The sequence below is a fragment of the Elaeis guineensis genome, chromosome 6 (genome assembly GCF_000442705.2).
Source record: "Elaeis guineensis isolate ETL-2024a chromosome 6, EG11, whole genome shotgun sequence".
In the NCBI taxonomy this organism is placed as follows: domain Eukaryota; kingdom Viridiplantae; phylum Streptophyta; class Magnoliopsida; order Arecales; family Arecaceae; genus Elaeis; species Elaeis guineensis.
Window position 1 is genome coordinate 17758066 of NC_025998.2, and position 72089 is coordinate 17830154.

The 72089-nt window shown below is 38.3% G+C and overlaps 4 protein-coding genes across 6 annotated transcripts; all 4 read left to right on the top strand.

Moving 5' to 3' along the window:
• The first annotated feature begins 7337 nt into the window (after nt 1–7337).
• LOC109506013 (small polypeptide DEVIL 4-like) lies at nt 7338–7834 on the top strand. Its single transcript, XM_073259997.1, has one exon. The coding sequence runs from the start codon at nt 7353–7355 to the stop codon at nt 7566–7568; it is 216 nt and encodes a 71-aa protein (XP_073116098.1). The 5' UTR covers nt 7338–7352; the 3' UTR covers nt 7569–7834.
• Nucleotides 7835–12321: 4487 nt separating this feature from the next.
• On the top strand, nt 12322–29890 carry LOC105047047 (uncharacterized). Of its 3 annotated transcripts, none has more exons than XR_012142066.1 (9): nt 12322–12771; nt 18330–18376; nt 18460–18562; nt 21130–21216; nt 26413–26496; nt 27597–27650; nt 29195–29398; nt 29488–29533; nt 29651–29869. XR_012142066.1 is itself a non-coding variant. In XM_010925832.4 (9 exons), the coding sequence occupies exons 1-9, from the start codon at nt 12451–12453 to the stop codon at nt 29722–29724; spliced, it is 897 nt and encodes a 298-aa protein (XP_010924134.1). In that variant the 5' UTR covers nt 12325–12450; the 3' UTR covers nt 29725–29890. The 3 variants fall into 3 exon arrangements, 2 of the variants coding, with proteins under 2 accessions (XP_073115386.1, XP_010924134.1); XM_010925832.4 differs by having other exon boundaries at nt 12325–12771; nt 29195–29275; nt 29651–29890; XM_073259285.1 differs by lacking the exon at nt 29651–29869 and having other exon boundaries at nt 29488–29534.
• A 6765-nt stretch (nt 29891–36655) lies between these two features.
• Nucleotides 36656–39842, top strand: LOC105047046 (microtubule-destabilizing protein 60). The gene is made up of 7 exons (XM_010925831.2): nt 36656–36695; nt 36823–36903; nt 37367–37486; nt 37587–37685; nt 37804–37863; nt 37952–38046; nt 39445–39842. Exons 1-7 carry the CDS (start codon nt 36663–36665, stop codon nt 39569–39571), a joined length of 615 nt encoding a protein of 204 aa, XP_010924133.2. The 5' UTR covers nt 36656–36662; the 3' UTR covers nt 39572–39842.
• Nucleotides 39843–42816: 2974 nt separating this feature from the next.
• Nucleotides 42817–44040, top strand: LOC105047045 (zinc finger protein WIP6). The gene is given in 3 exon segments (XM_010925829.4): nt 42817–43391; nt 43516–43552; nt 43555–44040. Coding segments are annotated over 3 exon segments (927 nt in total). The 5' UTR covers nt 42817–42941; the 3' UTR covers nt 43995–44040.
• The last annotated feature ends 28049 nt before the right edge of the window (nt 44041–72089 follow it).

The window sequence follows — 72089 nt, forward strand, 5'->3', positions numbered from 1 at the left end:
GAAAATAGCATGATTATGAAGCATGAATTTTATTATTTTTTCATCTATGTATATGAATACTTTAAGAAAAAAGATATAAGGATTTCAAAGGCTCTCAGATAGCTATGAATAAATCTTTTCAGGAAGATCGACATTTGGAGCTAGCATCCACATGAAACATGGCTCTGCCAGTGGGTATAAAGTAGGCACATGAATCAAGAACTCTGTCGATTAAGAAATATGATCCTGTCATGGGTATAATAGTGATCTTAGTATTAATATCTGAGAGCAATATTTTGAAACTTGACATGAATACATGACAAGAATGATTTATGATTCATGATTGTGAAATATACATGATTTTATGCATGCATGATTGATTTATGACTTATTTTATTATATGCTCTATGAAATATTTTATTTTATATTATCTGTTATTTTTTAAATATTGTATTATCATGAAAAACTTATGCTTAACCCGATAAGGAAGCACAAGTTCTACTTACTAGGCTAGTGTAGCTCATATTCTTTTTATTTTTCTTTTCTTATACAGAGATATAGGGCTAGGACCGATGAAAAAAATTCAGGCTTTGAAGATCTGCATAGCAAGCTTGAAAATTTGGTAGCGAAAGTTAGTTTATTTTATGATTATAAATTTGTAGTTAATTATAAATTTTAAAATATGAAATTATATTTGCTTTTGGATTTAGATGCTCTGAACCAATTTTGGATTCGTTATTTGATGAATAATGAAATTGAATCTTTTATTTGATGGATTTTAGCTGATTATGATTGATTGGCTTCGTGTTATCATGGGCTCCATCTCTTGATAGTATGACCATGTTATGTCCCAAATTTAGAGTGTGACAAAAGTTCTCTCAAATTCTCTAAGAAGACCCTCTCATAGGCCTGCAAGTACCAGGATCTTCGACGCCCCTGGATGCTTCCTGTAGAGTGAATCGCTACATCATACCTTTCTGCAGTTGCTCTGTCTGACACTCTGCTGGGCTCTACCTGCGTCTGCTCTGCCTGCTGCTCATGCTTAGTGATCTATTGGACTCTCTTCCGATGGCTGCCTGAGCTCCCATGACTGATGCCTCCTCTCTGCTTATCGGACTCCTCCCGACTGCACCCATGCTGCTCTCGGTGTGTTCATGGTTCTGTTCACCCATAGGGCCTTTTAAAATCTTAAAACCCAGGCTGTGTTGAAGAAAGGCTCCTGATCGAACTCTAACAAGCCTCTGGCCATCCGATCCATGCCGCAAGCATTGCTGCCTGTCCGATCATTCTTGATCACATCCGATCAAGCATCCCAACCATTAGATCACACCTGCATGTGATGACAACCATCCGATCGTGCCAGCCGATCCATGAGATCTTCTATAAGCCACGAGAAACCACAACAAAAATGCGTCAGTCCATTATGGATCGTGCGAAACCTGTTGGGAAATGCCGCCCGATCCACGTGCTAGGAGTGGACCGCGTGAAGGCTGACGGGCCGCGCGCCCCATGCGCGCCCGTTGGGCCTAGCCCATAGTCAGCCCGCACATGCTCACTTGGGCCGCGCGCCTGTGCCTAGCTTGCATGCTAGCTTGGGCCGGGCTGCGCCTGGCTGCGCCTGGCTGCTAGGCCTTGGCCCCTACTGCTGTCTTCTGGCCTAGCACTGTGGGCCCCGTTGCTTCGCGCACTGCAGGTCCTACTATTCTACGTTCCTAGGCTCCTCGTGATGTGCTCTTCAAGCTGGACTTCTCTGCATCTGGATTTCCACTTCTGTGGGTTGAATTCGAGGTATTTTTTCCAACAAGACTGTCTGATAATTAACAGTCAAGATCCTTCACTAGGGATCTATCAAGATTATTAGATCTTTCTAAGATCCAAAAAAATCCTAGAAGAGAGACATAATCTAGAGAGAAAAAATAAAAATTTTTAGAAAGAGAAAATAGAGAGAGATACCTGAGAGAAAGTGGGAAGAGAGAGAAAGGTGAGAGGAAGGGGGAACTTTCTCTCCCTTGTTTTTCTTTTTCCCTTTTTTTTTTTTCTTTTCCCTTCATTCTTTTCTTTTCTTTTCTCTTTTTCTTTTTCTTTTTCCTTTCTTCTTCCTCTTTCTCTCTTAGCCGAATTGAAGATTCGGTTGATCTCCTCTTTCTGGACCAATGGACATTCCACTATTGGTGGCCATGGTCACCGGTAGTTGGAGCCTCGACGATGTAGTCGATGCCTTCCTTTCTAATGATTGGCGATGATGAATGATGCTGAAAAAAGAAAAAAAATTTGGGAGAAATTTAAAAAAAATAGGACACTCACTTTCCAACTAAATCCGGCAATTTGTTGATCGGAATCTATGCTCCAAAGAGCAAAGAGAGATGGGAAAAAAGTTTACCAAAAGTTCTCAGCATCATACCTAGCTTTTCAACGGCACTTGGTTGTGATTTCCCTCAAGAAGTGGAAGATAATCCTTCTTAATGACGATTGGAGGCCAGCGATGGTGAATTTCATTAGGGACTTGGTCTCTTTAAATAAAGATAGAAGAGGGAGGAGTTGGACTTTTCCTCAACTTCAATTTTCATCAAAAAATTGGGAGGAAGAAGACTCTTGATGGGAGTCTTCTTCGTCGGGTTATTTTTTTTTCTAATACTTTAAAATTCATGCAAGATCTTTTTTAGCCTAGCTTTAAAATTGGTGCGGCTAGGTTGAGATATCGTAATTCTCCTATTGGGGAGTGAGTTTGTTGGCACCGCCAGTGAGGGGGACAGAGGGGGTTTCTCTGGGTTGCAGACACTCGTAGATGAGAGAGCCCCAAATGGAGCAAAAGGCAAGGACTAGCATTGGAAGATAATAATGTCGTAACCACATCTTCCTTCTTCTTCTCCCCTTTGAAATGAATAGAAGGTGCCCTTTAAATAGAATAAATTTGAGCATTGAAGAGTGGGAAGGATGTGGGTAATTTGTGGGCATTGGAGAATGACGAAAAGTCAGCCATCACATAGGCATGGACATTGGAGAATGGGAAGGGTCAGCCATCATACCGTATCATATGCCCCCCACTTCTAAGCTCGAGCTATTTTTTCAGCTCGGACGAAGAAAGTAGTCGGATTGCAGTTGACTTGTTCATGAATAAAAAATTAAGTGTTATTAGAAATAATTTTGGTGGTGCTTGTATCTTATGTCTTTTGCTATGCTTGTATTTGAGGTTGGCTCGGATTTTTGCCCCTCAATTTATCAGTTGAATAGATCTATACTTGATCTTCTGCTTGAGTGATTATGTGTTCCCATTTGGGCCCAACTATTCGCTAAGTCTTTTCATCAATTCGAGGGTCAGTACTTTAGAGGTCTCAGTCGGAGTTGAGGTGTCTCTAGTCGATCATCCTCATTGGTTTGAAGGTCCCAACTAATTAGGTCGAGATGTCTTCTTCTAGTTGGTTCAGAGCTTGTACTTTTCATTAGATCCATTCTTATCTAACCAACTCAAATCATTCGAGCCTGAGCTCATACTTTTTGTTAGGTAAGTTTTCATCTGATCAAGTCAAATCATCCCGAGTCAGTACTTTTCATTAGATCGGTTCTCATTTGACCAAATCGAAACATCACAAGCCGAGCTCATACTTTGGAGGTCCCAATTGAAGTAGGCGTGTCTCCAGTCGATTATCCTCATAGTTGAGATTTGGAGGTCCTAGCTAGAGTCGGGGTCTCTCTAAGAGGTCGATCTGATCCTGACCTCTATCGATTTTTCTTAGTTGCTTGGATGGGTCTAGATCCTTAGTCGATTTTTTGCTCTCCTTGCTTCCAATGATTGGTTTCCTTCTTCTGAAAAGGTCAGTCGGTTGGCTCACTGGATCTTTAGTTCAACTCATTTTTGATACGAGGAGCGATTCATAGGGATCTTCTTCAGTTGGCCGAGGTTAGTATTTGCACAGCTCTTATCTGGTATAAGAAGCCCGTCGTCATCTGCTCGATTCACATCCGGTATGAGGAGAGTTGGGGGTCGTTATTTAGGTGATTCTCCGCTCTCGATTGGTTGAGGTCCACTTCGGCTAGGTTGCTCCGAGTTCATTGTAGCTCGGTGTGGTCCGAAAAGGATCTTTTGTTGCTTTATATTGAATGCCGGCCTTGTAACGGGAAGACACAAGGAAAGTAAAAATATATGGAAAGTTGGAGGGCCGTTAGTTCAAGCTCTTTTTTTAGTGCTAATCTATCATTGTCAAATTTTGATCTGACTAGAACCATTTGGAGGGCATTGTTCGATCTACAGTGGTGGAATACGATTTGCCATGGTCACAGATCTACACACAAAAAAAAATGAAAAAGCTTGTCAAATTGGCTCCAGCTGGGCTCTCCAATGCCTAAGTCAGATCGGACTTTGAAATAACAATAAAAAAAATACTAGATGATCAGAGTGGTGTTATCCTCTTCTGATCGGTGTTTGACCAAGCTGGAGATGCTTAGTCTAGATTGGATTTGGTCGATCTGGAGAGGTCAACTTGGATTGGATTTGGTTGGGATCTGGTCGAGCTAGCGATGATCAGATTTGGTCGGTGTCTGGCCAATTTGGAAATGGTTTGATCTAGTCGGTGTCTGACCGATCTGGAGATGGTTTGATTTGGTCGGCATCTAGCTGATCTTGGGATGGTTTGATTTGGTGATAGTGATGTCACAGTGGGTGTTAGTGGTAAGATCAATGTAGTCGATGTCGGTACTGGTAGCGATGAAGCAACCTAGGTAAAAGGTGACACCGAAGATGGTGGCATCATGGATGATGAGGCCGTTGATGAGGAGGGTGCCGGTAGGGTGCGGTCATAGGCAGCCGTGATCCGAGTGTTGGTAGAATTAGATTTGAGGGCTTTAGTCATGTCTTTGTTTTTCCTTTTCTGGACTACCGTTAGTGTTCTCCTATTGGGGAGTGAGTCTGTTGGCAACGTCGGTGAGGGGGATGGAGGGGGCTGCAGACACTCAGACAAAAGAGCTCCAAATGGAGCAGAAGGCAAGGATTAATATCAAAAGATGGTAACACCATAGCCACTTCTTCCTTCTTCTCCTTTGCCCTTTGAAAGAGCGTTTAAATAGAATAGATTTGAGCATTGAAGAATGAGGTCAGCCATCATACCTTATCAATAGTAGGCATGCCACCATTTACACCTTATTAGCCAAACCATAGCCTTTTTCTAAGGCTCAGGTTGAGCCACTGTCCTCTTAGAATGAATCTCCGGCTGTCTCTGGCCTTGGACCTCTCAATTTGTAGAATTGGTGTCTCGTGATATTATAGCGTGATCTCACCCTACTGGATCAACCTTCATATCAGAAGGCACTTAGACAGCAAGCAAGAAATAATTGTATCTTGGAAGTGTTTCTGATCGACCATGAGTATGAGAAAGGTATAATATCACTCTTAAAAAATAGTACCTAGCTAATATATCTCACATTAAAACTATTTTTGAAAAGTTGATGTTATTCAACATGATTCTCGAATAAATTTATTTGATATAATTTTGAATGTTAAAAACATCTAACACATCTTAAATTTCTTATTAGCATGGTGCTCTCCAGGTTGCAACCCTTCTGGGTCCGCCCATCACATATTCCAGATCTCGGCAGCATGAAATCATCCTCCTCTAATTAAAATTTTCTAATATGTCTTGGTTGCATCTGATACCCCATAGACCAGTGCACTCCTTGTCAATGTGTAATGCAACAAAGCTACAGGGTTGCAAACAAAAGTAAATGCAGATCGACCATCCTAATGTCGCAAAAGCTTTGTACATTGGTACTCCCCTAGCTCCAAGAGAGCATCTCATTCTAAACCTACTTATTTCTAGACAATGAATTTGGACCTATAGTGAAATCTAATGATCAGACAAATCTGATAACAAACAAGAGGATAAGTGCTACTTAATAGGCTGCCAACTTTTCTACAGGCAAGAACAATGGGTCAAAACATCATCTGTTTCCAACATCTCATCATATTCTCTTTCTTAGCTGCTGAAATATTTTTAGGGCATGTATTTTTGGGGAGTTAGACTTTGGAATGGAAATGGAAATAAGTGACTCCTATTCCAACCATTTGTTTAGAGGAAGATCCATCTTTATTCCGTTCCAAGAAAAAATAGGAATATACTCCAATCTTTCCAAACCAATCTCTACTCTTTCTTAGGATTCAAATTTCGAATAAAAACCAAATAGGTATGGATATGGCCATTTAGATTTTCACTCCAACCAATCCTGGTTCCAATTCCAATTCCAAATGTGCCCTTAATTTACGGCATAGGCGGGCAGATGCTTTTTATCCATCCACTAATGATGTTCATGAACGAAAGCACTAACACCATAAAAAAGGTATGCGATAAGACGCACACCCACGCACACCATAAACAAAACAGTAGCACAGTTTTGTCAGCGAATTTTCGTGCAAGAACATTGAATAATAGAAATAGCCCGACAAGTTTTCCAAAGAGATCCTACAAACGCTCGTGGACAGCATCTAATTCAAGGTGGTTATTATAGTAAGTTATTCGTTCAAATAATCGGAGTTAGAAGTTGTTGTCTTTACTTAGAGGGGGAGTTACGAGTAAGACAGCTGGGTTATGATTTGATATTTGATCAAGTCATTGGTTTAAGAGCTCAAAAATCTGCCAGCTAGCATTGCTTGGAGCTATAAGCTCTCTTTGTTTGGGAGTTGATAAACAAAGGCTTATGAATGGAATCTAAACGGCTGTACTTGAGCAGGAATCACGAGGACTGGAGTATAAACAATCTAAACAGCTAACCACTATTGGTTGCGAGTGAAAGGCTTATTGTTGGCACGTTCTTAGCTGTTCATCTCCCATCTCCATGCATGCATGTGGTTGCTTAGTGGTCAGTACTTGCTGGCTCCTGATTGGCCAACCTAATTGAGGAGGCGCAAGCAGTGTAGATCACTACTAGTGGGATCTGAATGCAACCTATAACACGTAAAATGCTTGTTAGTAATGATGGCCCAATGGAAGTGACGAGCATTGCTCAAAAAAAAATAATTAATTGGTTTGTCTAAGTTTATGTTATGGTATGTGTTCTGAAGATATGGAAGAAAATAATATCAGGGGGATGGTGTCTGGTTTAAAAGCTAATCAAAGTGAGTGAAAGGATCATAAAGTATAGGACTTGTATTACGAGGTTTTAGAGTTTTGTCTCCCGGGCAGTCATCAAATTTCGTGAAGGTTGGTGGTGGGGGGGACATGTGGGGATGGGAGTCCGAACTCCCGAGTGGGAGGGTACGGTGAGAGCAGCAGCGCACGCTCGTTGGTGCTTGCCGGGTTGTCTCTTTGCTCGACAAGGCCATGGGGTGTTGGACGAATCTTGCTCCATCTCCCACGCCTCTCCCCTCCCACTTGCTATAAAACGCCATGCTTATCCTTCGTCCAACAAAGGCAGTTAGAAATAGAAGTAAGAGAGGTTATTCCATCACCTCATCAAGTGCAGAAAGAATGAAGCTGGGCAGCCAAAGGAAGGTGTCGCAAAGAGGAGGTGGTGGTGGGCTTGGAAGAGCTCTTAGAGAGCAGAAGGCCAGGCTTTATATCATCCGCCGATGTGTGGTGATGCTCCTCTGCTGGCATGACTGATTCTAGGGAAGAGCAGAGGAATTTTGGTTAATTAGTCTTTTTGTTGTACATATATCGATTAGAAGACTAGGTTTTTTTTTTTTTTCTTTAGTTTTTTTTTTTTTTTTTTGCTTTTTGGGGAACTCGACTCCAGATCGGTCCTTTAGACGGCCTTTTTTTTTTTTTCCTTTGCCTTCAGGCAGGCGAAGATGGATCAATTTGATATTTTTGGCATCAAATACCTTGTACATTAAAATGGATTCTGAAATGGATTTATTCTGCTCTTATATTCAAGTATGTAGCATTGGACTCTCTATCTCTCTCTGCGCCCGCGCCTGTCTTGCTATATTTTCCTTTCATTCTACACTTATACCCATCCAGCATGGAAGTTGGCAGTCGGATGTATGTTCTGGGGAACCCCATCATCTGTATTGCATCAGTCTTGGAGGGCTACCGCATTAAGCTAGTAATGGAGTGGTGTGGGATAAAATAGTCAGTGACATCGGGAGAGACTAGTCACTAGCCTTCTCTTTCTTTTTCTTTTTTTCTTTTCTTTTTTTTTTTTTCAAATATTGGATACTAAGAGACTATCATTTGGCAAGTAGAATCCACATTACCAATTATGAATGCCAATGATTCCCTATATGAGATGTATCTGACTGAAAGGAATGTTTTACAAACAACTATGGTTGCACAAAATATTGATATTTTTCATTTATATGAATAATGCAGATTTGTAGTTCATTATTAGATCAAGGTGATATATCTTATACTTTGATTAAGGATGAACAATCAAGATTTTTTTCACGGTACATAGAGGTCTAATCTTATGATTTGTTTAGACACTTGACACTCTATCCTTGAAGTGATAGGTTGCACATTGCAATGAAACAAGGTATAGGGGCTGCCAAAATTACTACCACAAATCTTATAAGTCATCACGAAAAGTTTAAGTGGTGGATTACTGGCAAAAAGTTTATCACTTAAACACCATCATTAAAAGTTTCAGCTATGTTTTAATTAGTCATTGCTAGGATAAGCTACAGCTACAATCATAACAAACGTTATTCTTATTGTGAAGATATGTCGTGTTGTGGTGAGTACATTTTTTGTTTGATTAAGTGATATTGTGCATGCATACACGATCCACTAAACTCACAACCATAAAAAGCATTATTCTATTTGATCTTTAGGAAAAAATAAGGGTTCCCATACTATATGTTAATAACTTACTCATGGTGCTTTTCATTGTCCCTTATGTTAATAATGAACTGAAACATGTAGATAAAAGGGTGAATATTGAAGCATGTGAAGCGAGGTGCTCTGCATACTGATATCATATTGCTTAGACTACCATAGGTCATTGCTTCCGAGTAAGGTGTGAACTCTAGGCATTTCTTCATTATATTTGACAATAAGACATTGCTTGGTTGTTGAATTGTTTCTTATTTTGTCCTATTCGATTACTCTCGCTTTTGCTTGTGCAAGCTTAAACCATGATTTTGTGATGTTTGCCTCCTTGCCAAGATGTTTAACTTCTTATCAGCTTACATCAATTTTATTAGTTTGAGGAATATGGTGCTTTGATACATGTAAATATGATACTTGTCCAAATGGGTTGTGTTTGGAGTCCTTTAATGGAGTTGAAGCTTTTTCTGAGTTCTTTTCGGGGTATAAAAGACAAGGATATTAAAACCAGGTTCCATTGTGTTGTTGCTTGCAGCAATAAACTATGAAACCTGTAATTGCTTACTCAGGATATAACTAAGGTGTAAGCTAGCTAGTAAGCCATGCTTCACTGCAGCTCGAAAATGTTTTAGTATTTTAAGTAACATGATTTATTAGAAGCCAGTCAAGAAAGTATAAATTATGAAATCATGCTTCCCTGCAATTAATTTCACTACTTCTTACACCTGATTCCAACTTGAAGTCTCTTTGCTTCGGCTTTCACTTTCTCCTCATGCTGGGATCATGCTCAGACCTCGTCGGCGTGACTTTAGAGTTTGTTTTTATGAGACATTTTATTTGAGAACTTGCTCAAGAAATCATTATTTCTATCAACAGTAAGCATTGTATTGATGTTAGATAAGATTGTTCTTTGCAGCCATTTGGATGGACACATGAATCTGATGGTCCTGCAATCCTTTGCTCTTGTCTACTGTTTTAGTCATAAGCCATATTATGACTAACAATTTTAATGTGTAGGAAAAGTCCAGTCAACAATCCAACAAAAATTTATGATGTCATCCTTTCAATCATTCAATTGGAGCAGTTTTTATAGAGTAGAAAAAAATCCACGCTTTAGACTTTGGATGGACATGTAAACGGAGACAAAGAACTCTGCTATCAAATTCAGTTTATTGAAATCTATAAGTCTAAGCAGGAGTAAGAAAAGATAATACTTCAAAATTATTCAAGCAAATCATTTCGGTTTTACATGGTCTTGTTGCATGATCTGGTGTAATAGAATCGTAGTCTAATTAAATAGATCTCCGATCAACATAAGTTTGTTGATCATAAAGCCATTTACGTCTCATGCAGGATTTTTATTATTTTAAAATTTAAAACCAATAAAATCAACTATAAATCTATATGTAGAAAGAGATTGATATATTATATATATGAATCACCTATTAGAATTTACACATGGTAGTTCCTGGAGCGCAGTTGCTCAGCAACATTGGAAAACTTCTCATTGAGCCCATTTCTCACTCTCTAACTGAATTCTCACCAAGCTTAAGAAAAGGCTTCAACTATTCTATTGAATCCCAAATGCTTCACAGGTGTTCCTTTCTTTCCTTCTTTGGTTTTTGGTGAATTCACATATATGAGATGTTTATTCTTATTAAAGGTAAGGCCTAGTTTGTCATGGTGTTGGAAGGAAGTAGGTAAGGAGAAAGTACTAGACCTCTATATATACCCCAGGGCCAAGATAGCGAAAATTTTTCTCACCTGAGAAGTTAGTACCATTATAATCACATCATGCAGATATTATTTTCTATGGACCCTGACTTCTTATATGATCTTGTTGTAGGGGGACATTTGCATGCCCTTTTGGCTTCTTGTTGCTCTACGATTGGGACCATGGTTGGGTTTTCTAGGAGGAAAATACTAAGATTTGTGAATGAGAGTTGAAGGCAGGATGAGAGCATTACCATGCATCTTTCTCATAGTTACTTATCAGAGAAACAATTATTATTACAGTTTGGCATTTCTATCAATTAGACTTTATCTTGTTCGGTCTTACTTACAATATTAAACCGTCACATTGAACTGTCTATTAACATTTTAATATGCTGGTCATCTCATTCTGAAAAGTTAGTTACATCTAAACTAGCTATGCTGAATAATTGAAGCTTGTTTCTTTGTGATTTTCTTCTTCTTTTCTTCAAATATGCTTGGGCAATACTGATTTATTCATCTAATATTCATATGCAGCTGTGCCACACATGATGCTGTCAACCCACTGCTCAAAATATTGGCAGACAAGAAGGCTTAGATTTGAAATATGGACTGTATATCTAATTCAAGGTTAAATCACACAGATTGGATTGAATTCTTTGTTATGCTAGAATTGTTCCTAATTGTTTGCAGATCCATATAATAATTTAATTACAAGTGTAATAGAGTATACTTTTATGTATTTATGTATTATTATGCATTTGAACAAAAGTATTGTATGGATATCCAACATATTAAGTGCTACCATGATGATATCCATTATACTAAAACTGCTCCTAATTGCTTACAGATCTATATAACGATTCAATTACAAAGGTAATAGAGTATATTATTATGTATTTATGTATTGTTATTCATTTGAGTCAAGGTTTTACGTTCTAGCGAGTAGGGGGTATTCCGGCCGTCTCATCTTGTTTCTATGAGAAAATGAGATCAGAATAGGGTCGGAACTTCGAAACTCATCTACATAGAGAGAGAAGAAAAGAGAGAAAAGGAAGAAAAGAAAGATAAAGAAAAGAAAAAAGTAAAAGGAAAAAAGAAGAAAAAAATGAAACAAAGGAAAAAAAAAGAAACAGGAAAGAAGGAAGAAGAAAAAAGAAAGAAAGAAAGAGATAAATAAAGAAAAAAAAAGAAAAGAAGGAAGGAAGATAGAAGAAAAAAAAGAAAGAAAAAAATTAGGAGAGAAAAATGAAAGATATCTACTGGATTGCATGATCGAAACTGCTATCGAGCTGGGATGGGACAGCGGTTCCATTCCATGAAAAAATCGGAACATCTCTGTCCTACGAGATTTAAAATTTTAATTTGAGTAAAAATATTATTTGAATATCCTACATATTATGTGCTACTACGATCATATCCTTTTAAGAATAATAACAATTTGAACCCAAAGATTTAATCTAAAAAAAATATTAATTTAGGATCCTCCTTACATTCTCCTCCTTTCAAAAATTTCAATTTTACAACTTCTGCCTCACTCTTTTCTCGTTTCTTTTCTTTTCTAGCAATCAAGCACAAAATGAGCGCATCCAAACAGACCTTTAATAGTTCAAAAGATTAAATATTACAAATTTAAAAAAAATAAAATGAATCATAATTTTGAAATTTACATTGTTCATTTTTCTGTATTTCTTGCTGTTCAAATATAAGAATGTAACATTTGCGGCGACAAACGGTCGAGTTGGCGAGGCGTGGCTGCTTGGCCTCCTTGGAAACGTCCAACGCGATCTCATTTGTGGCAACTGGCAATTGGTGTGGCAGCGGTTCCCACTTCCGCATCAGTTATTCAGTTCCACCCATCCACCGCTACTCTGATCTTCCAACGACGTCCGCTAATTTTTCTCCAGAAGCGATATTGTGGTAATCCCGAAACAGAGGAAGAAAAGAGAAGGAAGCGCGAAGAGGGACAGAGCGAGGGACGATAAGAAGAGACACGGCGAGCATGACGATCGTTGAAGCCGCCGCCGCCGCGTCGTGGCCTCCTGGGCTGGGCTTCGGCCGCACCGGCGAAGTAAGCCTCTGCTCGTGGCACGGGTTCCGGTCGGGGCTCCGGAGGCGACTCGTCTCCTTTAACGGGCAGCGGACTGCCGAGCGTCTCCTCCTCTCGCCGCCGTTCCCATCTCCATCAATCTCCCCACGGCCGCATCGGCTCCTATTTTTGGCCCACGCTGCGGAATCCACGCAAGCTTCCTCCGCCACCACCGTCTCCTCCTCCTCCTCCGGCAAGACCATCGTTCCTGACAATGAGTTCTCCCTAGCCAAGGTCTCTTTCCCTTCCTCTCCCTAAACCACTATACTGTAATATTTTGCTTTTACTGCTTTCGATCTTTCAGAATCCAATATAACTTTGCAATCCATCCATAATAATTTGTGGATTTAGTTCCATACCCTGTACCCTTAGAAGAAGAGTGGCTTTTCTATCATTTTGACGGCATTGGATCTTTGAAGTTCGAATCTTTAAATATGCTTCAACTGATAGCTTGCTTGGATTGCTGATAAGGTAGTACAACTTACCTATGCTTGTCCTGTAAGAATAAGGGTGTTGCGGCCAATCACCTCGTCGTCCGATCGCCGGGGAGCGTGCACCTGCAAAAGGAAGTCCGCACTGATCGGAGGCGGCTCCGGCGGGGATCCTCCGACGGTCAAGTCAGAGAGGTGATTGGGCAACAGTGAAATGCAGACAAAGAGCTCTGAGAAAGAGAGAGAGAGAGAGAGGGGGAGGAGCGAGCCTGCGTAAGTGGGAGAGACGGGCGGATCCCCCCTTTGCACTGTTGCCTTCCCCGGTATATATAGTGGAGCTAGGTATGGCGCCGTCATTAATGGCGCGGACAAGTGAGGAACTGTCAACTCACTGTGGACTGTCAGAGCCGCCGTAAAAACGTCATGTCGCCGTGTGGCCGTCCAATCACCAGGGTTGACCCGGCTCTCGGCGGGACCATGTCCCTAGGTAACTGCGCCGCATGTCCGTGTCAGAGCTGACAACGTCTGGCGGCTGTACGGTGGTTGGAGGAGCCGACCGACCCAAAGTCGGTAGCCAGCTGAGTGGTGTCGGGCCCCTCCATTGGTCGGCGAGCATCATGTTGCGAGAGTCGGCCATCAGACTTCCTGGCCGGAGTCGGCCAGTCGGTCGGTCGGAGTCGGCCAGTCGGTCGGTCGGCCAGTCGGAGTCGGCCAGTCGTCCGTCGGGGTCGGCCAGTCGGTCGGTCGGCCAGTTAGGGTCGGCCGTCGGGGTCGGCCAGTTGGGGTCGGCCGTCGGGGTCGGCCATCAGACTTCCTGGCCGGAGTCGGCCAGTCGGTCGGTCGGAGTCGTCCGTCGGGGTCGGCCAGTCGGTCGGTCGGCCAGTCAGGGTCGGCCGTCGGGGTCGGCCAGTCGTCCGTCGGGGTCGTCCGTCGGGGTCGGCCAGTCGGGGTCGGCCAGTCGGTCGGTCGGCCAGTCAGGGTCGGCCGTCGGGGTCGGCTAGTCGGTCGGTCGGCCAGTCAGCCCCTTCGACCGTAAGTCGGTCGGTGGGGATTCCCCAACAGTTGCCCCCCTCCACTCCTGAGCCCGATGTCGTGTTGGCTCGCGTGAACACGTGGGCGACGGCTTCGGACGAAAGGAGTGGTGTTCCGTCTTTTCCTGCCCCGACTCTGGCGATCACATCAACGAACGATCCAATATCGGTCGTCCCGACTGTAGGTCGAGCATGCACGTCGGATCGGAGGTCGGCCAACCTCCGAACGTTGCTCGTCGACACGATCATTCCGCAGAATCTGATAGTCGAGTAGCATCCGACGTATTCGGATAGGATAACGATGGCAAATCGAATATCCATTGTCCAGCCCTTGGTCGGACGTATGCGTCGGGATGTATGATAAACGGTGGCAAGCCGAATATCCTTCGATCGGTCGTGACCAGATCGGTATGTCGCGAATACGACTGCGGTCGTCTTGGCGTTTTGCCTTTCTTAGTCGAAGCTAAGTCGGCAAGTTAGCCAGCCGCATTAGTCGAAGCCCTTTGCCTTCAGAGGCCGAGGCCGTCGGTTCGACGATCGATGATCGAGTCATGTTGGTCGGGACCTTTTGCCTTCAGAGGCTGAGGCCGTCGGTTTCGGCGATCGATGATCGAGCCGTTGATTCGGCGATCGACGATCGGCCATGTTGGTCGGAGCCTTTTGCCTTCAGAGGCCGAGGCCGTCGGTTTCGGCGATCGATGATCGAGCCGTTGATTCAGCGATCGACGATCGGCCATGTTGGTCGGAGCCTTTTGCCTTCAGAGGCCGAGGCCGTCGATTTCGGCGATCGATGATCGAGCCGTTGATTCGGCGATCGACGATCGGCCATGTTGGTCGGAGCCTTTTGCCTTCAGAGGCCGAGACCGTCGATTTCGGCGATCGATGATCGAGCCGTTGATTCGGCGATCGACGATCGACCATGTTGGTCGGAGCCTTTTGCCTTCAGAGGCCGAGGCCATCGGTTCGGCGATCGGTGATCGAGCCGTTGATTCGGCGATCGACGATCGGCCATGTTGGTCGGAGCCTTTTGCCTTCAGAGGCCGAGACCGTCGATTTCGACGATCGATGATCGAGCCGTTGATTCGGCGATCGACGATCGGCCATGTTGGTCGGAGCCTTTTGCCTTCAGAGGCCGAGGCCGTCGATTTCGGCGATCGATGATCGAGCCGTTGATTCGGCGATCGACGATCGGCCATGTTGGTCGGAGCCTTTTGCCTTCAGAGGCCGAGGCCGTCGGTTCGGCGATCGGTGATCGAGCCGTTGATTCGGCGATCGACGATCGGCCATGTTGGTCGGAGCCTTTTGCCTTCAGAGGCCGAGGCCGTCGATTTCGGCGATCGATGATCGAGCCGTTGATTCGGCGATCGACGATCGGCCATGTTGGTCGGAGCCTTTTGCCTTCAGAGGTCGAGGCCGTCGTAGATTCTCCGCTCCTTCGATCTCTATCAGGATCTGCGCACGAGGAGCGGGGAGAGGGGTGTAGGAGTCATACCTGCGATGCGTCAGTCTCGGACTCCATCGTCAGGGTGACTTTTGGATTCGTCGGGGTGGCGAGACCCGACTATCTGTCGGGAGCCTGCTTGGTTCGGCGGGTTCCCGACCTTTCCTCCGCTTCTCCTTCGGGCCTCTGGGTTCGGCCAAACGTCGGTCGGATGCCCCTTCATCCGCGCGCATATACTTATATGCGCGCTCCAGCAGTTCGGCGTATGTTCGGGGGAGGGTTTTGTCCAGGGAGTAGGTGAATCGGGATGCCCTCAGCCCCCGCTTCATGGCTGAGATTGCCATGTCTTCGTTGAGGTCCCGGACCTCGAGCGTGGCCGCGTTGAATCGCGCCACGAAGTGTCGGAGCGTCTCGTTTTCCCCCTGCTTGAGGGAGAAAAGGCTGTCCGACGTTCGCGGCGGCTTTCGGCTGGTGCTGAAATGGGCCACGAACGAGTGCTCGAGCTGTCCGAAGGAGTGGATACTTCCCGATCGGAGGCCGGAGTACCAGGCCCTGGCAGCCTTGCGGAGTGTGGCGGGGAAGCCGATGCAAAGGAGAGCGTCGGTTGCCCCTTGAATCGTCATGAGAGCTTTGTAGCTTTCCAGATGGTCGATTGGGTCGGTGGAGCCGTCGTAAGACTCCGCGTGCGGTCATCTTGAACCGACTGGGGATCGGTTCGTCGAGGATGAGTCGGGAGAGAGGTTAGGCGGTTTGGAAGTCGACGTCGTTTGAAGACTTCTGGCCGTCCATCTGCAACTGAGCGAGTCGGCGGTCGATTTCCTCGAACCGGCGCTCGTAGTCGTCCGCTCGTCGATGCTGGGAGACCCCAGGGGTGGAGCCTCCGGAAGATTCTGAGAGAGAGGCCGACGGCGTGCGCGGCCGTTTCTCCTTCCTTGCCCGTTTCAACGGGGAAGGGGAGGGCCGCTGGGACCGTCGGTCGTCGCGCCATGGTCGTCCCTCCTCTTCTCCGTGGGAGCGCTTTTGGGGGCGCTCGCATGGAGGCGACAGAGATCGGCGCGGTCGTCGGCGGCTGCTCCTGGAAGGCATAGGTCGGGCCGCCGGTTGCTGCTGGAGGCTTTTGACTGCGTCGGTCAGTACGGTCATCTGCCGTACGATGGCCGCAATCTGCGCCTCCGTGGTCACTGCAGGGCGCGGAGAGCTAGGCTCCGCCGTCGGTGGTGGCGGAGAGGCCTCTTCCCGGCGGGAAGAGCGCCTTGCCGACCCAGTGATTCTCGATCGTTGAGCTCTTGTCTTTGTCATGCTGTCCCCTACCTGGCGCGCCAATCTGTTGCGGCCAATCACCTCGTCGTCCGATCGCTGGGGAGCGTGCACCTGCAAAAGGAAGTCCGCACTGATCGGAGGCGGCTCCGGCGGGGATCCTCCGACGGTCAAGTCAGAGAGGTGACTGGGCAACAGTGAAATGCAGACAAAGAGCTCTGAGAAAGAGAGAGAGAGAGAGAGAGGGGGAGGAGCGAGCCTGCGTAAGTGGGAGAGACGGGCGGATCCCCCCTTTGCACTGTTGCCTTCCCCGGTATATATAGTGGAGCTAGGTATGGCGCCGTCATTAATGGCGCGGACAAGTGAGGAACTGTCAACTCACTGTGGACTGTCAGAGCCGCCGTAAAAACGTCATGTCGCCGTGTGGCCGTCCAATCACCAGGGTTGACCCGGCTCTCGGCGGGACCATGTCCCTAGGTAACTGCGCCGCATGTCCGTGTCAGAGCTGACAACGTCTGGCGGCTGTACGGTGGTTGGAGGAGCCGACCGACCCAAAGTCGGTAGCCAGCTGAGTGGTGTCGGGCCCCTCCATTGGTCGGCGAGCATCATGTTGCGAGAGTCGGCCATCAGACTTCCTGGCCGGAGTCGGCCAGTCGGTCGGTCGGAGTCGGCCAGTCGGTCGGTCGGCCAGTCGGAGTCGGCCAGTCGTCCGTCGGGGTCGGCCAGTCGGTCGGTCGGCCAGTCAGGGTCGGCCGTCGGGGTCGGCCAGTTGGGGTCGGCCGTCGGGGTCGGCCATCAGACTTCCTGGCCGGAGTCGGCCAGTCGGTCGGTCGGAGTCGTCCGTCGGGGTCGGCCAGTCGGTCGGTCGGCCAGTCAGGGTCGGCCGTCGGGGTCGGCCAGTCGTCCGTCGGGGTCGTCCGTCGGGGTCGGCCAGTCGGGGTCGGCCAGTCGGTCGGTCGGCCAGTCAGGGTCGGCCGTCGGGGTCGGCTAGTCGGTCGGTCGGCCAGTCAGCCCCTTCGACCATAAGTCGGTCGGTGGGGATTCCCCCTCTCTCTCTCTCTCTCTCTCTTTCTCAGAGCTCTTTGTCTGCATTTCACTGTTGTCCAGTCACCTCTCTGACTTGACCGTCGGAGGATCCCCGCCGGAGCCGCCTCCGGTCAGTGCGGACTTCCTTTTGCAGGTGCACGCTCCCCGGCGATCGGACGACGAGGTGATTGGCCGCAACAAAGGGAAAGTGGAATTCTTCTAAAACTAGACTCAAATCCTATTAGCAAGACTAATACCGAAGGAATCCACCCTAATCCTAGTTCTTATCGAGTTATGTATGGTGAAGATCATTTTCTTACATTTACGTGCCACATTTTTTTTGTCGAAAATCATTCATTATTTTGTTTTAATTTCTGTTCTCTTCTAAACCGAACATAATTAGTATTTGGCAATTTTAGGAGTTAAGCTGCTTCTAGGTAAAGATGTAGAAGAAGATGCAATGTCGATTGTTATCACCCTGAATGCTTTATCTTGGTTGAAACTCATAGTTCCTTTTACATCACATTAAATTTTTTCAAATTCCTGTGTATCTTTGGTGGGTTTACCCAGTCTGTTCTTACAGGAAACTTTATGCTTGTGTTGCAGGTCTCATTTGGTGTCATTGGTGTAGCAGTTGGAGGCACACTTCTCTCGTAACTAGATTTGCATGATGAAAAACTTAGATGATCTGCACGTCATTCTGATTTTCATAACTCAATCATATCTTATTTTTCAGATATGGTTTTGGAGCATATTTCAGCTTTCTCCCTGGATCCGAGTGGTCTGCTTTAATGCTAACATACGGATTTCCTCTTGGAATTATTGGCATGGCTTTGAAGGTAATTCCTTACTTGCATGAGCTTGGTATTTTATGACCACAAGAACTTTCACAGCTTATTGATCTGAGAAACCTTTTTCTATTATGTACATATATGGTAAAAGGTATACTATTAAAGACCATGTGAGGATGAAATGAATTGAAAGCTATGTGCCTTTTTACAATGTTCAATGAATAACAAGGAAAATATTTTCAAAAATCTAGTATTTGGTTTTAAACAAATCACAATCATGTCTGATTATAGGATTGCTGGTTTTTTGATCACTGTCTAGGGAAATGAAATTGTTGAGGTGGAAAGAAATTATTTTTCTGGTGCAGTATAATTCCTATTGATTTTCATGTAGCTGGCTCAAAAGTTTCTTGTTTCCAGTGGTGTTTCATTGAATCTTGCCAATGAAATTACAAAAATGAAGGGACCTTTTAGTGGTTCAAATACAAATAACAGGGACTTCCATGTTGGCCAGTTCTCACACTGCATTTTGAGGCTTTTAAAATGGTCATGGGAGGATGATCTTGGGATTTGATACTGTGAATGTTAATGTAAAGCAAATGCTATCTTGTGAGGGTATAATGCCAACAACTACAAAAAAAAGACAGACATCATGATCATGATGAGACACCAAAGGTTGCAATCTGGATTCATTTATGAACTTTATCCATACCATCCATGTGCAAGTTTAACAGTTAATAAATAGATATATGGACATGATACTAAAGTTCTGTAATATGTGTGCAACAAAATGAGCTCCTAATATAACTATTTTTAACAGCTACAGCATAAAGTTTGACAACCCTAGTTAGAATTTTCATTGAAGGCTTGAAGCTATCTAATTTCAATTTGTAGTTGGCAGAGGTGTGGTTAATCTGATGTTATAAATATGCTTGTTACCCATTCTAGATTTCTGGGTTATGATTATTTTCAAAGAGGGTGAACTACTTTATTATTTTCAAAGAAATCTAGATGTGGATATGCTTAAGGATCAGTAAATCTGGGATTTGAAATTACTGTATTCTTGTATGATAACATGGAGTTTTACCCTATGGAGAATATGCAGCCTTATTTGTCTCCTTGACTATACTAAGGTTGTTCAGGAAGCTTTTATGATTATGTACTTTATTGATGAATTCAAGTCATAAGATTTTAGCTCTTTCAGGAAAACATGCATTTGATCGTGATTATTACTAAGAATGAAAAACCATAAATGTTTCCAGTTAATACTCTTGCAGTGAATGCCATAACCTGCTTTAGATGTTAAATTCATCTTTAAGTAATTTATGTTCTCACTTATGACATTCGCTTTTTTTTTTTTTTTGGCTCATAGCCTTGTTAAACTGGATCCTTGTGTTACTAAATGATGTCTTGTCATTATTGTTATCACCACTTGGAGTATGTACTGATGTCATGTTCTTTGAGAAATCTCCATAAATAAGTTTCAGATGAGGGACTGATTTCCAGTGCTGATGTTATACATACAATTCACCTGGAGCCTTGGATATCCTTTAGATCCTTGTCCTCATTGCATTATCTGGTTCATCTTCTACTTGGCTCTACCACTTGGTAATGGGTGATTAGATGAGTATGATGATTGTCAGTCATGAATGAGTAACCTGATACTTTGGATAGACAAGCATCCAAAGTCATGATATTTTGATGGTAAAAGTGTTTGTAAAAAATTATGGACAATAAGCTTGCTGGTTGTAATGCCCAGCTGATGCTGTTAGATAACTGTAAGACATGGTTGTGAACTTAAATGGAAAAATTAGTTTTAATGGTGCTGGAGGCTCGAGCTAAGCTTCATTAATGTTTGATGGCAAACTGCTTCCTCGTGTAGATGGAAGACTGCATTGTAATGACACCACAGAGTAGCATTAAATATGGGTTTTTTATTTAATGATATATCGGGGACAGGAACATCTTTGTGAAGAAGAAACTGAAAGACTGACTAAAGGGCAGATATAAGAGTACTTGAGGAGGACTGATCATAATAGAGCGGGTCAAAGCAGCATTCCTCTCTGAGTGTCTCCCTTTATGACCATAGACATCTCTTTATGTTTGTCTGTGTGCACCAATATTTTGTCTCACTTTATCATGCCCAAATGATGCAAGACAAAATATAGTTCTGGATATGTATGGTGACATTTAATGAAGATGTCATATAGATAGCTAGTGCTATATATATATATATATTTTTGCGTGCTTTGTTTTGGCTGCTTTAAGTGAGCAATATGGCGTTGAATGTGTCTTGCTGCAATTTTTTCTTAGCTCAAAATGATTCTATGCAGAAATCTTCATTAGATTGTCCTTGTACGTATTTTGCAACAATTGTTTTTGCTGAAGGGTTTTCCCCATCATTCATGCCGTTTTAGTTTGAGCTTGATATTAAATATCAACTAGTTTGAAAATGAACAGGACAATCATTGTATCAAGAACCTTAGTGGAAAATTGCAAAAATATAAAATAAATTAATATTATTGTCCATAATTTTCTCAAGATTGTTGACAGTTGCTGTTTGTAAAAGTGGAATTTGTCTTGTTATTTTAATTTCCCTTCACATATGCTATGTGCAGTATGCAGAACTAAAACCAGTGCCATGCATAACCTACTCTGATGCAGAAGTTTTAAGGGAAACATGTGCAACTCCTATTCTTAAACAGGTGAGTTCTAAAGCTAAGCACCCCCCTCTTTTTTCCTTTTTCTTTTTTTTTTTGGAACTGATTGTCATTGTAAATATTCTTTTTAATAGGTTTCTAGTTAAACTGTTCAATATGGCATAATTGTTTTTGGGAAGCAATTATATATGTTACTTTTCCTAAATAGGAACTGAATATAGCATAGCTGTATTAGAGCTGAAACATTAAGAAGCATATTTCACTTCCCAGAGTTGAAAAGTTATATGAAGGCTTCTAGTGTGAAAACAATTCACCATCTATATGATGTTCCTAAGATTTGCTGAACCAGTATTGAGGGTTATACTGGCCAGCTATTGGTTTGGTATGACATTGGTACATATTGTATCAACTCGAGGTGTATCGGGACCAGGGGGTGGTGGAGGGAGAGGGGGAAGTGGGAGGAGGAGAGGGAGAGAGGGGGGGGAGGAACTGAGGGAGACAAGCATACATTCGACCTCTGATTTGCGAGTCTATGAATCATTGTCATTGTTGGTGGCCATGGCAATGGCATGGTAAAAGATAAGAAGGAGAGGTGCTTGTCATTGTCGTCGTCATCATTGTTGTCATGGCAGCAATGGAACCCTAACCCTAGCAAGGGAATCATAAGAGAGGAGTCATGCAATGAGGATCAGGAGTTCGAGAATGAGGGGAGAGGGTTATATATCATATGATCCATGTTCAATTCCAGAATCAAGCAGAACCATATGGTTCGGACCGGCTTTGACCTGTGACTGAATCGGGTAGTGGAACCATCCCGGTTCAGGACAATTGGCAGACCTTGCTAGCTCCCTTTGTTTCTCATTATTTTGGCGAATGCAGACATCAGAGTCAAAATCTGACATCTAATGTGAACTGGACATGTCATAAAAAGGTTTCTGCAATGATTATTTCTACTGCATATTTGGCACATGCAGTGCAAGTGAGAGAAACATGTAGCATATGGCACATGCAACATAAGTGAGACAAGCATATACTAGATGGAAGTTTGACACGTGTACGGCATGTGCAACACAAGTGAGAGAATCATATACTGGATGGAATTTCAACACATCTATTGCGCATAGGAGATGTGCAGATGGCTTTAATCCTGTCCGTTTAGAGATTTTTATTATGCACCTTGATAAATATATTCCCATGAATCGTGCACCTCCTATTTCTTGGGCTAAAATTTAACTAAGGTGGGTGTTTTTTAGATATGGGGAAAAAGCCAAAACCTTACCTTCTCTCATTGGGACTCTAAAAAATAATAACAAAATGTGCATGGTAGCTACAGTCAGGAAAAATGGAAGAGTAATGCCATGCTATGCTGCTTGTTATTTGTCTGATGTGGCAAATGGGGGACTGTTCCATTTCACACCCAAGGCCCCTTTTGGTGTATGGAACAGATGTATGTTATATATGCTGGAACAAAAAGAGGCCAGCTATAAAGGCCTTTCCCTTTTAATATGGAGATAGAGATATGTAGACAAAATGAGAAGTTGAAATTAATCATCAGTTTTTTTGTTTTGTACTATTTAGTTTTCTACCAACTTTTTTTGGATTTGTTAGTATTTCTTTGAATAGAAGTTTTACCTAGAAACCTGGTGTGGTTCCATGTATTCTTGAGTGTTGGTCATTGCAGCCTCCAAAAATCTAGGCATGGGTAGACAGAATATATATAAAATATATAGTATATTTTATACATTACATGCATAAACACATGCATTTTGGTTTTAATTTAAATAGCTATGAGTTTGCAAGTTGTTTAATTTATATGGCAGACTTATTTAAGGTTATGTAAGATATATGAGATAGTTAAGTTCATAATTAATCATGATTGATATTTAAAATATAAACACATTTGGCTTAAAGTTTCAGAAAATTGATTTTATAATTAAAAACATGAGGATAATTTGCTTAAAGTGCCCACAAAACCTTCATGACACTTTACTTAAGGGTGTCCAATACTTAAAACTAAGAGTTGCTTCTATGACATTCCAAGAAAAGTATGAAGTATTGGACACTTCTTGCTAACATCAATAGGACACTTCAAAGTGAAGTATCCAACATGCCATGTTCAAGTGTTTAAAAGTATCGACACTTTCAGATAGCTTGAAAATGAAAAATCAGGTAACATAGTTTAATGATAACAAGTTTTCTTGCACTTGCTCTACCTTCCGTCGTTAGCCTTATATTTGCTGTCATTAATTGGGCTCTCGGATATTGATTATCCTTCTTTACTTGTTATATTTCATGCTTCTCTACATGTGCAAAACAAGGACTGCTGTACGGGAATCGGAACTAGATCTGATGTTAGCCGGCCGTTGGTACGATTTAGTACGGGTTGGTACCAATCTGTGCCGGGCTGAACCAATAGGGTAGAGAAGGGGAGAGGGAAAAGAAAGAGAGGAAGAGAGAGAGAGAGGGTGAGAGAAGGAGAGGGAGAGGAAGAGAGGGCCTCCGACGACTGTCAGAGGCCATTCGAGCTTTTGCCAAGCTTGATATGAGTGGAGGGAGCAAAAAAGAGAGAGAAGAGACCTTATTGGATTACTGGAGGCCTCTAGATGGATGGCGACTCTGCCACGAGTTCTTTGATGGCCGGAGAGCCAACGCCGAAGGAGCTGAGGCTGAAGAAGGGCCTCTGCTTTCCTCTAGTTTGAAACAGGGGTTCGTCTCTATTTTATAATTTTTTTTGTTATTTATCGGGCGAAGTCGGCAACGCAATTGTCGACTTCATCGTATTTTTTTTTTATAATTTTGGTTGAAGTCGGTAAATGGTGAAGTCGGCCGCAGGAGGCTCTCTTTTCCTTTCCCTCTCCTTCTCTCCCTTCCCCCTCTCTCTCTTCCTCTTTTATTCTCCCTCCCTCCGAGATGGCCGCTATGCTATTTTGCACACCGGAACCGGATTGGTATCCCACCGGTACGGTTTGGCACGGCCTGAATCATCCAATTCGGGATGGTTCGGCGAATGACCGCAAACCACTTATGTGAGTAATTATTCAGTGGTAAAACATTTAGTTCCACTAAGGAATCAAATTATAATTGTCTATTTTCTGATCTAAAAACATACTATTAGCCATTTAGTTTAATTAAGAAATATGATATTAGTTAAATTCTTTCCTTTTCAATAGTTTTCTTTTGTCTTTGAGCTGATGTAGGAAGAAAAACTAAGGTTCTTTTTTGCATAAGCTGCTCAAGCAGATTTTGATCACCACTTTGAATTGGAATCCTGGGAAGCCAACTAAGGATATATTATCTAGTGTTTATTGTCCATTGTTAGTTATGAAACAGCATTTCCCAAGATTGATAACACCATCCATTGTAATGTAGGACCTTGAACATTGTTCTTCAAGTGTTTGGTGTTTCTTTGTCATTTTTACTGAAAATCCAAGCATTGTTGAAGTGAAAAAGCAATATTGTGAAAGTCTCAAATAGTTGTCTCATAAGTTGTAACATTGTAGAATTGTTTGGTGAATTTGATAGTAGGAATGGCCTTGCCAGCCATTTGCGGAGGTCATGTTTAGTCTTGAATATTATTGTTACCACGATATCCCCCATGGTAGGGATCACCACAATCACCCCCGTGGCAGGGTTGCCACATTATATCCCGGTGGCTAGGTATCACCATGAGCACCTCCCATCTTTACATAATCAAGTCCGGACTCATACATAGTAGGACTAAAAGTCAAGTGGTGTATATATATATATATATATATATATATATATATATATATAATTTAAACATTTCTTTTCCTTTTATCTTTTGTGATACCATTTTGAAACATACAATCAGTCAGGCAATATTCTAAAATCTTACATGCCTCATCTAATTATAGCAGGTATCATTACCCAATTCGATCCACAGAATTCAAGTCCAAGATCAATTATTCATATTTATACGAATTCATGCATAATTAAAGCTGCATTAATCACAACAATTTATATCATTCAAAAAGATGAGATAATTTCCATTTAAGTCTGATTGATTAATATAAAAATGTAAATGTTATTTACCTTGCAACACCCACAAATAGGTTATCCTCTACTTTACTTGGCTCTGCCGAACCTAACAATCCCAAAACACGTATGTATTTGAAATCAATGTCATACTATTGCTTTATGATAACCTATAAAATTCCTTAAAAAATCTAAAATCTCAGTTTCTAGCTAATTGCCCTTTCCTGCACATCAGTCCCATTCCATGTTTTGTTTACCTTAACTAATAACATCTAAAAATTCCAAAATTTTGCAGATTGATTGAGCAAAAAGTTGACAACCTCCAATTAAATTTTCAGATCGAAATACCTAGCCATTAGGTAGTTAAAATCCCAGATTACCATAGGGCAGAATCTGTTTGCCCCAAGATTAACTTAAATTCTTTCATAATATTCCTATCCCATCTTCTAAGATTTCAAAAACTATGCCATCTATTACCTTAACCTATTCAAGGTCAGAAGTAAGAACTAAGGAATTAAATTCAAAGGAGTTGAGGAGGGAGAAGGCAAGAGATGACGGTGATAGGCATGAAGGGACAAAAAGAGAAAGAAGAAAAATAAGAATAAGAAGAACAAGGGAAGAAGAAGAAAAGAGAGTGGGAGGTGGCTGGTTTGGTGCTGGTGGGAGAAACAGGGTGATGCTCTGTTTTCCCCACAGAGCGTGCCCCCAAAACATTGCGGTTTCTTTCTTTCTTTCTTTTTTCTTCATCACACAAGAGAGGAGGTGCTGGTTCCTCTTGTACTTTTCGCAAAGGAAAGGAAGTTGTGTGGCCTTGCGTACTTACCCCTTTCTATGTGATGGCACCGCTTTAAGGCGGCCATCACAAAATCTACCATTGTCGAATCTATTTTATTAATCCTATGCCCCAATCATTACCTTTGCCATCACAATGAACAAGAGATCTAACACTATCGCTGATTACTTTCTCACATACTATTTGAATAAAAAAAAAAAAAGAATAGTACTTGGCCCACAAAAAAAAAGAATAAAAAGCATGAGTAAGAGAATAGTGTTAGAATATGTCAACAACAGTTTTGAGTTACACTTGGCCCACAAAAAGAATAGTCAACTTGTATAGTTTGTTCTTGGATTTTTTTTTTTTAATAAAATATAGCCTGGAAAATTATACATGACATAACTTTTTCTTCCCTGAATTATATTCTTGTTATTGAAATCTTTATTCAAGTTGACCCAAGAACTTTCTAGGTAAGGAATGATGTTACACGATATCGCTATGGTGATGAGCAACATTTGGATGAGGCCCTAAAACGAATCTTCCAATATGGCCAGGTAGCTTCCACAACTGATTTTGATGCTTTTTATTTAATTTGGATTGTAAACTTTCAATTGCAAAGACACTATGTATAATTTTCCTGCCCATTGGAATTGACATGGTGCTGATGCATGATTAGTATAAAAAAATAAAATGGTGGCTGAATTGACTATTATCATCATAAATATAACAAACAAAGCATATTTTACTTGATTATGAACTATAGAAAAAGGAATTTGTTTTAATTCTATATTGCCATGATATGTTATATACCAAAACATAATAATTACCTCATTCAATTTTTCATTTAATCTGGTCCAGTTATTAAAGCTGTCATATGTTTTACCTTCTTTTGTGTTTGAAAGATAGGAGGAGCATGCTTTTCCCAAAGGTCAAAAAGTCATGCTATTGTTTTACTCTATTCATACTGCAAAAAGGGGCTGTAAAAAGTGTAAACTTCTACCGAGTTCACTATGTATTGCTTTCGAGAATAATGATGTTGTTAAATTTCATAAATCATGTTATTGTTTTGAGTCCTGTTGATTTGCTTTTTATAATATACACTTTGTCTTCCTTACCAGGCATGAAGCTGACATTAATTATAGGATCCAAATGCAATTATTTATAGCAATGCATATGCTCTGTGGGCCATTTGCATCTTGCTTTCCTCTTATTTCTTCATTGGACAGTTCAGATTGACTCACCTTTCTTTCTAGATGAAGTGGAAGAGGCTATCTTACATCAAGATCTTGATTTGTTTTTTTGCCTCAAATGAGATGCTTAGTCATTTATTCTTGGCAACTAATAGCAACATCATATATGGTAAATACATTATGGTTATCTTGGTTTAATTGCTATGCAAAATTGTACTAGCTAAATGGAGGATTGACAAAAATGAATTTTTCTAGCACACAAGTCACAACTAACTGATAAGAACTAGAAATTTATATATGATTGATCTCTTTTTGCTTTGGGTGGCTCTTTCCTAGCCTCCCTTACTATCAAGAAAAAAAAAAGCAAGAAGATTTCCTTTAACCGCATGCAGTGATATATTGATATTGCTGGCTGTGTTTTATTTGCATATCTTGGTAATACAATGTCTCCATTTGACTATTAGGGTGGTGGGATCCCGCGGCGTAATGCACCTACCTTACAAATGATTCGTGAAGAAGTATGTTCTTTCTATCTCTTTAGAACAAAAATAATTATAGAATTTTGAGTTATGGTTTCTTTTAAAATTTAATCATCTTAAAAAATGGACTGCTTATTCTAGGAAATTTACTTGTACACATCTGATCATAATATTTCACAATTATAATCATCAATGTTTATTTCATGAGAAACCTTATATATGTACGTATGTACATATGTATACACATAAAGCTTGTTGGGTATACGATGAGGGCATGTCAGAAGTTTTCCAACTAATTTCATTATGACAATGGGGAGGGAGCATGGCAATAGTGCTGGTAACTATTTAAATTATTTTGCTGAAAGCCTTGTAGTTCTCGTTGAAACTTTAGGAGAAAAACTGAAGAAAATTCAAAATTGAAATGATTTGAGACAATTCAATGTTGAAGATTAAAAGCATGTTAGTTTTTTAATTCATGCAGAGACTTGCAAGAGAAGCAAAGTGGACAAATTATTGCAATTATTCAAAGAATAATGGCATCATATAAGATCACTAATCTTTAACTCAAGTATCTCACATGAAGAAGTCATTTAAAATTAGTTAATAATTCATAAAATTCATGAATTTGTGTAGTTCTAATAGCTAATCTGTTTACATGGGAATTGACCAAAGATATAATCATGGATAACTCAAGAATCTTTTAAAATTTGAGGGTGCATCCAAAACTAACAGCATTGGTTAGTGCTAGATTTTAAGCAAGGTTTTTAACCTATAAAATTTAATAACCTGGCATCTAATGAAATTTCAACAGAACAACTGCATCAGTTTTAAGCATATTTAGTCCATCAACTTTAATAAGTAGATCAGATGCAGTATTAAGGCTGCTTCAAAGGTGATGATTTTGCCAGGAAATCAAACATTACTTTCTAATATACCATCATATTCCTATATTTTTTTTAGATTTTAATCTCCTGTTCTTGATTCTTAGAGACTGTCACAATTTTAGGGACGCTGTTGTGCTCAAACCAAACTTTCAAGTTTGAGGATCTTAAACCAGGCTTCAGGTTCTGGTCTCTACCAATCTGTTTTGGCCGGCATGTACCTTTTTGGGCCAATCATGGCAGTCATGCAGTGTTCAGCAGAGAAAAAACCTATTAATTCTATTATTAGATATTTTTAATTATTGAAAAGTTATTAAATAACTTTTAATTATTTTAATTGTGGCATGATGGAGCACTTGAAACCTTGGTATTAAATCACCTATTAATTTTTTTTTTTCATTTTTTAAAATTTTAGTAAAAGCACAACATGTCACATGCTGTGCTGGCTGCGGACAGGCATGCTCACGGGCACCACTACTTGGAGCAATGGTTCAAACTGATACTTATGTATTTTCTTGGTTCCAATTTCTCTGGTTGATCATATTCTGATATTTATAAAATCTGTTTTTTAATTTTATCGCAACTTTGCAAGAATATCTGTGATAAGAACGTAGTTAGGGTAGCTATCTTCTGTTGCTTATAATGTTTTAAATTGGCAGTCATACTCCTGCAGTGGCTTACCAATGTTTTCTTTTTTTTCAGGTAACTGATGACGGAAAATACTGTCTAGTCCTTGTATTTGAAGCCAAAGCTTTGCAGTTGTCTGATTTTGAACAGAGACAGGTGGAAAGTGTTTTCTTTGATCACTCACTGAAACTTCAGTTCTACCAAAGCTTTGAGAAACAAGAAAACTCCTAATGTTACTGCACAAACCACTGACCTGAAAGATTGGTCATTCTATTTCAAGTAGATTTCAAGTTCAACTAACTTTAAGCAATTTACTAATGTAATGTAACTGTGTACCAACTGATATACATTTTGATGGTGTATTTCAGGCAAAATTCCAATCATTTTTTGGTCCAGGAATCACTTCAGAAATTGGTGAATTTCTCATGTTTTGCTCTTTGCAAATCTTCTCCATACATTACTTAAATCTAAGGCAGACTCGCAAATTTTCCTAATTTGTTCCCTGATTGATGTTATATTGTTTGGATGCAGGAAAAGGAGAGAATGATCTTTATGAAGTCCGTCTTATTTCTGAGACAACTTCACAACCAAGCTCACAGATGTAGAGTTCTCTATAACAGCTTGTACAGAACCATGCCACTATTTTTGTTTTCATTTTATTCTTCAGTTTTTGCTTATTCTGTGGACTCTCTGTTAATTGTCAGTTTACTACTTTATGGTGCCAAATTTCAGCGAGGCTTTAGCAGAGTCTGCACATTGATTTCCTTTCCACTTATTTTATTTTATTTTTCTTTTTTCTTGTTTGTCATAGAATCCTTTTAAAGCAGAGATCTATTATGTACATGATCATCAAACACCAACGGCAAGGAATCTAAATTTATGCATATTTGATGCCAAACTGCTTATTGCTTCGATAAAGACATTAAGCCTTCTGAAACTAGGCAGTTATGTAGCAAGGTCTTGGCTCCCCATCCAACCTTTAATTATAGGTGATCTTTGGTAGGGATGATCCTCATTTCTATCTGGTTGTACATTACTTCAGGAAATGTTAGCTTTTATTACATGTAATAACATGATTAGCGTTTGGTTGAGAGGACAGAGGACGGAGAGGGATGGTGGAAAAAGATGTTTTCAAATGACAAAACTTCTGCATTTTTTATCTCACCTTTACCCTTGAATTAAACTATGATCACTTTGCATGAGGTTGCCCTCTTTCCATTTCATGTTATCAACATGAGTCATTTCCATCCATGTAGTTGGAGAAAATATGTATACTTTCTACAACAATTTTTTTTTTTTTTTAGGTGGATGAAAACTTTATCAAGAGGAGCCAAGCAAAAGATAGATGCTGCATGGATTTGAAAACTTAGGGTGCATCCATGGGTCAGTTTTTTTTTCTCTAGAAGATGGTGTGGGATTGTTTGCCACCTAGAGGGGTGTTGAGGGATTGGGGGATGGATATACCCTTGCCGTGCCTCTAATGTGAGGATGTGGTCAAGATGGTTACACGTGTTATTCTGATGCTCGAGGGCTTTGCAAGTCTGGCATCTCTTTGGTGCTTCTCCGATGTTTACTCGTGAGCAAGCACCGACCCAGGTCTTCTTTCGGACTTTGTAGTTGAGCTCTCGTATGGATTCCTCCAAGTTATGAGGTATCAGAGTAGTTTATATTATTTATTGGATCTGGCTAGCTAGGAGTAGCCAAATTTTTGACAACTCGTAGCTTGTCAGATTTGTGTTGGAGAGGGCTTTATGTGGCTAAGATTACTAGTTCCCTCCCCCTTCAATGAAGAGATATTGACAGCTTGGATATTTGGGACTCTCTTTCTATTCTTTAAGTGCTTCGATGAGTCTTTATTACTTGAGAGTCTTCACCCCTGAGTTTTCTCATAATTAGCTTTGACGGCAATGTCATTGGTGGTACCGACAGTATGGGATTTATCATTCAGGCCTCAAATGCAGTCTTGTTGCGGCAGGAGGTAGTTGCTTTTTCGATTCCTCAATGTCTGCTGCTGAGTTGAGGGTGGCCTAAACAGACATCGTCTATGCACAGCAGATCCTGAGAGCGGATCAACTGATCATTGAGGAAGACTCGACTGTGATGATAGGATTGATTTGGAGCTGGGTAGACTCAACTCATTGTCATCCTCCTCAGTTAGATACTTAGAGAATCCTAATGGGGAGCATCTTGGTGGTAGTTAGGCATATCTACTGAGAGGCAAGTAGCACGGCGGAATGGGTCGCATCCTTCGTCGTTCGGCACTCCATCGATGTACTATAGTGATGCATTGAGTGCTTTTATTTATTTTAAAAATATTTTATTTTCTGATTTTATTGGATATACTCACTCTTATTTGGTATGATTTATCTATATTCATGCAAAAAAAAAAAAAGCATGCTGCATGCCATGCATTCATTTATTCATTCATCATCATCTCCTTTTGTGAGGGTGGTTGACATGTTACATAAATGCAACACTCGGGACAGTCATAGGAAAGCTTGTGCAGTTTGGTGGGAAATCAAAACATCCAAATGCCGATTTGGCCAGACGACAGAACATGCAAATTCAAGCTGACAGGGCCTTAGAGTAGTTTGGCAAGGCTTACAAGAACCTGAAGGAGTTGGCCCAGGCTTCTGTGGGAGAGGTCTGGACCCTTTTTGTTTTAGCTGTTATCCTAGGACCGGGAGGATCTAATTTAGATATGTCGTATTAGCACTAAAGACCTTACCAACTCCGACCACTTGGCAGTGTCGGACGACACTCCACTTTAACGCGACCAAATCCTTGAAATCTGGAATAAACTGTGTGAGAGTCAACCAATACCCAGAGAAAGCTGGGCTGCAACAAGCCGACAACCAGGGAAACGCCTTCCCGTACTCTTCTCAGCCCAGCATCACAAACAGAACATGGGCGAATGTTCATAGCAAATGGCAGCATCTTAGCCGCTGAGTTAGACAACATACTGCCGTGAAATGTTTTTGCTTCGCTGGCGTAGAAGCCGGAAACATGGTGATTTTTTGGATTGCTTGTATGCTGTTTAACCTGCAGGTAAGTGGAGTTTTGATTTCAGCATGCAGCCAGGCATCCTGGCAATGTGGATGTACAAGAAGAAGTGTGATCTAAGGTCTCAGATTCGACTGAGCATTTGCTCTGAGGGAAAAAAAGAAACTAGTAACTAGTTGATGAAAAAGCAAAAGGAATTCTCCGTAGGGGTCTTTCCACACTAATACTATGGATCCGTTTGATTGGGGTATATTAAATTATGAGATAATCTAATGATCTTTGAGAATCATTTATTTGAAAAAATAATCGGAGAAGATTACTTAATACAAAATTATTTTGAAAAATAATATTGAAAGAGATTACAATGTTTGATTGGAGATAATCTTATACAATATTATTACTAGATTTATAAATATACGTATCAATATAATATAATTTTTTAATATCAAGATAGTACTGTCATCTCTAATTGAGTTTTATATAATGATTATAATTACGTAGCTCTTTGCATAATACCATTTGTATTTTAATTTTTTTCATAAAATCTCTTTATTGAATAAATTTGGGAAGATATTAAAACAAATTCAATAACTACATGTATACTCTATTTTCTGAATTTATCTTTTTCGATATTTTTATTGTCATCAATGTCTTATTCTATATCCACGATCTATTAGAGATATTTTTGTCAAGTATGAATTACTACCACTCGAGAATTTATTAAATACCAATCCCTAATAATATTTGTTATATTTTTTCTCTCCAGAAAATAAATATGAGATCCATCAATTTTTTTACCATCTCTCTCTTCTATTTTTCATATATGATAATCTAATATAGAATTTATTTTTTCATACTAGATTAACCCCAACTAAATGGATGCTAAGTATACTTTTTTTTGGTTGAAATGAACACCACGTAGTTGAGGACTAGAAGAATTATGCTACAGTGCAGCATGGGCCGTCTTGGGTTTGGGTTGATAAAAGTCAAGCCAAGTTAAAAGTAGGTTAAGTTGCGTTCGGGTTGAACCTTTATGAAAGAACGATTGTTCTTCTTTCATGATATCAATTAGTGGATGGCATCCCACATAGATTTAAAAACAATCCAAACTCCTTCATTCATCAGCTTGTATAGATCTTAAGTAGATATTATGCAATCTAATGGTGGATACACGTGAAGGAAGGTGAATCATTCTTTCGCACAAATGATATAACTTGAACTTGCTAAGTTTGGGTTGAAGGCTTGGAACAACCGGGTCTAACATAAATTAAACCTAATTTTTTGATCCACTTTTATCTCAAATAAACCAACATATTCCATATGTACTTCCATATATTTATAGGTATGCATGGCTCGTTTTGGATCGGTCTGGGATTAATTATCAAACCAAACTAACTTGAATCAGTTTTGTAAAACTGAAATAGAAATTAAACCAACCATATAGAAAAATTGATTCAAACCAAACAGAAAAAAAATGTTTGGTTTGATTTATCGGATTGTTGGCTATTTAACTTATGTGAAATACACAGCTTATGAGATAAGCTAAATAAATAGTTATTTATTTTAATTTTTTTATTATATTAAATAGGTAGCTTATGAGATGGACTAAATAGATAGTTATGGAATGGACTAAATGTACTAAATATAAAAATAACTAGTGACGGTTCATAGAATATATATATATATATAAAAAAAAAAAAAAATATATATATATATATAATAGATTTTTTTTAGTTTTTTTAGTTTTTAAAATTTTTAGACCGGAATCAAATTGAATCTGAAAAAGGCCGATCTAAATCAAGCCAAAATTAACAATTCGAGTCAGTTTTACGATGTGACTGATATGCTTGGATACTTCCTACGTATATCTAAGTTTTTTCTACTTCTTTCGGATACAGAAGCTGGCGTGCTACTTCTGATCCTCTCGAGTACAAAGTTCTGTTTTCCCCTACATGCCTCTCGTCTTTCTCCCAAACCTAGAAGAAAATACTGGTCCCTCTCTCTCTCTCCCTCTCTCTCTCTCATTCTCTCCGTATGTGTGTGTGTGTGTGTTCCGTCACTCTCCATCTTAGGTAAGAAAAGGGGAAAAAATGGAGGAAAAAATATGTCAAGAAATCCTAATCAGAACACACACTCTATCAATCGATCTCAGCATTCCTCAAAAATGGTGGCTTGATCAAAGGGTAAACTTCACTGAAAACACTCTTACACTGTATATTCTCCACAAATTTGTGAAGTTAAACGATCACTTCTTACCTTGAGGCCGAACAACAATGAATGAATACTCGCAGCTATCACTCAGTTTCATATTTTCAAGATTCTATCTACTTGCTTGGAGAGCAAATAGATGGCCAATGACTTTGAAACACGTGGCCCATGAAGCATGAACTTAGCTGCAAGTTATTTGGAGGGCATAGGCAACCTGGCCATCCAATTTGACTTTCGGAAATTCTTCTAATGTGTAATGTGACATATTAGAACTATACATCAGAGATTACACCCCCCGACGCTGTCAAGGTGCCCTTTGATAGCTCAGTGAAAGACGCCGGAGGGATGTTCTTCATTTAACCAACCATTTCTATTCTTTCAGACTACTCATGTTTGTTGTGAAGCCAACAGCCCAGCTGACTAGTTAAAAAATATTGTGACTGAGTGAAATTTTAACTAAGAGATTTAACATTGTAGTCCACTGTAAAATTCATAAATAGAATTTTTCTTAGCCATTTATTATATAGGAACAATGTACATGGAAACATAATTCACTCTCACACACAGGAATCTAAATGAAGCACACACGTGCATATGAAGAAATAAATGATCTTATAGGCAAAAATTAATAAGTTTAGTTTAAAATTTATGAATAATAAGTAATGGCAACGTACACATTTACAGTTTACTAATATTTGTATTTGATAAACAGTGACCATTCAGGATAGGGATTTGGGAAGGGGGTGCATAACTGTATATGTTTAAGTGCTATCATATATAGTCAAATTGTTGTGTAGAGTTGCAAGGCATTTTGATAATTATTGCAAGATGGAATCACATGGAGGATGGAGTCCGATACCTAGAAGATTTGTTCATGATAATAGAGATAAATAGGAGATTATCATTTTTTTTTATAAATATCAGTAATTCTATACAGATTAATTAAGAGAATGGTTTTGTCCAAGACTTCATTAGTCCTTAAAAAAAGGAACCAATCTGACTCAGACTCTAGAATTTCATGCTCAGGCTTGTCCATATACAAGACCAAGTATGTAAAATCTAGTGGGCCAAAAATTAAGAGAAAAATATGAAAATAAGTTGCTCTTTTCCCTGGAATTGATTCTAGTGTATAAAGACCCCATACTATCATCAAACATGAAATCCCATTAAGTTTGAATTCACAGTCTTGTGTGGCATTGGAAGTCATCCTTTTTCCTTCTTTAAAATGTATTTTTTTCTTTAAGGGAGATCAAGTATTTGTCCTTTCTGCATTCCCACCATTCTCCCTTCATGCCTCTATAGAGCTACTTCCATCTGAGAAAAGCCATCAACTAGTTTAGTTCATACTCCAATAAGGATTCATACATAAGAAGTAGATATGATAAATTACGTATCAAAATACCAGACTGCCAGCCCTCCTTACTACTACACCTCAAACAACTGCAGTAGATATCTTGAGTAGGAATACACTTCCTAAACAAGGTAAATACCAATGACATACATAACCACGTGTTCCTAGTTATCGTGAAATTTTCTTGATGATACCAGCCCATCACCAGACACTATGGATATGTGAGGCAGATGCATCACCGGACTACTCATCATTACTCTTATTTGCAAACAAAGTGTCCTAAAAGTTTGCCAAATGATGGGCTTCCTTTTGTTCTACTTTTTATTACATAGTGGCCTGAGGGATATCACACAATATTGTTGATAAGGATTAATTCCCAAATGTTCTCATACATTTAGGCCACCTGTTTTTTATTCTCATGGCCCTATGAATAAAGCTTTTAGCTCAGCAATGTCCACAAGCTTCTAATTATGCCAGGAACACGTATATAAGCAATGGCATTTGTAAGTGTCACAATTAATTGGTGACAAATTTCGGGTCTGAAAAATGTCGGTATAGCATCAAATTGGTGCAATTGGCATTCCTTGGCAATGCAAAAGTTTGGTTTTATTTGCCATCTTCCAGATGTAGCAACACATATATGATGCAACAAGGGGACCAAACCCCCACCATAACAAACTTGTTTAATGACTTCGTAGTCGTTAATCTGTCATCGAGCCTTGTGTTCTCTGAGGGGAAAAATTCAGTCTCAACTTAAAGGTAGGGTTTGTTGGGAATGCTTACCAGGTGGGAGATTGTATCAAAGTTTGGTATGACTCGAACCAAATTGATTTAGATAGCTGGATCAATGAATGAGGTCTTGAAGGAACACAAAAAGACTAGTGAAATGGCAACGGAACTGAAAACTACTCCCCTAACCACCTTCTTTTGGAGGCCAATAAGTAGTCTTTGTGCATGCAGGATCCCTCAGCATACCCCAAAATGGACGACCCCAGCAAGCTTTCCCCTCCAAAGGTTGAGAAGCATTTCGTTATTCCTTTGGTTCCAGAAACACTACTACTACTTCCAACCAAGCATTTAGAATTTTTCTGCCGGCTGATCTATCTTTTTTTTTTTTTTTAATTTTATTTTTTCCTTCAAGAGTTCAAAGACTACACCCAGCTCAAACACAAAACGGGGGATCAAAAGTGGCCAGCTTCAGCCCTTTAGACTCCAAACTGAGGTAATGTTAGCTCCAACGAGTCACTGGTTGGGTGCAGCTCTTGTATCAAATCACCAGTAAACCAATTAAAGTTGCTAATTAGAGTCAAACCACTTTTCCATGCAAAGTTTACCTGTCCTTCCGTACCTGCAGTCATGGTCATCGAGCTGATAGCCTAAGCTGACATGCATACAGTACACAGACCATGTCATAAAAGAATCTTTGCACCGCACAGTGAAAATGTATATGCTTCTCGAGAAAAGATCATCGAAATGGCGTAGGAACTTTAAATTGCTCAGCCAATAGTTAATGATACTTGCAACACATTTTCTTCTGGTTCTTCTGGCTTGCAAAGAATTAAAGTCTACATATATACCAGTTAATTGTTTTAAGCGTTTTGATTCTTTTAACGAAGCTTTATATTCACTACAAGAAAAAGTAGAAAAGGTAAACTTATGTATCTTACTTTTAACTTATATGACAGCAACGAGGACAAATAAAAGAGCAAGCGTTTACGAAGAGAGTGAAAGAATTGGTTGCTGAGGAGGCCAAACAACGGATTCCTATGGCGCAAGGTTTGCCATTGACTACTGATAAACCTCAGGTAATCTCACAAGTCCCGTCTCCTAAATACTTTTCCAAAGCTTCCTCAGTCCACCCTCGTAGTTCATTTTTGTAGCAAATAATGACATTTTAATCAGCAGAATTTACCAAGACCACCCGTAAAGGAGCAGACAAAGCCACTAAATACTAAGCTACACACTGAGCAAAGAGCAGCCAGGCGTGCTGGATTCAATAACCTGGTAAGCCTCTGATGGTTCAGAAATCATCTATTTCTCTGATATTTCATGAGCACGCCAATGCTGACCACAAAAGATTTCGTATTGAATCCCATCAGCATTAATTCTAAAGTTCATGCAGGTCTCTAGCAAAAACTATTCCTTGGAGATCCTTCGGAGATTTGAAGAGAAGCTCCTAAAGGTGTTGATATTATGATACTGGTTCTCATCATTCAAGATGAATAACAACACTGACATAGTAGGTCCTACAATTAATAACATGCATGCAGGTTATAGAAGAAGAGGAGATAAAGACGATGAGAAAGGAGATGGTTCCAAAAGCGCAATTGATGCCAATGTTTGACAGACCATTCCTTCCACAACGGTAATGCAAAATTTGAATAGAAATGTAATAACGAATTAAATCTGTTCACCAATGACCGTCGCATTTTATAGCTCATGCTTTCCAATTGGTGGGAAAGACGATGATAACATCAATAATATATACAATCACAAAGAGGCTATTAAAATTGAAACAAGTGCCGATATAAGAATATGCAGGACTATTTTTTGAGAGATATTCTGAACTCAACTAGGGGCAATACAAAAGCATTCAAAAGAAAGCAACAGAAGAACTCATATAAGTACTCAAAGCATCAAAAAGAAAAATGACAAAACACAATTTTAGCCACAAACACCATGAATATTGATGGTCAATGGTCATGAGAAATTGATTGTAAGCTTTTCTAGCAAATCTCAAACAAGATTTTACATCAAAAATTGCATCTTTACAAATGATTTTTCTCATTTTCTCTAGGTCTATATTAGTTCATCTTGACACATGGTGGTGGTGGGGACAAAACTGGTTTGGAAGGTTTTTCTAGGTTACATTTTTATCCAAGCAAGAACGGATCGAAGATGTGACCTAGGAGGGCAGTCTTCTTGATGAGCAATATCTGAAGATCTCCCTACTAAGCTGAGATAAGCGAGAGTGTAGCAAACGGTATCTTAGTCATGGTCTTTAAAGGTTCCAAAACCACCTAAATTCTCTATGGTTAACTATCATATAAGTTAATGTTTGTTTAACAAATTAATATATATGGAGTCATAATGTTTATTTATGTTTTTCGATAATATAACAGCTCAAACTCTTCCCTCCATTTAGAGTCCAATTTCATCATGACCATCGATCCAATAAGCACAAAAGATACGTCTCTTGGATATGGAAAGGACAAACCCGAAAAGTGGACAAATTTCTGTTTCAGTAAATTGAATCCATCCTATTTAGGATCCTAGCTTGACACATTGATGACTGAGGAGTCTTTTGATTTGGCAATCCCCAAAAATACAGTGAAAAAAGCGCTAGCCATCAAGGTTGGTGTATGGGAGGTGGGGAGGCCGTGTCTGAGAAAGACATTATGTCAATCTTTCTTTTTTCTTTTAATCACGGATAGTTTTTCCCTCCTCATTTTAAACTCTTTTAATTTTTGCCCTTTTTTTGTGATCATAAACCTGTTTCCCATTGTTAGAGGCTTTCAATCCCAGAAATGTGAAGGATTTTTTTCTTTTTATATATAGATCTCTTCTTTAAAGCTTAGATCATCATCTCTATCCGAAAGCACTTCTTGGATGTCGTTAATATTCGTAGCCTTTTGGGATGCTGTGCTTGACTTGCAGCTAATAGAAATGAAATGTACCCATCCTATTTTGATCAATGATGATATCTTAAATGAAAAGAAGCATACGTGCTCACTATCTTTGTTCTGTTATTTGCATTTGACAGGTCGACAAGACCTCTAACAGTTCCAAGAGAGCCAAGTTTTCATTTCTTGAAACAAAAACTTTGCAGCGGTGGCGAGCCATACAAAATTCATCAACACATTAACCAAAATATGAAGGCTGTCAAATAATCAACTAGGAAAGCTACCATTCAGGATAGGCCCTTTTGTGACGCTTGAATTGCTGTGCAGGAGTTCAATATAGTTTTGTTTTTTGGGGGTGGAGTGATGAGAAAATGGCCAGCCATTTTAGGCCAAACCATCTGCGACTCATTTGTTTATGAGATTATCATGAAAATCGTAATAAGGGATTTTTTTTGATGCCAAGATGCTTTTTGTAAATTTGAGAATCTGATGGGATGTACCTTTTTTTTTTCTCGAAATGATAAATGAAATTATTTGTGAGGATTCATGCAGGTGTCTATTCTTGAATCATGTTAGATAATTACATAAAAATAAAAAATCTAAATAATGCCTTCTAATTTTCTTTTTGGGTGAATTCATAGCTTATTATATATGAATGATATCATAACAGATCTAGCCTCTAATCCATGTGAATTAGGTGATGCTATAGTATGAATCCTTTTGGGGTTAACCATATCGATTATGATGTTTATGACTGAATTTGGATCCTTAATCTGATAAAGATGCTAGGCCTCAAATAAGAAAAATGTTCGAGGATCCTTGAAAGTACTTAGTTAGTCCTATATTAATTATACATTGAATAGATCTTAGATACTTATATAAAATAAAATAATCTAAATAATATTTTCCGGCTAATATCATACTTTGATAGCCATCCTTGTCACCTTCATCACATATAACAAGCCATATGTAAGGTTCAAAGAAGTTCAATGGTATGTATTTGCTGGATGCTGACAGCTAAGAATGAAGAATTAAAGGATCAGTAATCTCTTTCCAAAAACCAGCATAAGAAATTCCTAATTATTTTCATAAAATTAACCAGCATAAGTAACCAAATTGAAGACAATTGACTGTACCTTTAACCAGCTTTGTGTAGTCTAGCCCAGCAAAATTTGGAAGAAATAACTAGCTGATATTAAAAAGATTAACATGTTGAGCAATCCAAAACTTCCAAAGTGTCAAAACGGAAGCCATATTTGCAATAAGTAAAAACAGGATAATGATGGAAACATTGTTGATGATTTTGTTTGGCACTTCACATTTTTCCTTATGAGAATTCTTCTATGCTTAACATACTAACAGGACAGACTGTACGTCTTTTTGAAAGTTGACCTAAGATGCAATTACCATAAAATTCAACCCAATATGTAGATAGAGTAGATGATTAACTTCAAATGGATGAAGATGCTTGCATTAACTCACATTTAACTAATCAAGTTATATAGCCCTTCATCAAAAGCTTATAAAAGTCTAATTTCATGATGTTGTAGTTAGAACTGGCAATTTTCGACACGACCCGTCGATACGGACATGACACGATATGTACTTAAGCAGATTTAGATTTGGAATAAACGAATTTTGGTCATTATCAGGTTGATCCGTTTATGATACGATAAAATCATATCTTAAGCGGGTTGACCTGTGTAATCTATTTTGACCCATTTAACTAAAAAGATTAAAATAAATTAACGCATTATACAATACGTTTAAACACGTTTAATACATTTATTTTAAAATTACTTGAGGGCAAACGAGGAGTATTTATAAATAAGATTAATTTTTTAAAATTGTTTAACTTTATTTTAGAGCTATGAATTAGTGTAGCGGGTAACTAAATTATTTTTATATTATTTTTATTTTTTAGTCAAATTTTTATTATTTTAGTTAAATTTTATAAATAAGTCAAATAGTTAAATGGATCGTTAGACAGGTTGTGTACCCATTTAATCCACCAACATGATTATTAATTGTGTCAAATGGGTCATGTTAAATTTATCCGTGTATATTCGTATCGTATTCGTATTCCACATGTTGATCCATTTAATTAAACAGATCGTATTCAGATTGAGCTAATCTGTGTTATATCTTCAGATTGACACGATCCGTTTACGACCCGTGAATACGAATTGCCATCTCTAATTATAGTGTCTAGTGGATTAAGGCTGGCATAATTCCTAGGGATTGTTAGACTTGATTTATATCTCTTGCGGATATCTTGGTTCATAAGAACCTACGAGATAGAAAAAAAAGGAGAGCCTAAAAAATCATTTTGCCTGTATGTAAGCTTATATATATTTCTTTAGGTTATCTATGAAGCAAATCTTTATTTTATGCAGCAGTGATAATATGGCATCACTAGATTTGTCCAACCGAAGGCTAACATAGAATTCTGCTTGATCAGATTAGGTCTACCATGACTGACCAATATTGAAGGTGCGCAGACTACAAGCAACCGACCTTTGAGGTCACGTGTTGACCGATGTAAGATCTTATAATACGGACCAACATGTTTTCACTCAACATCCATCTCAAATTGATCTCAGCTTTGTGCGGAAACTTGCTCCCTCAATCACATCAAAAATTGAAAATCACCATAATGAACCCAAGCAGTTCTGTTGTATCTTGAGATGATTATGATGCGATCTTGGATATGATTATAGTGCACGATCTCCAAAAGATTCTGGATCCATGACTATGAATAGACTTGAATTCCTACGTGAAAGGTACGATCACTAGTACACTAAGACTTGATCATCCTTTTCTCCCATATATCCCCTCTAACTTAAGCATCAAACGGTTTGATCAGAACCAGTCCAGCTTGTCCACTAATCTATTTCTATTGTGCAGATTGACGGAGGCTAATTGAGGTGTTCCACATCCTCAAGCTGATGATCAGCAGCAAGACTAAAAAACTAACCATTCTGTTACCAAAAAAAAAAAAAAAAGAGAGAGCAGCCATTCGCTTTAGTTACCCATCACCTTCCACTTGTCCTTTTTGTATGAAAATCCCTGCAACAAGGGAACCAGGGAATCCGTGACTTCTGATTGAGCCTATGCGCGTGCATGCGAGAGAGGGAGAGAGAGAGCGAGAGAGAGAATGTAAACACGGAGTTGAGGATCGGCTAAAGGCGAAGTGAATGCGGCCGGAAAAGGAAATGAAAACGATGTGAGAGTGAGGGGAGGCGGTGGGGAATCGGGCCGGGCGAAGGCTGTGGGGCCTCCCCTACTTGGCCGCGGTCCCATGCCTCTCCGCCTTCGCCCCTTTGCCAGCCTCTTGTCTCCTCCCCAAACTATACCCGCCAAAACCCATCCATTCTCCTCCACTGCACGTGCATGCTCCCTCCTCTCTCTCCCCAACACCTCCATCCATCAATCATTCACTCAAACCTTCTTCTTTCCCCAAACCCCCACACTCACATCTTATTATATATACACACGTCCATAAGTTCACCACCTCTCGTCCCATCACTCCACTCCTTAAGGAAAAAAAAAAGAAAAAAAAAGGGCACTTTTCTCCTTACATTGATCTCTATATGTCACCTGTTCGCCCAGCAGCTAGCATAAGGAATTAATCATCATGCTCCCTCCACCCAGCTATCCCAACCATGACTCCTTCACCAAAGGTGGTGGTGCTGCCTCCATGTCTTCTTCACAGCAAGAGGAAGAAGATCACTCCATACTTCTCCTCACTCTTTGGCCCCCCGGCCAGCAGAACAACCCCTCTTCTTGTTCCTCTTCCACAACCACCTCTTGGCCATCCCAGTCCAACTCCAATAAACAACACCACCTCTCCCACCCCTTGAACAAACCAGTTGATGAAGACTCCAACGTGACCATCGCCCTTTCTATAGCACCCCCTAGCGCAGGCGCTAGTGCAAGCATGAGCATCAATGCCACCACCACCACCGTCTCCAACTCCACCCCGAGCCAGTACTGGATCCCCTCTGCTGCCGAGATCCTCGTCGGCACGACCCAGTTCTCCTGCACAGTGTGCAACAAGACCTTCAACCGCTACAACAACATGCAGGTCTGGCTATTATCCGATGCATGGTTTGCTACGCTGCATTCACTTTTGCAACTTTGGGGCTATAATAACTATATACATCAATCATGGTCATGCTCAGTTATATATATTTATATTATTCGAACAGATGCACATGTGGGGGCACGGCTCGCAATACCGGAAGGGTCGGAGTCTCTGCGAGGGGCAACTAAGGCGACGGCTTCACCGTCGATGATGAGGCTTCCGTGCTACTGCTGTGCCGAGGGGTGCAAGAATAACATCGAACACCCGCGGTCGAGGCCGCTCAAGGACTTCCGGACGCTGCAGACACACTACAAGCGCAAGCACGGGGCGCGGCCGTTCGGGTGCCGGAGGTGCGGGAAGGCGTTCGCGGTGCGCGGCGACTGGCGCACCCACGAAAAGAACTGCGGCAAGCTATGGTTCTGCATCTGCGGCTCCGACTTCAAGCACAAGCGCTCCCTCAAAGACCACGTCCGGTCGTTCGGCGGCGGCCACGCTCCCCACATTGTGGAGTCGATGAATGTAGATGAGGAGGAAGAGGAGGAAGAGGGTGAGGATGTTGATGAGGAAGGACATGGAGAGATTAATGGTGACATGCTCTGTTAGTTAGTGAACTAGACATCTATTTTCAAACTTCTAAACCCTCATTAGATTATAGCATATTACAATGTGTATATGTATGCATCTATGCATGTACATGTATATGTATTTGTATAAGGATGTATGAGAGAGAGAGAGAGAGGAGGGGAATGGTGTCATTCTGAGACTTCTTTTTATGTTTTTCTTTCGCTTACAGTTCAATGATCTGTCATTGTGTCTTGTGAATGAGGCAGGAGAGGGAGGGATCTATTTACGAGTCTCTTTTTCCTCACTTTTCCTGCCCTGTCATTCTTAATCTAAATGTGATGTCAGAGCAGAAGTTTTAGGAGCAAACAAGCATTGTAAATTGGATTCCCGTCTTAATTATCCTCTTAAGCTGGCAGTAGCTAGGTTCAGATTGCAGACTTCCGGACCTTTAGTGCTGATACTGAAGCCCAGTTCAAGTGGCATCAGCCTTTCTTCCCTAAGTCAGCACCAACAAAGAAACACTTACCAATAAATGTGGGAGAGAGAGAGAGAGAGAGAGATTCTGATATATCTACTTGCTAGCTATAGGCAGTCTGAAACGAGTCTGTACTCATGTCTGTTAGCTGCGGCCACTGAGTTATTTATTTGGCTATGTATTCTCTCCCCCCCTCTTTGGCAGAGACACACTCACTCTCTCTCTCTTTGCCTTTCTCTCTCGATCGCTCTTCCACGACTACTACTGTTACTGCAGGCGCTTTGCGCAGAGGGTCAGTACGGTTCGTGGACCACAGGTTGGTGCTGCTTTTAGAGCTTGGCCTCTTTCCTCACTAGGCCAACGGCAACACTAGCTACAAAAGAAGCTCCCAGACGCCTCGGTGCGCGGTGCCATAACCTAGCACGGAAAGAGAAACCCGGATTACTGCGTTCTTTTGTCCATTTCATGCATCAGATGCAACGATACCACGATGCGTACCATCTTATAATAATCTCGAAAGCAGACCAGGTTAATAATCAACATAATATACATTTGTCCCTCGAGAGATGACATATATTTGTTAAAATGTTCTACATATATATATATATATATATATATATATATATGAAAAGGAGGCCACCAATCCACATCCACTATCATGTCGGTGGCATGGCATGGCATGGTATGGAGTTTGGCAAATATCTTTCAGCGTAGTCTTCTGGAAAGTTGGGCTGTACCTTCTAGATCCATTATTGAAAAGGGATTTGGGAACCAACGTTACCTCCGTGTCCACGCATCAACTGGGAGATGGGTCTATATGCTACAAAACAAAAACTCCTGCCGCGAGACGCGAGAGCTAGCTCGCTGCGCCATGTGCTAGGGGTTGCATGGATGCGCATGGATACTGTAAGTATGAAGATACCCTCCTTGGGAGTAGGAGTGGGCTGAAAAGAGGTGGTGAGCTAATGGGAAGCTGGGCAATAGATGCAGCAAAGCTGTCCACCTAAATATATTGCATGATGATTCTCGAACTGGGAGTGGGTTCCATGTGGCCGGCATGTATGGCAGCATCCATGGCAGCAAGTTACGGACACATGAGTAGTTTTATCATGCTGCCATCCTAAACGCATGCCGCATGTATACATGCAGAGTACATTTCAAGGAGGAAATGATAGAGTTGATGGATAGCCTCCGTAGTTTATGGTGTAGTATTCTTTTGATCAGTCATATATATATATATAAACCAAATTTAATTTTCTTCCATATCTTTCTTTTGGTCGTGGACAGATGCTCAGAGAAGAAGGGATGGAGAGGACTATATAAGGAGGAGGAATATTCCATTACCATTACCCATGTGGCCATGTCTCCTCTTGTATACGGACCTCTCTTTTAAAAATAGGAACGAGAATAATAGGCAATTTATAAACTGTTGTAGATAAGATCAATGCTTGTATGCATACATACATACATACATACATACATACATACATACATACATACATATTAATTTAAATAGATGCATACATACATACATATATGTCTATGTGTATGGATACAGTTTTTGATGACCATTTACAAACCTTTGATGATTATATTTATACAGTCTCTTTCGAGCAAGAAAAAACCATAATGATGCTAAGATGCGTATCTTTACACCACGAATCTACCACTGGAAAATCCTAGCACATATTGTAAACTCTATAGCTAAATAATTAATGCAAAATCTACCAGAAATCATTGGGCGACTAGTTTTCTCCCTCCATTGCGAACATGCCTATTAGTCTTACATTGTTCATTCCTTTCTTGGAGTTGGACTAAATTCTAACGAAAATCAATAGTTTCAGTAACTTTTACGAACCGCTCGCAATAAGGTGGCTGAATTTATGTAAACTTTGAGACAAGTCCCTAAAAGCAGAAAGCTGCACTATTGTGGTCTTGGATTTGAAAACTTCTATATTATAAAGTCAGTCTGTAATTGAGTCATGAAAATTTATGGCTCCATATTATAATTTTACTAGGATTTTAATTGGGCTCAAAATAAACCATCATTAATAGATCTTTAATGGGTAGGGAATTTGATAGCCCTCAACCAGCCCGGACTCGAAAAAGGACAAGCTTAGCCCAAATTCAGAATTATGGTCAGGTCAGACCCAAATCTAGTCTAAGACAGGTTCAGTAATCAAGGGCAGGTTCAGAATTATGGCTCAGGTAAGACTCCACACCAAGGACAGGTTCGGTAATTAGTCATCATGACAAACCGGGCCGCACCTAGCACAGGCCTAGACTAATCACAATTTGTGTGGCCTGACCTCCACTTGAGCCGGATCGGATCATTGCCCAGTTTAGCCCAAGAAATTAAGGTACCGAATCAGGTTAAAGCTAATTAGTTCGAAGCCGACCCTAAAACCCCAGTCCGCTATAATCATCGGCCAGCAAAACATCCGGCCATCTCCCCGCCATCATGGCTTCTACATCTGGTCCAAATGCCATCATACTGGGGGAGGCCAATCCCGGTCAGGAAGAAGACCCTTGATCAAGACGTCATTTGATCCAGCAAAGATCCCAATTTGTTACCTGTACAAGAGTCAAGACTTTGTTTGATCTATGACAAGGAACTCAAACTAGGGTACGATAATGCTAGCACTAACGCATTGGATCCCATCACGATAATGAATTCAAACTTTTAAGTACATAGAGCAATGCCCTGACCAAGGCCAGGATGTCAGCTAATTAAGAGTAAGGTGTCGTTTCTTTTGATTAATTTCCTCAATTTTGAAGATCAACTGAAGACATAATAATAGTGTTTTCAGTCCATATTTTCCTTCTGAAATCCATCAAAATATAAACTACCTACTTCATTCTGCTCGTGTGGTGTATGTGAGCAATGGAATCAATCATTATCGAGTAAATGGATACCCATGCATCCTACTTCTTCCCTAACAAGGTTGGATGCAACTCTACATCCGAGAATATATTAATACTAGTACAATTCCCTAACAAAATGAGCTGAATTCGAGCTTATAGCCTAGCTTATAACTCGAGCTCGACTCATGTACACCCCTCATGGAGTATGTGATAGAGGGAAAAAAGGGGAAAGGCTCCATCCTTGGAGCATCCAAATCTTTCTAATTATACACACAGATTTGAGAGAAGGTTCCATTACATGTTGCTTTCCTTCCCAGGTGCAAATGGATAAAGTGGGTCTGCTCAACCCGGCGCCATGGGGCACTCCATGCATCGAAATACTCCAACCCCACGCGCGGGGGACCCACTCATGAGCTAAGGCTAAAGGTGGTGGCCGGTGGCCCGGTGCCCATGGCCACGCCAGAAAACGCCAAGGCCCATCTTCCAGTGGTCCACCGAAGCCAGTGTTACGAGTGTCTCGCCCATGCCCGCATCCCGCCCAACCCGCGCTGCGCTTCCTCAGTGTTTCTTCCCCCCCAAGTGCACAGGCGCTGGCCCGCTTGGTAACCTGGGTGCACGCTTGATCTCGCCAAGGACGCCCTCAGATAGTAGATGTTGATGGAGACGTCGCAGGAGGCCTCTCATGGGATCCCGACAGCAGCTTCCTTCCACGTTACCACGTACGTAGAGCCGAGTGTCGGAGGAGCCCACCTACAGTAGTCCACCATTTGTTGCTTCCTTCTCAGAATTGTCATCATTCATGGATTTGGTTAAAAATATATATATATATACTGGAGACATGGTTTTCCCCTCAGATGGATTTGCTTCCCTTGTTGGTTTTAGAGCAAACATGCAAGTGATGCACATGAAGGGCTTGTTTGGATGTATACGCCTGAATGGCCAATCCATGTGTAGCTTCTATTGGCAATATTGAGAAAGTCTGATGATCGAGAAACTTGGGAGGTGAAGAAGACAAGTTGAGGCCTGTTTGGATGTGGCAAGATCTTATTGGTATGATATCCAGATTGACAAGGACAGAGCATAGGTCACTTTCATTCCCCTACTACCTCCCCAGTTAGTAAAACATTGTCATGCTTTTGTACAGGAATTGCACTGCCGTACGTAGACAGTTTAAGGAAATGGTTATCATAAATAAATACCTAGAACTGAAGCTCGTTTCTCTGGACACAAAACCTTGGGGGCTCTTAAGGTTGCTCCATGCATCAAGACTTCCTCTGGAATCTTGTTTGGGCTTGATGCAATGCATCACTTGCTTCGCATACTTCACGTTACCCCTGATCCTATTTGCTCATGCTATCATATATCCAATGAAAATATTAACTGCATGAATCTTATTAGCCAAGATTTGGCTGATCTTGGATGTTCTTAATTACTATCTTGGATGTTCTTAATTACTTGGTCATACCTATGATGGAGGCTGGTTTTTGCAAAAGAATTTGAGAAATTAAAAAAATGTGGTCTCTATTTGACTGCCATTTTACAAATAGCTCTAACATGATTAGCATTTTATGTAATGTACCAACACACAAATCATCGTTTTGAACATAGCTGCCTGTGTATACAGAGCCAAGGACTAAGTATTAAATGGACATTGAAATCAATGGAAGAAATAAAATTTTCGATCGACAGGGATCAAAGTCTCAAGTATTCCATTATCAGAGGTCCCACAGAAGCCATTGTTCATTGTTATAGTGGTTATAACAATTTTTGTTGTCCTATCTTGGATGATTTGGAAGTATTAAAATAAATATAATAACTATTATATCAACTGTTGCCACGATGAAAGACAATGTCAGGAAATAACAGCATAATCGTCTAACTAGATTTTAACTTGAAGCAATTGCCTGGTTACCATCAAACCAATGCAGGTGCATTGCAAACTCGCTGTTAAACTGTAGATGTTCGCTTGGTTGGTGTCCAGATTATGCGGGTCCATCACAAAGGTCCTGATTACACAGCCACCTACTTGAAGATTGTTACAAGCTAATGAATGTTCATGCAGAATAACCATCAAGCATACTTTCTGGAACACTAATCAATTTGTGGACTGGGCCACTAATTGGAGCAGTGAAATGCTTAACAGTTTTACATAAGTTGATTCTTTTGCCACAGCTAAAGTTCTTGGAATTTTGATATTTCTGAGTCCTGAAAAAGAATCTCATGCCGCAGCGACATTTGATTCACCTTTTTTTCTTTGGTCAAGCATTTGATTCGCTTTTAAATTATCAAAGAAAAAGAAAAAGAAAATGAAGAAAAACTTGATCATTCTCAACTTGTTTGCTGTTTGCAATGCATAACTCTTCTCTACAGTAGGTAACCTATTCATTATTAAAGCATTCATACAATGCGAAGCCCTGATGCTTGAGCAGTGAAACAATATCAGAAACATATATCAAATTTGAATGAAGAAAAAAAATCCTGAAAGTTACAAAAACAAGTCCTCTTCTATTTTTTACATGTCTCTATTGATAACTACCCACAGAAATATTTCAGGCCATACATCAGCTCAGAATCTCATGAAAAAAAAAAAAAAAAAAAAAGGTCGATGGCAGCTGTAACATCTCAAAGTATTAAGAAAAAAGCACAAAAAGAAGTGAATTATATATATTTGAAGGCCTGATTGATCCTATTGGAAAATCACAACACCCTAAAATGTTCAAACTTTGATTGGAAAACAGTGAAGAATATGAGCTGTAAGTACTCTGGAGCACCATCAGAACTTCTGCAGGAAATTGTGTATGATTCTTATTACAACAAGAAAATTAGCTGCAGGGCATAAATATGAACAGAACATGTGTGCTAAATGGCTTTTTTTTTTTTTTTTTTTTATGTGGACTAAATCCTACATTGCTTAAGAATTTACCACTACAGATTTTATAAAAGCAATAAGGAGAAGCATAAAAAAAATAAATAAAAATGCTGCGAGACATAGAAAAAAAAATATCAAGAAAGTTTTGTAATTATGCAAGCATCTAAAAAGTATCTCTCCCTGAAGCATCACTGGAACATCTGCAGGCATTACATAAACTTCTTATTTTAGAAAAAGAAAGGACTGCAGAGCACAAATATAAACAAAACACGCATCATTACATGGCTATTGTCTAATATGTGCTAAAGCCTCCATTTCTTGCAAATTGACCAGGACAGAGAGTTTTCAAGGGCATTGTGAAGGCATAAAACAACAAAAAAGTTGCAAGACATGAAAATTGCAATATCAAGAAATTATAAGTTGATAGTGCAAGTATCTAAAATGCATCTGTTATAACAACAAAATAAGGTACACACAAACTCGCACAATCATACAGAATAGAAAAGAGAAGAAAAATGGATACAGGATTTACATGATTCAGCTATAAAGCCTATGTCCACGGGCAAGATATGAGAGAAGAAATTTCACTACGATGAAAAGAAAGATACAATTCACTCAGAACTCTTCAAATCCTAACTCCAGCATGATTTCTCAAATCTCTTACAAAAAAACTGTCGAGATTGACAGAAAATACAATATTTATACTGATCTGTGCTCTCCACTACCACCACAGATCTCATAAAATATTCCATTCAGATCGCAACGTAGGCTTTTCGGGATCAGATCATAATTCGGGCCCATGAAAATATCTAAAATTTAAGCCATATTAACAGCATCATTCCTGTCACAACACTCCCACCAAAGTCTTGGACCTTCACCAGCTCAGCATTCTGTCCGTTCGTCCCACTGGCTGAATGTTTATAAAGGATTAAAACCAAGATACTCTTTGGTAATTGGTAGCTTATTGAGTCATTTTGTGGGGAAACCTTTTCTTTCTGAGCAAAGAAAAACATTGCATTTTAACTTTCGAAAAAAGAACCAAAGCCGTATTATCATGAGTGCATGTTATAGTCCATTTTCTTTAATGGAAAGTTACAGATACTACACTTAATCTTAGCCAAAAGTCCGAGAAATGTGTGAGTGCATGTTATAGTTATAAGAAGCTCCAGAAATTCGGGATGTGTGATGTGTGGTGCAAATCCAGAATCCATCTCTATTAAATAGCCCTCTATGCATTGTCTTTGTAGAATGGTATACTATACAGAGTAATCAACCATACTAGTCGAAGATCCAAAATAAACACCAAACAAAAAATATTTGCAAAAAATTATAAGAGAAAAAATAATTGTGGAAGAAAAAATTAAGAAAGAAAAATAAATTTGTGGAAAGAAAAATAAAGAACAAAATCTCAAAAAGACGCCATATGAAAGATTTTCTACACACACAAATAGTCTTTCATCTCTCTTTCTTCCACACCTCTCACACACTCTTCTATCATCTTCTACACCATTTTCCACATGGTTCCACACCCTAAAGGAGAAACTAATGGTCTCTTTAAATAAAACATCATGTAGATGAGAGTTTGATTCTTATCTTGACTCAAAAATCAAAAATCTACTAGAATATAATGTTAAATCTAATGACCAACTAAAAATAGAATCTTAGTTGGATTTGAATTTGAATTTGAATCGCAATAATATTTGGATGGCTTTGAAAGTACATTTGAGGATAAGAGATTGGCCTTCAAGTCTGCATGCTATTTGGACTGATCGGAGAAGAAAGAAATTTACCAACCCTGTTAGAAGAGCAGCTGACCAATTAATTGCAGCATTGTGTTGGGAACTCTGGAAAGAATGAAACACAAGAATATTCAGGAAGAAAAACCCTTCGATTCGTCATAGTTCAGAAAATCCTACAAACCTATCATAGCTGGATTCATCTCTGTAGTCCCACGAGCAGGGACGGACATGATCAGTTATGGACCTCTCTTCAACCCCTTCACCAGCAGCCTAAGGCCTAATGGAAGTCAATGATGCCTGTTTTGCAACCTTCATGCAGTTTATTACTCTTTTCTTTGCAGCATCCTGGGACTTCTTTCACTTCCATCATGATACAATTCCCGAAACTCCACTGGTACAATGCACACAATCTTGGCACGCATTCTTCAACCAGCCGCAGGTCCACTTTGCTGAACTTTCAGAACCCTGGTGTTTGGTCCTATGCTACGTGTTCATTGGTAGAATGCATGAGAGGTGATGTAGTAAAACATTGTTGCTGATGCTGTTGATTCTGGTTTGTTGTAACCTGTCAAGGTGACTGTTTGGATGGTCCTTGAGCCCAATGAGCGATGGACTTATCTTCTGTTTTTTCTTCCTTAATAATATCTGGGTGGCTTCTTTGCTTCCCATTCTATCAAAAAATTAAAAAAGGTTCCAATCTTCTTTTGACAGATCAAGAATGTGTATTTTTTCATCCTCATATGTTATCTGCCAACATAAGAGATTAAATTTATGAACATATTGCTAAATTATCATTTAACGACCAAAATCCACAAAACTTATGATATGCTTAACGAAGTGAAATGTAATATTGCCATTAGGGAACTTAATACATATCGAGCACCAGTACCACTGGTAAAATAACAGAAATTTATATGTTCAAGTGACATATTTTAACATACACTAGTTTAAGAACAACGGACTCAATACAGCAAGATAAGAATCAAGCATTGAGCAAAAGGGTGACAAAAGACTAGACCTTGATGAACAGAAGGAAAAATTCAAGTCATGTAGGAATTAGCTAAAATTCGGAAGAAGCTCATACGAGAGGTTGGATGGTGCTCATTTGAAATGTAGAAAAAAAGATAGCCAGTTGGAAAGCTCGATCTCTTTGGCTAGGAGGAAAATAAATTGAGTTTGGTGAATTCGGTGCTGTCAACCATTCCAACTTGTTAGAAATAAATTCACAGCACCTTAGTTTAATAGAGGAAGAGAAGAGATGAAGTAAGAAAAGAGAACACTTTTCTCTCAAAGGTACTGCCACACACTGCAGACACCTCCTTTATTTATATTGCAAAGAAAACAGGTTTACGAGGAAATATGATGAAGTCTTGGCAGAAATAACTGCATACCTATTTATCCGTTCAATTTACAAGGTAACAACTGCATACCTATTTATCCAATCAACAAACAAGGTAACAACTTAAATTTCAAATTTAAATTTTAAATTTAAATTATACCCTACTTTTTATCATATCCTCTTAATTTAAATTTGTGAAACTCTAAGTTGTCTTTGAAAGTCGCAAAAATTTTTTTTTCCAGAGTTTTAGTGACGATGTCTGCCAATTGATCATTGATGCTACAGTACTCTATTTGAATTTCTCTTTTGTCCACCAGCTCTTGGATGAAATGGTGCCGAACTTTGATATGCTTGATGCGACCATGGAACACAGGATTTTTTGTCATTGCAATAGTGGATTTGTTGTCGCAGTAAATTTGGATTGCTCCATTTTGCCTTTATTGGAGATCTACTAGAATTTGTCGAAGCCAAATTGTTTGATATGCTGCACTTATAACTTGAAAAAGCAACAGATTCCTACTTCTTTGTCACCCAAGATATTACTCCAGAGCCAGGACTATGCACAAATCCAGAAATACTTTTTCTAATATCAGCACAACCAGCCCAAACACTATTAATATAAGATATAATTTAAAAACATCCACCTGTCCATAGCGAATACCATAATTAAGAGTCCCTTTGACATATCTGAGTACTCTTTTTGCTGCTCCAAAGTGATGCTATCTAGGATTAGGCATGAACCATGACAACAGACTAACTGAAAATATAATATCTGGCCTAAAGTGAGTAAGATAAATTAGTCCTCCAATTAGACTTTTGCATTATTTTTCTTCTATTTTTTCAACACCATCATCTAAAACAAGTTTATCATTTGAATTTATTAGAGTGTTCACCGGCTTACAAGCAGACATATGAAATCTTTTCAATAAATCTTTGGCATATTTTTCTTGGCACAGAAAAATTTTATTAGAATCTTGAATAATTTTCATGCCCAAAAAATAATGTAAAAGTTTCAAATCTGTCATTTCAAATTCTGACATCATGCAGTTTTTAAACTTTTTAAGCAAACTCATTAAATTTTTGATATAAATCATATCATCCACATATAGACAAATAATGATAATTTTCTCCTTTGGGTCTTTACATATAGAGTTCGTTCATTTGTATATTTTTTTTTAAACTGTGTTGGAGAAAATACTTGTTGATTCTACTGTACTAAGTCCTTGGAGCCTGTTTTAATCCATATAAAGCTTTCTTCAATTTGTAAACTTTTTCTTCTTGATCTTTTACTTCAAATCCTTGAGGCGGTTTTACATATACCTCCTCTTGCAATTTTTCATTCAAAAAGTGTATTTCACATTAAATTGAAAAACCTGCTATTTTTTTTGAGGTACCGGGGCTAAAACTGTTCTGATAGTATCAATTCTAGCAATAGGAGAAATTTTTTTTGAGAAATCAATACTTGAAATATGAGCATAACCTTTGGAAACTAACCGAGTTTTATATTTTTACAGTGTACCATCAACATTGAATTTGGACTTGTAGATCCACTTGAGTCCAATTGCTTCTTTTTTTGGAGGCAGATCAACCACCTTTCACATCTTTTTTTTTCAGTGGCTTGTATTTCTTCCTTCATGGCTTGCACCCATTCTGGTTTCTATACTGCATCTTCAAAATAAGTAGGCTCAAAAGTAAAACATGCAAAATCAATAGATCGGTAAATATCTAAAATCCTTCGAAATTTTATTGGAGGTGAGTCAGAATCACTTCTTTCATATGCATCTGAATTATCAGAATCATTTGTATGCATATCAAAATCACTAGGCATATTATGTAGACTAGAAGATGTAAGTGAGGTATTTTCATCAGACGATGCAGGTGGGGTGTTGACATCAGGTAAAACTTTATTACCTTCTTCTTCTGTTAGAGCTATAAGAATTTTAGCCATATTAAAATTTCAAGTTCTATTTTCATCGAAAATCACATCATGACTGATGATCAATTTTTTAGTTACAGGATCATATAGTCTATAACCTTTTATTTCATTGCTATACCCCACAAATATGCATTTAATACTTTTATCATCTAGTTTGCTTCTTTTTCAGTAGGAACATGAGCATATGCAACTAAGCCATATATTTTTAAATAACTCACATCAGGCTTTCTTCCATACCATGCTTCATAAGGTGTTTTACATTGTACTGATTTATGGAAAAATGATTTAGCAAATGAACTACAATAGCCACAGCTTCCGTCTGGAACACCTTTGATATTACCTTTTCTTTTAGCATACATCTGTCTATCATGATCACAACTTGATTTTTCCACTATGCTACTCCATTTTGTTGGCACTATAAGAAAATAGTAATTTTGCAATCGATTTTGCGATCAAATTTTTTGGTTGCAAATCGCAAATAATTTTGTGACTAATTTTACGATCAATTATTAAAAAAATTAATATAGCAACAAAAAAATATCGATTGCAAAATTAAAATTTTACGATCGATAATTAAAAAAATTAATATAGCAATCAAAAAAATCAGCTGAAAAATCGATTGCAAAATTTTAATTTTGTAATCAATATTTTTTTATCACAATATTAATTTTTGTAGATTTGCAACCACAAATTCGATCCCAATAATTTTCAATTATTTAACTTAATTTTTAAATAATTTAGTGATTGATTTTTCAATTGCAAAATAGATTTATTATTTTATAATTGAAAAATCGATTGCAAGCTTTTCATTTTTTATTTCTATTAAAAATTTTGTGACTAAAAAATCGATCGTAAAATTCTTGACTTGTTTTTTCACCTATAGATAAGTTTGCGATCAATTTTTCAATCATAATTTTTTTTAATATTTTATAATGAAAAAATAGATCATAAATATATTTAAATTTTAAAAAATAATTAAAATATTTTATGATTAATTTTTTGGTTGTAAAATATTAAAAAAATTTATGATCAAAAAATTGATCAAAAAATACTTGAATTATTTTTTAATCTATAAATAAGTTTGTGACCGATTTTTTGATCATAATTTTTTTACTATTTTGCAAATGAAAAATTGATTGTAAAATATTTTGATTGCTATTTTAATTTAAAATATTTGTGATTAATTTTTTAGTTTTAAAATATTAAAAAAAATTATGATAAAAAAATCAATCATAAAATTTTTGAATTAATTTTTTAATCTATAAATAAATTTATGATTGATTTTTTGAATGTAAAATATTATAAAATTAATATTTTATAATCAAAAAATTGATCATAAACTTATTTATAAATTAAAAAAAATAATTTAAAAATTTTATGATTGATTTTTTGATCATAAAATTTTTAATATTTTATAATCAAAATATTGATCACAAATATATTTTGCAATCGAATATAATTTTTTTCTTGTGTTTCTCTAAATATAATATAATTTTAAAATTTGAAGTCCATCTTCATCATTCATTATCTAAATAATTATCGTTAGAGTATCGTCACAAAAGACCATCTCGATCTGATAGTTCTAGCTATGTCGATCAATAAAATTTGATTTCGACGGTCACAAACAACCTTATAATGATCTGATAGATAGAGATCACCGATAGGTCCGAAAACTTACAATGATGATTTCGATAATATTTGTAGCACACTATCAAAATTTTACTTCAATCGGACATCATTATCATGATCAATTTAGTACGAAATAATTTGGACCGTTAAATAAAAAATAAGTGATCAAAAGGCCAAATGGCATCCGATTATAAGATAATTTTTTAGATAAATGATCTTTGCTACTATTTTGATTGTTTGAACAGTGATGATCGTAAAATTCAAATCGCGTATATATGAACCATACAAAACTATATGTCTTTTAATACTCATTCTTAAAATCCATAAGTAATTATACTTGTGCTTTTGTAAAATCTGCTTAACGTGAATGGTTTATATACACACACACTACTATAGAATGGGACTACGATAGCGATTTCAAACCATTGCCATATCTCAAAAAATTACTGCCATAGCCTACGGCAGTGATTCCACAACTACTGCCACTGTGGCCGTCGCTATAGATCTATGGCAGCGGTTGTTGCAACCACTGCTATACCTTACAATCGCTGCCATATATAAGATATAGCAGTGATTATTCAACCACTGCTATAGCCCTCTATAGTAATAGTTTTCCAACTGCTGCTATAGCTGATCTATAGCAGCGGTTGGACAAATGCTTCTATAGCCGATCTATAATAGCGATTGGAATCTATAGCAGCGGTTCTCCGATCGCTGCTATAGCGATCTATAATAGCAGTAGAACTGCTGCTATAGCCGATCTATAGCAGCGGTTCTCCAATCGCTGCTATATCATCTATAGCAGCGGTTAGAAAATCACTACTATATGTCAAACTATGGTAGCGGTTGTACAATCACTGCTATAGATGTACGGCAGCAGTTGGCATAGAACACGACAGCGGTTGGCACAACTATAACAACAATTATGCAACCACTGCCATAGCCTGTTGATCAGCAACTAGTCAACTAATAGCATAAATTTATCTTTTTTTATCTATTAGACGTAGTTCAATATATAATTACTCAAACTAAAATTTACAAGAACAAAAAATTTTACATAAAACTCAATAACAAGCATAATATTTCTCAAATACTCAAATTATATTATAATATTTTTTAAATAAATATAAAATATATCAAAAATCAGTCAAATCAAAATCTTCCTCTCCAAACATCTCGTCATCATCAGGAGGGGCTGCAGTAGGATCGAGAGAGGCTATAGCAGGAGCGAGAGGGGCTGTAGTAGGAGCGAGAGGGGTTGGAGCTAAACAGCAAGCTAATATATTCTGAAACCTTGAAAAATCAACTCCAAGAGTAGCAGAGAGCCATGTCACCATAGTGGATATAACACTCTGTAGCTAGTCTACGCGGTCTTGAGCTTGGTATGCATGCTCTTCAGCCTAAGATGCACACTTTTGAGCTAGAGCTGCCTGTGCCAAGGCCTCATCAAGTTGCTTCCGAATGATGACCCCGAAAGTGTATGAGGAGATGCTCGCATCAGACCAATAGCTAGTCGGTGTACATTTGGGCTTACAATGAATCCTCCCAAAGTGCTCAGATCCCAAGACCTGAGATAGATGGTCATTAGGGTCAGACTGCTCTAGACCCTCACTTCCAAGCACGTCTAACTGCTCTTGCAATTGCAAATTTATATAAAATCTCAGAAAATCACATACATTATCAAAGCGAAACAAATGAATCATAAGAAATGCTATACCATGCTGTTATTACTTACAAAAATTCTCCTGACCACGGCGCTCATTGGCTTGCCCTTCTTATCCGTACAACTCGAATGGAAAACAGTGCTACAGCTGGGCATCACCCTCTCTCTCGTCAGCTACAACAATCAATCATGCAGCTGGTTACAAACACATAAAAATAACAATTCAATAACTTGTAAACTAAGGGGTTAAAATTCATTACGTATCTATGAACATGACTGGCCATAGATTCACAGTCGAGAGTGTGCGTGTACTTCTGAGCAGCCCGATCTCATAGTATTAAAGGAAAGTACCGCATCAACTTTTGAGGAACACGAGTTGATGTTCCATCTTTGTTTTGTTTCCATCCTGATACACCACACCTCGTGCACTCATTTCGATTGGCATCCCCCTCCCAATAGAGTATGCAATCATTAGGACATGTATGTATCTTGTTGTAAGTAAAGCCCAACTATTCAATAATCTTTGATAGCTCATAATTATTCTTCAAGATTTGTGCATTATCCGGAAGACTGTCTCTCAAAAGCTCTAGTATACAGTTCACTCCATTATTACTGAATCCATTGGAGCATTTCGCATGATACAACCGGATTAAGAACTCAAGCTTCACCATCTTTTCACACTCGGGATACAATGAAATATTAGTATCCTCTATCAACTTGCGGACCTTCTCTACATCCTAATTGTTTGTCATTCTACTAACCACAGGATCAGGTATGGACGTAGATGCACTGTCATTGTAGCCAACAAATTGAAAGATATCACGAACCATTTGTTCCACTCCTCTATCGTGTTGATAGCCTCCTTGCGGCCTACACTCACCATGTTGATCCCAACAAATTTCATAGCCATGTTTAAAGTCATAAATAGTGAGATGATCATCTACATTTTCATGAGGTAGCCAAGGCCCACCCATACACTTCTTACAAGGATATTGGATAAGTCCATAATCTTCAAATTTTTTTATAGTAAAATCAAAAAAATTTTAAAATCCAGTCTCATATTCTGATGAGAGCCTACTCAACTTTATCCACCCCTTATCCGTTATAAAAGTAGTAATACTGTAATTAAATCATATATAGAAATGAGACACAACACAATAACATCAAAATAATTTGGTAGTAATTGCTCATAATTTGAGTACACATACCAATGCTTAGAGTTCATAACATCATTACATAGGCAAATAAAATATGTTATTTTAATCATGACAAGTTGAGAAAGACTAATCGAATATTGCATACATTATAAATAAATATTTGAAGAAACAAAAATATATTAAATATCATTTTTAGATATGTAATAAATACATCCTATCATCAACTAATAGGTAAAGTTAGGTCCTATCTCATTCAGAAATTGTATTAATCCTATAGGTCAATTACAATAATCAAACGATATGCAATAGGGATCGAAAAAATTTCAACAGCATTTCTCCTTAGTTCTCCCAATACGGCTGCAGATGTGTAAGGAGAATTGAAGAACAATAATATCTAAAATTTCTTTCGAACCCTCAATATATCATAACTTTATTATAATGATCTATAAAATTAATTATAATTTCTAAACAGTCCAAACTGGACAGTCAATTGACCAATGTACATAATCCTCCCATCCGTATAAAAATATATAAATGTACGGATGTCTAGAATATGTACATTAATCAAAAGACGGATCTATCATTCTATGCTATACAAAAGAATAAGAAATTAAAAAAATAAAAAAAATAAAAATAAAAAAGAGGCTCAGATTTACCATTTAATTATGCATTGCAATGTTACTTTCGGGATCCACTACAACTAAACCAAATCGACTGCGAACGGTTGCCCACAGTCGGCATGACCCAAAACTCGATGGCTCAAAACCTGACGGCATGGCCCACAGCCATCGGTACAGCCCAGAACCTACCGACGGAGGTTCTCTTTAAATATTATTATGAAATGATTATAAATATTATTGTAAAAATAATATAAAATGAAATAAACAAAAAAAAAAAAGTCATATCTGCGGAGCTGCGAGGAGGGGGGTCGTGCAAAGCTGCGGGGGTTGTCGGTGGTGGCGTTAGAGAGAAGGTGGGTGGCGGCGGGGCAGGGTGCGGGCCAAAGGGGGCCGGGGTCGAGGGAGGCAAGGCCAAAGGGGACGAGGCCGAGGGAGGTGGGGCACAGGGCCAAAGGGGACCGACGGTGGTGGTAGAGAGAGGGGGGCGGTGGCCAAAGGGGGCTAAGGGAGGCGGGGCCAAGGCGGTCGGGGTCGAGGGAGGCAGGGTATGGGGCCAGAGCGAGCCTAGGCCAAAGGGGGCCGGTAGCGGCGCTAGAGGGAGGGGGCGATGGTAGATCGAGCCGACGGCGAGGCCGATGGGGTTCGGATAGAGAGGAGAGAGAGAAGGAAGATGAAATGCTGGTGCGCAAAATAAAGAAGAGAAAGCGTGAGGAAAAAAAATCCCAAACCTATGGCAATGGTTTTTAACAATAGTTGCCATAGGTCTATAGCAATGGTTATCAACCGCTACAATAGAGCAAGCAACTGCTACGATAGGTCTATGGTAGTAATTTTAAAAATCATTGCAATAGAGCTATAGCAGCAGTTACTATACAACTGCTGCTATAGAGCTTAAATATAAATTTTTTTATATTTTTTTTTGAATATGGTATAATTTTAAAATTTAAAGTCCATCTTCATCATTTATTATTTAAATAATTATTATTAGAGTATCATGATAAAAGATCATCTCGATCCGATAGGTCTAACTATGTTGATCAATAAAATTCGATATCGATGGCCACGAACGATCGCATGACGATCTTATATATAGAAACCATCAATGGGTCCAAAAATTTACAGTGATGATCTCGATGATATTTGTAGTATACTATCAAAATTTTACTTCAATCAGACATCATTATTATGATCAATTTAGCATGGGATGATTTCAACCGTTAAATAAAAAAGAGTGATCAAAAGGCCAAACGACGTCCGATTATAAGATAATTTTTTAGATTAATAATCTTTGCTACTATTTTAATCATTTGTATGGTGATGATCATAAAATTCAAACCGTGCACATATGAACGATCCAAAACTATATATCTCTTGATACTCACTTTAAAGTCCTTAAGTAATTATGCTTGTACTTTTATAAGATCTGCTTAACATGAATAGTTTAAATAGGCACGATTTAGATTTTATGATCACCACCATACAAACAGTTAAAGTAGTAGTAAAGATCATTTATCTAAAAAATCATCTAATAATCAGATGTCGTTTGGCCTTTTGATCACTTATTTTTTATTTAACAGTTAAAATTATTTCGTGCTAAATTAACCATGATCGATAATGATATCCAATTGAAATAAATTTTGATAGTGTGCTATAAACATCATCAAGATATCATTGTAAGTTTTCGAACCTATCAATGGTCTTTGTCTATCAGATCATCATACGGTCATTCATAGCCGTCGAAATTAAATTTTATTGATCGACATGACTAAGGCTATCGGATCGAGATAATCTTTTGTGATGATACTCTAATGATAATTATTTAAATAATAAATGATGATGATAAATTTTAAATTTTAAATTTTAAATTTTAAAATTATATCATATTTTAAAAAAATATAAAAAAAAATTATATGTATATAGCAGTAGTTACGTAACCGCTGCCATATATAGTATAATAGTAGTTATACATAACCACTGTCATAGATTTGACCAATGACAGTAGTTATACGTAACCGCTGTCATAGGTCAAATCTATGTCACAGGATTGATAACCGCTGCCACAGGATTGATAACCACTGCCATAGGTTTAATCTATGATAGCGGTTATGTATAACCACTGTCATATCTCAAATCTATGACAGTAGTTATACATAACTGCTATAACCGCTACCATAGGTCAAACCTATGGCAGCTGTTATACATAACCACTGCTATATCTTCAACCTATTACAGTGGTTATGTATAACCGTTGCCATATCTTCAACCTAATATAGCGGTTATGTATAATTGCTGCTATATATAATCTGTGGCAGCGGTTATCATAACCGCTGCGATAGCTCAAATCTATGAAGGTGGTTATAAATAACCGCTATTGTAGAATCCATAGCAGCGATTTTTGAATCACTGCAGTAGTAAATGCTGTCATAGACTCTTATTGTAGTAGTGACGGTTTGAATTTTACGATCACCATCGTATAAATGATCAAAGTAGTAGTAAATATCATTTATCTAAAAAATTATCTTATAATCAAATGTCGTTTGGCCTTTTAATTACTCATTTTTTATTTAATAGTCTAAATTATCCGATGCTAGATTGACCATGATAACGATGTCCGATTAAAGTAAAATTTTGATAGTGTACTACAAATATTATCGAGATTATCGTTGTAAGATTTCAAATCCATCGATGGTCTCTATCTATCAGATCATCATATGATCATTCATGATCATCGAAATCAAATTTTATTGATCGATATAGCTAGGGCTATCAATCGATGTGGTCTTTTGTGATGATACTTTAACGATAGTTATTTAGATAATGAACGGTGAAGATGGACTTTAAATTTTAAAATTATATCATATTTAAAAAAATAAAAAAATATATATTCAATTACAAAATTTATGTGCGACTGATTTTTTGGTTATAAAATATTAAAAAATTTTACGATCAAAAAATCAATCATAAAATTTTTAAATTATTTTTTTAATTTATAAATAAGTTTGCAACTAATTTTTTGATCGCATGATATTAATTTTGCAATCAAAAATTCAATCATAAAATTATTTATAAATTAAAAAATAATTCAAGTATTTTATAATGGATCATAAATTTTTTTAATATTTTACAATCTAAAAATCAATCATAAATATATTTAAATTAAAAAATAATTAAAATATTTTATAATCAATTTTTTGGTTGTAAAATTTTAAAGAAATTCTACGATTGAAAAATCAATCGCAAACTTATTTATAGATTAAAAAATAGCTCAAAAATTTTACGATCTATTTTTTGATCATAAAATTCATTATTTATGAAATATTAAAAAAATATGATCAAAAAATTGATCATAAAATTTTTAAATTATTTTTTAAATCTATAAATAAGTTTGTGACTAATTTTTTGGTTGTAAAATATTAATTTTATGATCAAAAAATTGATCACAAAATTTTTGAATTATTTTTATTCTATAATTTTATGATTTATTTTTTATTTATAATTTATTTTTAATATTTGATAATTAAAAAATCAATCATAAATTTAAATTTTGAAAAAAAATTAATTTGCTCCATCGATTTCTTCTTCATAACCCACCTTCTTCCCCTCTCCTCCCTGACCTTTTACCTTCTTCCCCTTCCTGATGCCCAAGGCCCCTCTTTCCCTCCCCGATGACCGCTTGTGATGGCCTCCCCTCGTCGGCCAGCCCATGATGGCACCCCCTCCCCTCCCCGATGATTGTCTACAATGGCCTCCCCTCTCCTCGCTGGCCCACCTGCGATGCCCTATCTCTCCTCCTCGGAGACCGCTGGTGATGGCCTCCCCTCACTGGTCTGCCTGCGACAGCCTCCTCTCCCCTCCTCGATGACTGATCGTGACAGCCTCCCCTCATCAGCTCACCCGTGATGGCCTTCCTTGCCGGTCCGCCCGCAACGACCCCCTCTCCTCTCCTCGGTGACTGCCCATGATGGCCTCCCCTCGTCAGCCCGCCTGCGACGGCCCGTCCTCTCCTCTCCGATGCCCGAAGCACCTCTTCCCCTCCCCGACCTGCTCGCGATAGTCCCCCTCCCCTCTTTGGTGACCGCCCAATGGCCTCCTCTTGTGGCCTGCCCGCGATGGCCCCCCTCCCCTCTGACTTTCTCATGCTGGCCCGCCCGCGACGGCCCCCTCCCCTCCTCGACGGTCGCTCGCGACGGCCTTCCCTCGTCATGAGTCATGAGAAAAGGGCAAAAAATATCCTTGGTCTACAGTGGACTACGAGAAATCGAGAGGAACTAGTCGCGGGTCCACGCCTCACTCCATGGACCATGCCAGCCGAATTTTATTTTAAATAATAATATAAAAATAAAATATATAAAAAATAAAATAATATAATAAAAAAATAATATTAGAGTAAAAAATATAAAATTAAAATTTTATGATAGATTTTGAAAATTAAAATATTATAAAAATAAATTATGACTAATTTTACGACTGACTTTTTAATTAAAAAATTTAAAAATAATTAGTGATCGATTTTGTAATTGATTTTATTAATAAAAAATATTTTAACAAAATTAGCAATTGATTTTGTGTTTGATAAATTAATTAAGAAAATAAAAATAATTAGCGATCGATTTTATTAATAAAAAATTAAAAATAATTAGTGACTAATTTTATAATCAATTTATTAATAAAAAATATTTTAATAAATTTAACGATCAATTTTGTGATCAATTTTATTAATAAAAAAATATTTTAAAAAAATTAACAATTAATTTTGCGATCGATATATTATTTAAAAAATAAAAATAATTAACGACCAATTTTGTAATCAATTTTATTAATAAAAAATTTAAATTAATTGACTACTAATTTTGTGATAAATTTATTAATAAAAAATATTTTAATAAATTTAGTGATCGATTTTGTGACAGATTTTAGCGATCGATTTTGTAATTGATTTTAAAAATAAAATATTATAAAATTTATATTTTTTTATTTTTTGATCACTAAATCGATCATAAAATTTTATAATCGATTTAAATCAGTCACATAGTTTTGCAATCAGGATTTTTACAATCGATTAAAATCGATCGCAAAATAAATTGGTTACCGATTTTATTATTTTGTAACTAATTTTTCGATCACTAAATCTCTATTTTCTTGTAGTGGGGAGTGTAACTCACAATTAATTCTCTATAGATACCTATATTTTTGCAAAATAGAGAATTCTTTAGAAGTGAATTCATCTCCTCTATCGGCTTGCAGAGTTTTAATAAAGCATCCACTCTCCTTTTCCACAAAACCTTTGAATGTTCTGAAAATAAAAAATGTGTCACACTTTGCTTTTAAAAAATACACCCACATCATCCTACTACAGTCATCTATAAATAGTAAAAAAATATTTGCTACCATCCCGTGAGATTATCTGCATAGGCTCACAAATATCTGCATGTACAAGTGTGAGGCGATCCTGGTTCTCCAAGAATTTTCTGTCCAAAAAGAATTTCTATGCTGTTTTCTAAAAACACAGGATTCACAAACACTGCCATCATTTTGAATTTTTGGTAAGCCAACTACCATATTTTTTTGACTCATCAATTCTAATCCTCCATAATTCAAATGATCATATCTTTTATGCCATAAAAGGGATTCATCGTAGGCTGAAATAGATAATGTGTGCAAGAATAATTCAGAAAACTGTTAAAAAAATATTTTATTTTTTGTCATTTTTATTGTGACTACCATTTTTTCAGTTTTCTTTTCATAAACCTCACATTTGTCATCATCAAAAATAGCAGAATAACCTTTTCTCATTAATTGTCCAAGACTAATAAGATTTTATTTTAAACCAGGAATAAACATCACATCGTGGATAATTTTTTGACCATCCTTTGTGTCTATAGTAACTGTTCATTTTTCTTGCACCTTCACTTCACTATTATTTCCCATTCGAACTGTGGATCTGATTGAAGCATCAATCTCTTGAAATAATTTTCAATCACCTATCACATGGTTACTGCATCCACTATCCAAAAATCAAACACAACTTGAACAATTATCAGCAGAAGCCAAGAAAAGAATATTTTTCTCATCTTTCTTTTTACTACTTCTCTCTTTATGGTAATTAGCTTGACTTTGTTCCAGCAATTTTTATCAAGATGACCATACCTTTTACAGTGAGAGCAGAAAGGAACATTGGGATTTTTATTTTTGTACCAACAATCTTTTTCAATGTGTCCAACTTTTTTGCAACGGAAACATTGTCTAGTTTCTTTGTTACCTTCGTTGGGGTTCCTTTGGCTGTCATTTGATCGGCCTCGGCCCCTTCCTCGAGTGCCGAATAGACCACAGCCTCTGCTGCCATTTTGACCTCTACCTTGAGATCTGTTCTCTTGATTTTTTGGCTGTTTCTTTTTCTACTCTGTCCTCATTTGTTCTGATGTGTCACCTGAAGATCTGTTAATTCTTTGTTCATGAACCAAAAATGAGCCCATTAATTCATTCACAGAAATGGTACTTAAATATTTAGACTCTTCAATAGCTGTAGCAACAATATCAAATTTTGTAGTCAAACTTCTCAAAATTTTTTCTACCGCTGTTTGTTCTCTTAAATTTTTACCAAAAGATATAATTTGATTTACAATAGAAGAAACCCTTGTAAAGAAATCAGTGATAGATTCAAAATCGTTCATGAAAAAAGTTTCAAACTCACCTCAAAGAATTTGAAGCTTAATAGTGATTACCTTATTTGTTCCTTTGAATCCACTTTTTAGGATATCCCAAGCCTCTTTTGATGTTTTAGCTGACATAATGCGAGGGAACATAGTCTCATCCATTGCTTGCTGTGGATACAAGAGTGCCTTTGCATCATTCAGTTGGTTTTCTTTCATTTGAGTTCTCTAGTCTTCTGATGTTGCTGGATCCACAAGATTATGTTCTACAAAACTATGTTCTACCAAATTCCACAGATCTTGTGAAATAAATAAAGTTCTCATTTTAACATATCAAAGTTGATAATTGTCACCTTTGAAAATAGGAAGAATTTGACTTACACCAATACCTGCCATCTTTTTGTTTTTATTTTTAACTCATGGATCGCCTGATCTCTTCTCTTTAATTTGACAAGTTTGGAGACGATCTCCTTCTTTGCTCAGACCGTTTGCACTTCGGACCGCTCTGATGCCACACTGTAAAAAATAAATTCACAGCACTTTGATTTAATAGAGAAGAGAAGAGATGAAGGGAAAAGAACACTTTCTCTCAAAGGTACTACCACACACTGCAGACACCTCCTTTATTTATATTTCAAAGAGAACAGATTTACAAGGAAATAAGATGAAGTCTTGGCAGAGATAATTGCATACCTATTTATCCGTTCAACAAACAAGGTAACAACTACATACCTATTTATCCGATCAACAAACAGATAACAACTTGAATTTCAAATTTAAATTTAAATTTAAATTATACCTTACTTTTTATCACAACTTACTTTAAATGTCATCCTTCTTGCTATATATGGGTGAGGAAGAAGATTGATGCAAGAAGGAGATTGGGAGTTGAGGACCCAAAATTTTTCTAGTGAGGGAAAACTCTGGTAGAGATTCCTGTTGGAAGGAAGCGCGTTATGCAAGTGTTTCATTAGTCTTATGGGGTGTTTGGTTGGGGTAATTAAGGCTTGAAATGGGAATCGAAATGAGAATCAAAATGGATGACTCCCATTCCAACTGTTTGGTTGGGAGGAGTCTCATTTCGATTTTCATTTCAGAGAGAAATGAGAATGATCCACTCCTTCTATAATTAAATCTGGACTCACTTCAACAGAGTCAAAATCTCATTCCAATGGAATAAAAAAAAAAAAAAAATCATCCATCCAACTCTCACTCCCCCACGACAATCCTCGAGTGTACACCCTTCGTCCCTCAGTGTGTTGAACATCCTGAGCAATTCCTCTGTCGAGATCTTGCCATCATTGTTGGCGTCAAAGATAGCGAAGGCCTCCCAGAGCTCCGCCCCCTCTAGCAGCCTGAAGGTTGTTTCGATCGCACCAAACTCCAAGCTGATGCACCCATTGTCGTCGCGGTTGACCTCCACCACCATCGATGCTAACTCTTCCTTGGTGGGTGGATTGGCACCATGAAGATGGCAGAGGATGGCTTCCAGCTCGTGTGGCATGATCTTGCCGTCACCGTCACGGTTGAAAATGATGAAGAGGTTGGAGATGGAGGAGGAGGCAGGGAGAGGAGCCAGAGGTCATCGGATCTGGAGGAGGAGGGAGTCTTGCCAGTCGGAGGGGGGAGGACAGAGCAGGGGGTGGACCGAAGGCAGGAGGAGTTGGAGTCTTTAGATGAGGAGGTAGCGGTGGAGGCAAAAGAGGCGTTATTGCGAGAGATCGAATGGCTTTTCTTCTTTGAAGGCCAGAGTGATGGGGGAGTGAGCTTTGAGGAAGCTTTGTAGTAGGATTTTTTGGACAGATATTTTTAAATAAAAAATTTAAAGATATAATTATTATATTTAATTTTTATTTAATATTAATTTTTAAAATAATTAATTTTTAAAAATTTTAGTTACACTATAATAAAATAGATTATTAGCAACGAAAAATTTTTGTTGTTAATAATGATTTTCGTCGCTAATAATATTAGCGACGAAATTTTGGTCGCTAATATTTCATCGTAAATAATCTCATTGTTGATAATATTTTACGATGAAAAAAAAATTTATCACTAATAAAAGATGTTTGCGACCACTATTTTTCATCGTTAAAAAAATTGATTAAAAAATTTAATCTAAAAAAAGATATTTACGATAAAAATTTTCGTCGCTATTATTTGCTAAAGTTTTAGCAACGAAAATTTCTATTGTAAAAAATTATTTTTGCAATGAAAATAATTCATCGCTATTAATTTAATAAAAAATTATTTAAAAAAATTAAATAACATTAGCGATGAAAAAAATTTATCATAAATAATATTATTTACGATGAATATTTTTTTATTGCTGTTAATTATATATTTATTGATAAATTAAATTGTGTTAGTAAAATATTTTTAGCGATGAATATTTCATCGAAAATAATTTCATCACTAATAATTTAGTCATATTTTTTATAAAAAATTATGAATATATATTTTAAATTTATATATATAATATTTTTTATAAATTAAAAAAATTAAAATAAAAAAATTTACATAATAAATTGATAAATAAATTTTATTATTTTATTATATTAAATTAAAATTATAAGATATTTGAAATAAAAAAATACATCAGTAAGCCGTCAAATATCAGCATCTAGAGAACGAGCTAGGGACGGAGAGCGCTCAACGGAGCTCAGACCAGCGATAGAGCTCGGATCGACCTACTGCTATCTCATCAGCTGTATCGTCTACTCCATCTGCGCCATCCACTCAATTATCTAGAGCTGAAAGCACTGATAGTTGTCGATACGTGCAGCCAACTCCTGAGCTCGCTGTTGATTTTCGACAACCTGCTGTCGATCCTCGGCAGCCTGCCTCTACACCTCCATCAGCTGAGTCTCGTACGCAGAATAGATATCCATTCTAGATGTGTGTGAGGATGAAGGAGCAGTGATTCCATACTCTAGACCCCTAACATAACAGGGTCTTGTACCGAGCACCCGATCACAGATCTCATCATCTGTGGATACGGTCGAGCCCTCAGGAGTAGACTGGGATCTAATCTCTGTCATACGATCCTGAAAATTAAAATTATAGATATTTTAATTTTATAATAAAAATCAGATTGTGAATAAAAAATAATTAAAAAAATTTACAAAGAGCTCCTGGCTCCCCGTCGTCCACTCCTCCGACTGTCGCGGGTAGATTCATTGGTAGATATCGATCCTACCAATAAGCTCGCCACTCTCAGCATCTCTCTATAATTTGAGAATTAATTAAAAAAATTAAATAACTAGAGAATTATATGCTAATTAGAAATTAAAAATTACCTACTATGTTCTTCATGTGACGAGCAAACGATCTCGAACCCCCACAATGCGGCACGACCTGTCTCGCCTGGTTCACTGCATTCTGGGCATATCGTCTCTGTAAAATTATCAATAAAATTAGTAGATAAAAATTTAATTTAAAAATAAATGATTAAGTCATTAAACTATAAAAAAAAATTAGATGTGTAACCTGATATGTCAGATCCTCGTACTGCCGGCATATAATAGTCCAATCATCTATGATGATGCTGTCATAAGGCTGCTGCCGCACTGCCTCCTCTCCATGATTCTGTACCACCCGATATCAATGCTGATGCATGTGATGGCGATAGTCCTTGAAATGCAATGATAACTGAATATCGATGGCTTGCCTCACACGATCCTTCTCAAAATCAGTGATATCAAATACACCCTGCCAATAACAAATATTAGAAGAATATTATGTAAATTAAATATTCATAATATAATTTATTTTACCTGTAAGTGGATGTAGAAAATCTCTCTCTGAGCCTGTAGAATGTGATGCCAATCAAAGAGCATCATGGGGGCATAACTGTGGCATATGATGCCCAGCTCAATCTGTCATGGGTCACACCATCCCCTAATGGGTCTGGTGTAGCCGGTCGGTATCTCGATTCAGAGATGCTGTCCTAGGTGCTCGCATCTTCAACGCTCCAGAGCGAAGTCTTCGATGGACCTCGCCCTCGTCTCACCACCGATGAGGACTCACCTGAAACAATAATAAATAAATCATTAGTATGATCTAAATAAAAGAATCAAATTTCATTATATATAGTGTAATAGTTAATACCACTGGAACCCACCTCACTAGGACCCACCTCATTAGGACCCACCTCACTAGGATCGCCGGTGCAGGACCCTCTGACAGTGAAGCCGGTGTGGCAACGGAGATCGATGGAGGTGGCTCAACCTCCGAGGCATCTGCAGGAAGCTGTGAACACGAACGTCGTCGTCTGTCTCCTAGTGCTATATCTACAAAAATTGAGATATAAATAAGTATAATATTGAATAATAATAGTAAAAATTAAATAATATTCTAATGAATACAATTATATCGCATACCATTATTGGAAGATAAAATCGAACGAAGAATATAGATCTACTCATCAATATTCGTTTCTTCCTCGATGTGTAGATCCTCATCCGAATCACAGTAATCGATATATGTATCGTCTTCTATCTCATCGTCATTTATAAATTGATCGTCGCCCTCCGACTTATCAAGATTAAATACAAAATCAGCTTCAACTTCATTGGATGGAAGATCAGCCCTATTCAAAGGTGCCGTTACAAATTTTTTATCAACCAAAAGCTCGGCTAATATTTGTTCTTCTTGCTAAAAAGCTTCTTCTTTATGTAAATCCGAATTTTTATCCATCTCTAATCGAGTTGGTATGTCATATACGCCTCTAGGTGTTATGTTTTGTACAACATACCAATTACCTTGATACTTTAGAACCTTCAAATATATTACTTGTTTCGCTTGAGTTGCTAATATATACAGCTCACTTTGGTACCATATTGTGTAAGATTTACACTGATAAATTATGAATCGATATGAATATCGATCTTTTTATTACTAATATCCCACCATTCACACTGAAATAAAAATACAGAATTAATAGACCCATACTTCAGTTCTATAATATCTACCAGTACACCATAATAATCAATCTCTTCTTCTCTTCATATCCTATTGTAACAATTTCACTATTCTGGGTTCGTCATTGCATCTCAAGCTTCTTTGTGTGAAATCTCATTTCTCCAATGATACAGGATGTTAGTGATTAACCCTTCGATCGAGACCACATGCTAAATCGTACAACTTATCGATCGTACCCACTTCTTTATTGAAATACTTATGTTTCATCT

Excerpts from the sequence above, each read along its gene's own strand:
- LOC109506013 (XM_073259997.1), top strand. The coding sequence starts at position 7,353 with ATGCTTATCCTTCGTCCAACAAAGGCAGTTAGAAATAGAAGTAAGAGA.
- LOC105047047 (XM_010925832.4), top strand. The coding sequence starts at position 12,451 with ATGACGATCGTTGAAGCCGCCGCCGCCGCGTCGTGGCCTCCTGGGCTG. Across the intron at positions 21,217-26,412 it reads CAACTCCTATTCTTAAACAG|GTAAGGAATGATGTTACACG; the intron begins GTGAGTTCTAAA and ends AGAACTTTCTAG. Across the intron at positions 29,276-29,487 it reads CTGATTTTGAACAGAGACAG|GCAAAATTCCAATCATTTTT; the intron begins GTGGAAAGTGTT and ends GGTGTATTTCAG.
- LOC105047046 (XM_010925831.2), top strand. The coding sequence starts at position 36,663 with ATGGACGACCCCAGCAAGCTTTCCCCTCCAAAG. Across the intron at positions 36,904-37,366 it reads CCTTTAGACTCCAAACTGAG|CAACGAGGACAAATAAAAGA; the intron begins GTAATGTTAGCT and ends CTTATATGACAG. Across the intron at positions 38,047-39,444 it reads AGACCATTCCTTCCACAACG|GTCGACAAGACCTCTAACAG; the intron begins GTAATGCAAAAT and ends TGCATTTGACAG.